The following is a 72089-nucleotide window of genomic DNA, read 5'->3' as shown; positions in this document are numbered from 1 at the left end:
CTAAGCTGCTGCAGGTGTCCGACAAACGGGGTGCCTATCAGCAGAGATCAGCTGCTCTTCGGCGCCCCCCCCTTCCCTACCACCGGGTTGCCACCGGCTACCACATGCCCCGCCTGCCCCCCCCCCGTAGCTACGCCCTTGTATTAGGTGCAGATCTTACCTGCGGAATTACCTGCTTATTCTGTACACCAAATTCCTCAATGTGTGCATGTAGCCTTACATTTGCTAGGGATTTACAGCAAATTAACACTTTACATTGTAAAGGATGAAATACGTTACAATTCTGCAACATAATAAGCATGCAGCTGATTTAAAAATCAGCAACACGTCCTAAACTCAATGCAGATGTTTTTTTCTGCTGCATGTGCATGAGGTTTTGAAAACCCCATTCACATGAGTTATGGCTTATTCAGACTAACGTGTTAATCGTCCATGTGAAGGACGTTTTTTTTAATGGCCGTCACATGGCTGCATGTACACTACCGTTCAAAAGTTTGGGGTCACCCAGATAATTTTGTGTTTTCCATGAAAACTCACACTTATATTTATCAAATGAGTTGCAAAATGACTAGAAAATATAGTCAAGACATTGACAAGGTTAGAAATAATGATTTTTATTTGAAATAATAATTTTCTCCTTCAAACTTTGCTTTCGTCAAAGAATGCTCCATTTGCAGCAATTACAGCATTGCAGACCTTTGGCATTCTAGCTGTTAATTTGCTGAGGTAATCGGGAGAAATTTCACCCCATGCTTCCAGAAGCCCCTCCCACAAGTTGGATTGGCTTGATGGGCACTTCTTGCGTACCATACGGTCAAGCTGTTCCCACAACAGCTGTATGGGATTGAGATCTGGTGACTGCGCTGGTCACTCCATTACAGATAGAATACCAGCTGCCTGCTTCTTCCCTAAATAGTTCTTGCATCATTTGGAGGTGTGCTTTGGGTCATTGTCCTGTTGTAGGATGAAATTTACTCCAATCAAGCGCTGTCCACAGGGTATGGCATGGCGTTGCAAAATGGAGTGATAGCCTTCCTTATTCAAAATCCCTTTTACCTTGTACAAATCTCCCACTTTACCAGCACAAAAGCAACCCCAGACCATCACATTACCTCCACCATGCTTGACAGATGGCGTCAGGCACTCTTCCAGCATCTTTTCAGTTGTTCTGCGTCTCACAAATGTTCTTCTGTGTGATCCAAACACCTCAAACTTCGATTTGTCTGTCCATAACACTTTTTTCCAATCTTCCTCTGTCCAATGTCTGTGTGCTTTTGCCCATATTAATCTTTTTCTTTTATTAGCCAGTCTCAGATATGGATTTTTCTTTGCCACTTTGCCCTGAAGGCCAGCATCCCGAAGTCGCCTCTTCACTGTAGACATTGACACTGGCGTTTTGCGGGTACTATTTAATAAAGCTGCCAGTTGAGGACCTGTGAGGCGTCTATTTCTCAAACTAGAGACTCTAATGTACTTGTCTTGTTGCTCAGTTGTGCAGCGGGGCCTCCCACTTCTCTTTCTACTCTGGTTAAAGCCTGTTTGTGCTGTCCTCTGAAGGGAGTAGTACACACCGTTGTAGGAAATCTTCAGTTTCTTGGCAATTTCTCGCATGGAATAGCCTTCATTTCTAAGAACAAGAATAGACTGTCGAGTTTCACATGAAAGCTCTCTTTTTCTGTGAGAGTTTAATCGAAACCAGAAATGTAATGCTCCAGATTCTCAACTAGCTCAAAGGAAGGTCAGTTTTATAGCTCCTCTAAACAGCAAAACTGTTTACAGCGGTGCTAACATAATTGCACAAGGGTTTTCAAGTGTTTTCTAATCATCCATTAGCCTTCTAACACAGTTAGCAAACACAATGTACCATTAGAACACTGGAGTGATGGTTGCTGGAAATGGGCCTCTATACACCTATGTAGATATTGCATTAAAAACCAGACGTTTGCAGCTAGAATAGTCATTTAGCACATTAACAATGTATAGAGTGTATTTCTGATTAATTTAATGTTATCTTCATTGAAAAAAAATTTGCTTTTCTTGCAAAAATAAGAAAATTTCTAAGTGATCCTAAACTTTTGAACGGTAGTGTATTTGTATGGGGCTATTCACAGCGTCGTTGCTACAACGGAATTTGTAGTGAATTTTACGCGCGCAATCCGCACCAAAAATAGGAGACAAGTAAGTGGCCTTATTCAGATGTCCATGTTCGGTCTGTGATATACGGACCGTGTATCGGCCACATTTCCCGGACCGACCACAGTTCAGGGAGCCGGGTTTCTAGCATCACAGTTATCTATAGTCATATGAGTCCCTCCCTTCCCGTGGGAATACTGTCCCCTGTCCCGTACGGAAAACATCAAGTTTTGTGTATGTGTGTATATATATGTGAATATAGGCTAACAGCACTATTTTTTCATGTTTTGTATCCTTTTTTCTTATGTAATTTTCATAATCGCAGCACAAATCATGCGGTTTTGCCGAAAGTTTTATATAATTTTATATAAAACTGCGCAATTTTTGCCGCGATTGCGAAAATAGCGTCAAAAAACGCTAGGGAAACAATAAAAAACAACATTTTAACATACTTTCTATATTCTTCAAGTGGGGTCAGGAGGAATGGGAAGCAGGATGGAGAGGGGGGACGCTCACGAGCCTGCAGGTCCAGTCGGCTGTGTAGAGAAGGATGTGTCTGGTGGGCGGCTCTCTCCACACGAAGCATCTTCTTTGCATGCTGCATCTTCCTCTTCTGTAAGTCCTCTCAGGGCTCCAGCGTTAGATTCTTCAGAGTAAGGGTATGTGCACACGATATCGACAATTACGGCTGAAATTACGGAGCCGTTTTCAGGAGAAAACAGCTCCTGCATTTCAGACGTAATTGCTCGTACTCGCGTTTTGCGAGGCGTCAATTACGGCCGTAATTTGGAGCTGTTCTTCATTGAAGTCAATGAAAAACAGCTCAAATTACGTCCCAAGAAGTGTCCTGCACTTCTTTGACGAAGCTGTTATTTTACGCACCGTCTTTTAACAGCGACGCGTAAAATTACAGGTCGTCGGCACAGTACGTCGGCAAACCCATTGAAATGAATGGGCAGATTTTAGCCGACGTATTTGAGCCGTGTTTTCAGGCGTAATTCGAGGCGTAAAACGCCTCGTTTACGCCTGAAAATAGGTCGTGTTAACCCAGCCTAAGGCTTCGTTCACATCTGCGTCAGGGCTCCGTTCCGTCGACTACAGTATTCATCCCATCAAAACTACGGAACCCTTGAACAACGGAGACAAACTGGACCCATTGGCACTGGATCCGTCACCAGTGAAAGCAATGGTGATGGAAATGGAAACCTTTGGTTTTAGTTTGTGTTAGTCAGGGCTCCGTTCCGACAGAAAGCTCAGACAGACCCCTGACGCAGATGTGAACGAAGCCTAAGGAACGGGCCCTATTACATTGCAGGGTCCGTTCCTTTCTCCAAGTGACTAATGCTGGGGCCATCAATCAAATGTTTAAAGCAGCTGAGAAGCGGGTGGGCCCCTATTTTTTCATCATTGTGGCCGGACTCCTGAGGGCAGTACCTGTAGTACTGCAAAGATGGCGGACCTGGCTGTGTGATAATGCTGGGTAAGAATGTGTGATAATCAGTGTGCATACGCGTATAAAACGTAGAAGAATTAGGGCCATGTGAAAGATCCAAAAGCATTGCCTCTAGAGGTGAAAATATTTGTAACATGTTACTATAAGGTTGCACATATTGGGGCAGATTTACTATTCAAATTGCACTAGAATTCTGAGTCAAATTGAGCGGGAGAGTTAATAGAGTGAAAAGGGGGCATAGTTAAGACAGATTTGCGCCAAAATTTTAACGCAAAAAACTGTCGTAAACTAAGTCAACAAAGAAAAGTGTCTAACATGTCCGGCTAGATGCTCCAACATTATCATACAACATGCACAACTTTAATAAATTTGATGCATCTTCTAAAACTTACACAGTATTAGTATATCTGCCCCATTGTGTGTATGGTTCGGTTATAAGGAGGCACGTGTAAATACTTTCTCTATTATAAAGTCTTCATTTATTCAGCTTTATTGTGTGCATGTTATCTAGTATTAACAGTGCTATGATATCTGATATATGTAAGTTGTAAATCTTTAAAAAGTATAAAGTAATGCAGAACTGTCAAATTCGGAAGAGGTAACAAAAGATCAAAGTGATCCGGTCAAAATTTTAGCTTTTGGATACAATAGGACAGATTTACTAATACTAGAAGATGCGCCAAATTTATCATATGGATCATGCAGTATGATAAATTTGGCTCATCTAGCTAGACATGTTAAACACCTTTCCCTTCCTTATACCACCTCTTAGGTGTCTTAGATTACCCCATGTACAACGATTATTGTGAATGTCAAATTCATATAACGGGAAACCTGTTTTTGTAAATAATGACTGAGTAACTGAATATATGAGCCATTTTAATAAATTTATATTTCACGACTGTGTACAATGAAAGGCAACACCTATAGATAAATAGTTCCCCACCATTATTACAAGTTATTTAACCCCTTAGTGACCACTAATACGCCTTTTCACGTGATTCACTAATGGGCTTTAGGCTAGGCTGACGCCTTTTCACGTCAGCCTAGTCTAAGTCCTGCACGGGTCTCCCGTGCAGGCTGGTGCCGCGGCTCTGCTGTCTGATGACAGCTGAGCTCCCGCTCCAACGCCCGCGATCGAAGTTTACTTCGATCGCGGCCGTTTAACCCGTTAAATGCCGCCGTCAATAGCGACCGCGGCATTTAACTTTGTTTACAGAGGGAGTGCGCTCCCTCTGTCACCCATCGGCGGCCCGCGAATGCAATCGCGGGTCTCCGATGGGGTGTCATGGCAGCCGGGGGCCTGATAAAAGCCCCCAGGTCTGCCCTGGACATATGCCTGTTAGGACGCGCCGGAGGCACGTCCTAACAGATTGCCTGTCAGATTTACACTGACAAGCAATAATGCTCTGGTATACGAAGTATACCAGAGCATTATAGCAGCAATCGGAATATCGCACAGTAAAGTCCCCTAGTGGGACTAATAAAATAAGTCATCAAAGTGAAATAAAGATTATTAATAAAAAGTACAGTAAAAAAATAAATAAAACCATTTTTTTCCATAAAAAGTGGTTTTATTTAGTAAAAGTGTAAAAAAAAAAAAAAGTACACATGTGGTATCACCGCGACAGTAATGACTCCATTAATAAAGTTAATATGTAATTTAAACCGCAAAGTGAACACCGTAAAAAAAAAAACGCAAAAAACTATGGCGAAATTACAATTATTTTCCATTGCCCCCCAAAAAAGTCATAATAAAAATGAATCAATAAGTCCCATGCACCCCAAAACAGTACCAATCAAAACTACGTCTCGTCCCGCAGAAAACAAGCCCAAAAAATCACTACATTGATGGAAAAATAAAAAAATTACGGCTCTTGGAAAAATGCAAAAACAAATAATTTTAGTTCAAAAGAGTTTTTATTGTGCAAAAGTCGTAAAACATAAAAAAACCTCTACATATGTGGTATCGCCGTAATCATACCGACCCATAGAATAAAGGTAACATGTTATTTACGTCGCATAGTGAACGGCGTCAATTTAAAAACGCATAGAACAATGGCGGAATTTCAGTTTTTTTTTATAATCCCCCCCAAAAAGGTTAATAAAAGTTAATATAAAAATTATATGTACCCAAAAATGGTGCTATTAAAAAGCACAACTAATCCCGCAAAAAACAAGTCCTCATACAGCTATGTAGACGAAAAAATAAAAAGGTTATAGCTCTTTGAATGCGACTATAGAAAAACGAATAAAATAGCTTGGTCCTTAAGGCCTAAAATGGGCTGGTCACTAAGGGGTTAAACTGTTATTATCAATGTGATATTGTTTGTCATGGCCATTATTGTAAGGGGGTAAGTCGCTCAGTATTCAGTGGACAGATAGATTTTGGTAGGTTTAAGCTAATGGTTAATATGTTATGTATTAAAGAATTGTTTATATTTTTATGTAATGTTTTAGATGGTTAAAGGGGTTTTTCCATAATCAATATTTATCACCTATCCACTTGGGGATATTTATCACCTATCCGCACCACGCTAGTGTTGTGTCAGCACATGTGCATTTCGCATGGACGGACGCCGGTTTTAGTGCTTGCATGGTGCCCACCTGGGGGAGAGAGAGGTAAGTGTGTCTAATTCTGCACATATCGTAAAGCAATTACAATTTATATACTGTCCTTATAAAGTACAATGTACCTCACTACAAAAAAATACCCCTGAGGAAGCCACATTGTGGCGATACACGTGGGGCACTTAGATCCCTTCTCCCCTCTTTTGGATATTATGCTATTGATTCAAACGGTTTGATGCAACATCATTTGTATTTCATGTTCATGTTATTGCTATGGTACATGAGGGGCTTTTAGTGGGGGCTCTTCAGTCCAGTCACTTATCAAGGTGATATCCTCCTTGAGTTTAGCATCGTTTTGCTATTTTAAATGATTTTATATGTCTATGAGGTACGTGTACTTCTAATAAAACTTATTTTTTGTAAAATATAGTTTTTTTATTTTTGCCTCATACCTACCCATTGGTTTGTTTTTGCACTCTATAGATTCTTTTAAAGACTTTGTCACATTGTGTTTCATAACCCAGAGGTCCTACATTTCCAAATTTGGTAAACTATTTATTCAAGCTATTATGAAACACATATGTATTTCTTAATAATAAAACTAATCGTTAAAACGTTTTTACCATAATCATAAATTATCTGCAATCCATAGGATGGGTGACAATTTATTTGATCACTGGGTGCCCCACTGCTGGGACCTCCACCGATCAAATGAATGGGGGTCCCAAACCTCTTGTTCCTCCTCCCTGCTTGAACCGCAGTGAGGCTGGCATTGAATGGAGCGGTGGTCGAGCCGAGTACAGCGTTCGGTTGTTTCCATCAGTCCCATAAACATTGAATCAAGTGTTGAACGCATGCTCGACCGTTGCTCCTTTCAAGCTTCTCCTGACTTCAGGACCCCCATTCTCACAATCCCAGCGGTGGGGCCCCAGCGATCAGACAATTATCACGTATCTTGTGGATAGGTGATAATTTATGATTGTGGGACTTTTTATAGGCTATGCTTCTACTGTATATTCGCAATACAATTTTTATTATGAAAGTTATAAAAAGGTTGTCCTTTGTGGATCTCGTATCACTTCGTCAGTTATGTTATTTTAAAGGAACAGTGTCACCAAATTATTTTTTTTAATATGTTAAAGATGTTAGTGCTTTATTAAAAACGTTTGGATTAATTTGTGTGTTTGTGTGTTACTTTTTTTTATTTTTACACTTTTTCTTCCCTATGGGGGCTGCCATTTTTTTTCCCATTTCTGTATGTGTCGATTAACGACACATACAGACATGGAATACGGCAGCTCCAGTCCCATAGGGACTGCGAACGGGGCCCGTTCCATCCACTATCGTGTACGCCGCTGTGTGGGAACGGCGCATGCGCCGCTCCCACACAGTTCAATTTGAAATGCGCGCCGTCCGGCGCCATTTTCCTGTGGACCGGAAGTCGCGGCCGGACACTAAGATTACTACTTCCGGTCGCGGCTTCCGGACTTGTGCACATGGAGCAGCGGCAGAAGACGGAGCGGATGGACCAGAGGGAGCGGCGGCGACTGGAGCAGGTAAGTTATTTCTATGTATGTTCGTGTTTCAGTGTGTTTTACTACTGTATGTTAACCTTCTACACTGTGTGTTAGCTCAAAAAATGGCGACACACAGTGTAGGAGGTTAGACCGTTCAAACCCCTCGTTTCTCCTGGCACTAGCCAGGATAAAGGAGGGGGGGATTCTGAGAGCTCACTAGAGCGAGGGATTTTTACCCAATTTTGCAGCATAAAGCAATGTGGCTGCTTTACCACATGCAATGCTGCAATTTTGGGAATGGCTCCATCTAGTGACCAGTGCTGGGAAATATTATAAATTGAATCCAATTTATAATATTTCCTGACTCGTGAAAAAAAATAAAATAAATTAGAACAATGTTTAATCACCTATACACTAACTGTTTAACTAAAAAAAAACAAACATGTTTTGCTGGCAACACATTCCCTTTAAGATCTCTCTTATTTCAACACATCTTATAACATAATTCTATAAACTATTACCACGTTTTATTCAAAAATAAAAATACTAAATAAACATCGGCATATGAGGGATTTATGTGTGTATAGAATCATAATTCATAGAATAACTATTAGCCGAACTATTTTTATTTTTACCTTTTGTATTATAGAAGTATTACATTGACAGTATTACTTATTTCTATCTTTGATATTTTCTAGACATAACTGAATGGATAGATGTTCTTCACAGTTTGAAAGCAAGTTATTACACCTTTATAAGGTTGGTGAGTTTAGAGAAATAAAAAAATTAAATTGGTAAAATTAAACTGTCCAAAAAATATTATGTTTAGCATGAAAGTTCGGTGTGTACACTAAGCCTTTTTAATATTAAAATATAATATTTTTTTTAAAATCTACAACCACATGGCAACTTTGTTTGCGACACTGGTATCATGTCCAATGATGGATGCAACCCAACAGTAACAATAATTCTAGCAGGGGAGTTTTTGCTACTGTCATGTTGTGGTCTTGGTTTCCAGCGTGTCCGAACTCATCCATATTCACTTTAATTACTTGTGCGGTACGCAGGGGTACACAGTGATCTTTGGCCGCTCAACCTTTATTGCAGTCAAAGTTACCGTTATAATTTAACCCCTTAAGGACGCAGCCTAGTTTGGGCCTTAAGGCTCAGAGCCCATTTTTCAAATCTGACATATTTCACTTTATGTGGTAATAACGTCGGAATGCTTAAACCTATCCAAGCGATTCTGAGACTGTTTTCTCGTGACACATTGGGTTTCATGTTCGTGGTAAAATTTGGTCGATATATTCAGTGTTTATTGGTGAAAAATTGCAAAATTTAGAGAAACTTTTTAAAAAATAGCATTTTTCAGAATTTAAATGCATCTGCTTGTAAAACAGACGGTTATACCACCCAAAATAGTTACTAGTTCACATTTCCCATATGTCTACTTTAGATTGGCATCGTTTTTTGAACATTCTTTTATTTTTCTTGGACGTTACAAGGCTTAGAACATAAACAGCAATTTCTCATATTTTTAAGAAAATTTCAAAAGCCTTTTTTTTAAGGTACCTCTTCAGTTCTGAAGTGGCTTTGAGGGGCCTATGTATTAGAAACCCTGATAAAACACCCCATTTTAAAAACTAGACCCCTCAAAGTATTCAAAACAGCATTTAGAACGTTTTTTAACCCTTCAGGCATTTCACAGGAATTAAAGCAAAGTGGAGGTGAAATTTGCAAATTTCATTTTTCTTGCTGAATTTCAATTTTATTCAATTTTTTTTCTGTAACACAGAAGGTTTTATCAGAGAAACACTACTAAATATGTATTGTCCAGATTCTGCAGTTTTTTAGAAATGTCCCACATGTGGCTCTACTGCGCTCGTGGAATAAAACACAAGCCCTAGAAGCAAGGAAGCACCTAGTGCATTTTGAGGCCTCTTTTTTTATTAGAATATATTTTAGGCAGCATGCCAGGTTTGAAAAGGTGTTGAGGTGCCAAAACAGTAGGAATCCCCCAATCGTGACCCCATTTTGGAAACGACACCCCTCAAGGAATTAATTTATGGTTGTTGTTACCATTTTGACCGCACAGTTTTTTCACAGCACCTATTTGAATTGGGCTGTGAAATTAAAAAATGACATTTTTTCCAATAAGATGTCATTTGTGATCAAAATTTCTTATTTTCACAGGGAACAAAATATCCCATTTTGTTGCCCAATTTCTCCTGAGTGCAGCAATTCCCCATTTGTGGTGATAAACTGCCGTTAGGGCCCATGGGAGGCCTCAGAAGGGAAGGAGCGCTGTGTGTTCTTTGGAGTGCAGATGTTGCTGGTTTGGTTTTCGGGTGCCATGTCGCATTTGCAGAGCCCCAGAGGTATCAAAGCAATGGAAACCAACCAGAAATTACCCCATTTTGGAAACTACACCCCTCAAGGAATTCATTTATGGGTGTTGTGACCATTTTGACCCCATCACAGAACTCATTTGAATTGGGCTGGGAATTAAAACAAAATTAATTTTTTCCAATAATATGTAGTTTTGGCTGAAAATTTCTTATTTTCACAAGAAACAAAATACCCCATTCTGTTGTGCAATTTGTTCTGAGTGCCGCAATACCCCATTTGTGGTGATAAACTACGGTTTGGACCCATGGGAGGGCTGAGAAGGAAAGGACCACCATTTGGCCTACTGGGGATTTTTTGGTGCAAAGTCATGTATGCAGAAGCCCCTGAGGTACCAGTACAGTTGAAACCCGCAAGAAGTGACCCCGTTTTAAAAACTACACCCTTAAGGCATTCATCTAGAGGTGTAGTGAGCATTTTGACCGGAGACATACAGCCCATAAACTGTAATGTGGGATGTGGGTTCTCCTGGGTACGGCAATACCCTACATGTGGCTGTTATCAGCTGCCTGGGCACACAGCAGGGCCCAGAGGGGAAAGACGAGGGGGGATAAGCTGTGCGGAGTACATCAGGGTAAGTAATATTGGGGTAAATTATAAACCAAGGGATGTATGATAAATTTTAAAACACTCTTTCATACAGAGCTGGTTTTTCGGGACATGTGTCACATTGATATATTGTGTCCTCCCTTATCACCCACTTATAGCAGACTTTGCACCTCTTTTGACTTTTTCCCTTCTTGCCAGTTTGGGGAACTTCTCCTCGAAAGTGTTGCCCTGGTACGCTGCGTGTGGCCTCGCTTCCAGAAGTACTGGGTGCCCCCCCCCCTTCTTGGTCCCTAAAGATTAGGTTCTTGATAATCACCTCTTGAAATTCCAGGAAAGTTCCCCTCTGGCCTACACATCGACGTAGCACGTACACATTGTACAAAGCCATCTGTATGATGTGCACGGCCAGCTTCTTATACCACACCGCATGGCGCTGCAGGGCTTCAGGGCTTGATCTGACAAGTCCACCCCTCCCATGTACCTATTGTAGTCCAGGATGCAGTCTGGTTTGGGGGTCTCTGTACTGGTACCTCGTACTGGTACATGGGTACTGGTGTGGCCATCTATTGTTGTCAATACAAGGACATCTCTCTTGTCCTTGTACTTGACACACAATATGTTGCTGCTGGATTGTGCCCTGCTCTCACCCCTTCTTGTTTGCCCAAGCAGGGTCTTAGGGAGGCCTCTCAGATTTTTTTCTAGCAGTGCCGCATGCCGCAGGACTTCTGGAAGCGAGGCACTTGAAGAGTGGGACGCTGGTATAAAAATTATCAAGGTACAGGGGGTAACCCTGGTCCAGCAGTGGGTGCACCAAATCCCACACAATTTTTGCATTAACTCCCAGTAAGGGGGGGCATTCTGGGGGCTGAATACTGCTGTCCTTCCCTTCATATATCCTAAACCTGTAGGTATACCCTGATGCACTCTCGCACAGCTTATACATCTTCACGCCATACCTTGCCCTCTTACCCGGCAGGTACTCGCGGAATTGAACCCTCCCTTTAAAATGTACCAAGGACTCATCAATAGAAATATACTTCTCGGGGGTGTATGATTGGGAAAACCGGGCACTGAAACGGTCTAATAGGGGTCTCCGTTTATACAAACGGTCAAAACTGGGGTCATCTCGGGGTGGGCACGGCTCATTATCAGTATAATGTAAGAAGCGAAGTATTGGCTAATTTAATTCTTTTTTAGGTTACAGTTCAGTTCTGAAGTTGCTTTGAGGGGCCCATATATTAGAAACCCCTATGAAACACCCCATTGTAGAAACTAGACCCATCAAAGTATTCACAACAGTATTTAGAAAGTTTATGAACCCTTTGGGTTTATCTCAGAAATTTAGAACAAAGTAGAGGTGAAATTTAAATTATTTTTTTTGTCAGAAAATCCTCTTTATACCATTTTTTTTATAACACAAAAAGTTTTATCAGAGAAACGCAACTTAATACTTATTGCCCAGATTCTGCAGTTTTGAGAAATATCCCACATGTGGCCCTCGGGCGGTAATGGACTGAAGCACCGGCCTCTGAAGCAAAGGAGCACCTAGTGGATTTTGAGGCCTCTTTTTTATTAGGCACCATGTCCGGTTTGAAGAGGTCTTGTGGTGCCAAAACAGTGGAGACCCCCCAAAAGTGACCCCATTTTGGAAACTAGACCCCTTGAGGAATCCATTGTAGTTTTCTTGGGGTGCATGCGGCTTTTTGATCAGTTTTTATTCTATTTTTAGGTGGCGTGGTGACTAAAAAACAGCAATTCTACTGTTGTTTTTTTATTAGATTTTTTTTTACAGCGTTCACCGTGCGCTATAAATGACATATTCACTTTATTCTGCGGGGCGATATGATTATGGCGATACCATATGTTTATAGTTTTTTTTTATGTCTTATGGCGTTTGCACAATAAAATACGTTTTGTAAAAAATCATTCACTTTTTGTGCTACCATATTCTAAGAGCCAGAACTTTTTTATTTTTCCATCAATAAAGCCGTGCGAGGACTTATTTTTTGCGTAACGAACTGTAGTTTCGATCAGTACCATTTTTAGGTACCCTTTGACTTTTTGATCTCTTTTTATTCCATTTTTTGGGAGGTGAAGTGACCAAACAATTGTGATTGTGGTACGGTTTATTATTATTTTCTTTTACGGCGTTCACCGTGCGGGATAAATAACTAAATCATTTTGTAGTTCAGGCCGTTACGGACACGGCGATATCAATTATGTATAGTTTATTTGTTTGTTTATATATTTTTATTAATAATAAAGGACTGATAAGGGAAAAGGGGGGATTTTTACTTTTATGACTTTTAAATCTTTTATTTTCTTATTTTTACACATCTTTTTTTAACTTTTTTTTTACTTTATTACTTTGTCCCATTAGGGGACTTGAGGGCAGGAGGCCCTGATCGCTATTCTAATACACTGCACTACATGCGTAGTGCAGTGTATTAGAACTGTCAGCTACTCACTGACAGCAAGCATAGTGGGTCCTGGCTTCGTCGATGGCATAGCCGGACGCCATTATTTGGTGTTCGGTTGCCATAGTCACCATCGCCGACCGCTATCGTATAGCAGGCTCGCGATTGTAGCTTAACCCCTAAAAAGCCGTGATCGCTATTGAACACGGCTTTTCAGGGGTTAATTAGCGGGGACACAGCGATCGGTCCCCACTGTAGGAGCTGTGACAGCTGCTGTACGAGACAGCAGTTGTCACAGCTCCTGCATTTGTCCGGAGGACGGCCGAAATGGCGGTTACTCCCGAGACGTACTATTAGGTCATGGAGCGCGAACGCTATGGTTACCATGACCTAATAGTACGTCCAGGAGCGGGAAGGGGTTAATAATCGAACATTTCCAACTATCAACAGAAAACAATGTTTGATTACGGTGGGCCACAAGGGACCCTCCTACAATAGCCATAATGGTGGTCTACAACACCCTGTTCCTCCTAATTGGCCCCCCTCACTGAGTAGGAGCTTAAAAGGAGCAGCTTTTATTTGTATTATTTTTTTCTAGAATCGTATCATATAGGAAAAATTGTATGTGTATTATTCCTGGATGTGGAAATACTTGGAATTGAAAAAATAAAAAGATGGCTACTTCAATCTCCCCACCATTTTCCAAATGTGGAAGAAATGGTAGAGAATATACAAGTTGTAAATTCAAACAATGTATACAGAATTCCTGCTAAATTTGACCTGCAAAACCCAAATGGCGCTCTTTCCTTTCTGAGCCCTGCCCTGTGTCTAAACAGACATTTAGGACCACATGTGGGGTATTGTTTTACTCAGGAGAAGTTGCTTTCTAAATGTTGTGGTGCTTTTTCTCCTTCAGTCCTTGTGGAAATTAAAATAATTTAGCTAAACCTACATTTTCTTTGAAAAAATTTTAGATTTTCATTTTCACGGCCTACTTCCAATAGTTTCTGCAAAAAAACCTGTAGGGTCAAAATGCTCACTATACCCCTAGATAATTTCCTTAAGCTGTGTAGTTTCCAAAATGGGGTCACTTTTAGGGGGTTTCCACTGTTTTGATCCTTCAGGGACTTTGCAAATGCGACATGGCCTCCGCAAACCATTCCTGCTAAATTTGAGCTCCAAAAGCCAAAAGGCACTCTTTCCCTTCTGAGCCCTGCCCTGTGTCCAAACAGCCATTTAGGACCATATGTGGGGTATTGTTTTACTCGGGAGAAATTGCTTTACAAATGTTGTGGTGCTTATTTTCCTTTATTCCTTGTAAAAATTAAAACATTGTATGTTCTATTGGAAAAAAATGTAGATTTTAATTTTTACAGCTTAATTCAAAGAAATTTTTCATAAAAACTGTGTGGTCAAAATGCTCACTACACCCCTAGATTAATTCCTTTGGTGTGTAGTTTCCGAAATGGTGTCTTTTTGGGATGGTTTCCACTGTTTTGGCACCACAAGACCTCTTCAAACCTGACATGGTGCCTAAAATATAATCTAATTAAAAGGAGGCCCTAAAATCCACTAAGTGCTCCTTTGCTTTTGTGGCCTGTGCTTCAATAAATTACCACACTAGGGCCACATGTGGGATATTTCTACTGCAGAATCTAGGCAATAAATATTGTGTTGCATCCTCGGGTTAAACCCTCTGTGTTACAGAAAAAAATGTATTACAAATTAATTTCGGCAAAAAAAATGACATTTGTAAATTTCACCTCTGCATTGCTTTAATTCCTGTGAAACGCCTAAAGGGTTAAAACACTTTCTAAATGTTGTTTTGAATACTTTGAGGGGTGCAGTTTTCAAAATGGGGTGTTTTATGGGGCCTTTTTAATATATAAGGCCCTCAAAGCCACTTCAGAATTGAACTGGTCCATGATAAAATATCCCTTTGAAATTTTCTTGAAAATATGAGAAATTGCTGCTAAAGTTCTAAGCCTTGTAACGTCCTAGAAAAATAAAAGGACGTTCAAAAAATTATGCAAACATAAAGTGGACATATGGGAAATGTTAACTAGTAACTATTTTGTGTGGAATTACGATCTGTTTTACAAGCAGAAACAATAAAATTTAGAAAAATGCAAATTTTTGCAAATTTTCTGAAAATTTTGGCGTTTTTCACAAATAAATATTGAAATTTTTGCACTAACATAAAGTACAATACAATAGAAAACAATGTCAGAATCGCTTGGATAAGTAAAAGCATTCCAAAGTTATTACCACATAAAGTGACACATGTCAGATTTGAATAAATAGGCTGTGTCCACTAGGCCAAAACTGTCTGTGTCTCCAAGTGGTTAAGAGCCATAACTTTTTTATTTTTCTGCTGACAGAGGGCTTTTTTTTGCGAGACGACTTGTAGTTTTTATTGGTACCATTTTGGTAATTGTAAACAGCAATTCTGGCATTGTTTTTTATTTATTTTTTACAGTGTTCTCCGTGCGGGTTAAATAATGTAATCGTTTTATAGTTTTATAGACTTTTATTTATTTTACTTTTTTTTAGTCCCATAAGGGGACTTTACCATGCGATCTTTTGATCACTTTTATAATACACTGCAATACTTCTGTATTGCAGTGTATTACGCCTGTCAGTGTAAAACTGACAGGCACCTGTTAGGCCATGCCTATGGCATGGCCTAACAGGCAATCACTAAAGCCAGACCTGGGGGAGTAACAGGTGGCTGCCATTAAAACCATCGACATCCTGCGAAGCCGGTGAGGTGAGAGAGGGAGCCCCCTCCCTCTAAAACCACACAGATGCGGCGGTCGCTATTGACCGCCGCATCTGTTGGGTTAAATATTATTGGAGACCACTGCTAGTGGTCTCCAATCGATGTCCTGAAGCCTGAGGCTGTTAGCAACAGCCTGGGATTCAGGAGCACACCGCCTGATGTGGGAAAATGTATTCTAAAGCATCGCCGTGAAAGGGGTTAAGAACAATAGCCTCCATGGCATAAATTTGGATTTTAACCTCATGCCTTTTGTACAATGATTATGAACTACATATACCATCTGATCCTTGATACCTTCAATTTTTTGTTTGATATTATGTTTCCTTAATTATATAATGCCCCTGTGGCACCCCCATAGTCCTCTATAGATATGTGTTGACACTTGATTCTGTACATACTATCCTATATGTAGTTCCATATATAGCCTTGTACAACCCTGAGTCTGCCACTCCTCAACATTGAATTTGCAACACCAAGAAGGGCAAACCATAAGGTTATGCATATCAAGAAAGTAGCAGGTGTCGCTAAGATCTGCAAAGATCTGAAAGTGATCACATTTTTAAGCACCTAGCTTCAATCTGTGGCATGTGGGAGGGGCATAAAATACAGATGGAAAGCAAAGTTTTTAGCCATATGAAACCTCAAAAATTGGATCAAGTGGTGTGGGATGATTGTACGATGCCTTCTGTTCGTCCACGTGCCAGTTATCACCACCTGTTGCAAACTGAGAGAGACAGAATACTTGAACTGAAAGCCCTTGTTTTATCATTCCGGCAGATCGCTACGCATCTAGACCGAGATTTCATCACTGTTCAACGTTGTGTATCCCGGAGGTTGGTAGAAAAAGAATGAATGGGAATGACAGCAAGAGGTGCACAGATGCGAACCTCTGCACGGATGGATCGTCTGATTGGAAGAATGGCGCGTGGTGGTCCATTCTGTACCGCAAGTGAAATTGGACGTCACATCCTAAGCCTAGGGCGGAAACCAGTGTCGACACAAACAATCACAAGGCATTTGCACGACATTGAGCTACAAGCCAGACGTCCATCTACAGGTGTTATTTGACCACACGCCACAGCTCTCAAAGGCTATCATGGTGCACAACAAGACGACAAAGGAAGCTGGAATGGAGGTCTATCCTATTCAGCGATGAGTCCCACTTTTGTCTCGGATGCAATGATAGCCGGAGATTGGTCTGGAGACCATGTGGGCATGCCATTAATAGGCCTTCACAAGGGAACGTCACACTGGTCCTACTTTCAGGATTGTGGTGTAGGGTGGCATAATGAACGGTAGCCGGACCTCTCTAGTCTTCATTTCAGGTACACTGACAGCTCGGCGTTACATTAATTTGGTCGTGGGACCAGTGGTACGGCCATTTCTCTAAATTGTCCCAGAAGCCATTTTTCAAAAGGACAACGCCATGCCGCACATTGCTCATGCTGTTGTGAACAGCCTGCATGGCCTAAACGTGCTACTATGGCCTGCAGCGTTTCCAGACTTGTCTCCCATCGAGCACATCTGGGATGTCATTGGTCGGCAACTGCAAAGGTAGCTGCTTAATAGAAGCCTGTCAGAATCACGATATACTGTAATACATTAGTATTGCTGTATATAGTGCAAGCGATCTAATGATCGCTGATTGAAGTCCCCTAGGGGCACTAATTAAAAGAGTAAAAATGTGTAAAATAAAGTTGTTTTTTTAATGTCAAAAATAAAATATTAAAAGTTAAAAAAAAAATAAAAAAAATTCCCATTTCCCCCTAGAGCATAGTAAAAAAATAAACATAATTGGTATCGCCGCATCCGTAAAAGTCTGAACTATTACAATATATTATTATTTAACCTGCACGGTGAACGCCGTAAAAAAATATAATTAAATGCCAGAATCTCTATTTTTTGGTCACCTAATCTCCCACAAAAAGTGAAATAAAAAGTGATGAAAACGTCGCATGTACCCCAAAATGGTATCATTAAGAACTACAGCTTATCCCGCAAAAAATCAGCCCTCATACCACTTAATCGACGGAACTATAAAAAAGTTATGGCTCTCAGAATTTGGCAACAAAAAATAAATTTTAGTTTTTACACTTAGGTTTTTACATGTAAAAGTAGTAAAATATAGAAAAAACTATAAATATTTGGTATCGCCGTAATTGTATTGATGCACAGAATAAAGTTAACATATTGTTCTAATTGCACAGTGAATTCCGTAAAAACGAAGTGCAAAAAAAATGAAGGAATCACAGTTTTTTCATTTTCTACCCCACAAATAATTTTTTTCCCGTTTCCTATTACATTATATGGCACTCATACTCGCATAGCACTCATACTCGATACTGAATAAATCAAGATGTCTGGAATATTTTGTTTCCATTTTTTTGTCATTTGCATATCATTAAGGGGCTTGTCCACCTTCTGACAACTGATGACCTATCCACCGGATCAGTATATCGGGCACCGAAAAGCCACTTCAGCATGTTATGGCACACCGGATGTTATGGCACATAATGCTATGTATAGGGCCCGGAAGCAGTTGGCTCCGTACATAGCATGGCAGCCGTGCTGAAGGTCTGCTCCTATTTACTTGAATAGGAGCAGAGCTGCATCTCAGCCACAGTTCTGTGGCCGGAGCTAAGTGCTTCCGGCATGTACGTCCGGTGCACGGAGGCACCGGTCCAGCTGATCTCTTTGGGTGTCGGACCCCCCCAGATCATGTACTGATGACCTATCCTGTGGATGGGTCATCAGTTGTCAGAAGGTGGAAAACCCCTTTAACATGTCTATCGTTCATGTGATTTCCACAATTCCAAAACTTTTCCTTCTTGGTTTTGCAATTTCAATGCTGAAAATGGTGAAGGAGGTTGATGAATTTTATTTCCGTGAAGAAAATACCATTTATCATGACTGTTAGTATACTATGTAGGTAATTTGGGGTATACAGACAGTATAGTTTTGCTAAACATTGTAATGGACAATATTCTAGTTTATAAACTTTTTACTGCAATAAAATGATGCATCTGAAATCCTATATCCAAAAAACAGTATTCATATACACAATATGGCCAAAAATATTGGGACACGTACACATTAAAGAGGCTCTGCCACCAGCCCTATCTCCTACTTAATCTGATAGGCGCTGTAATGTAGATAACAACAGTGGTTTTTATTTTGAAAAACTATAATTTTTGAGCAAGTTATGAACAATTTTAGATATATGCTAATTAGTTCTTAATGACCAACTCGGCGTTTTTTTACTTTTTACCAAGTGGGTGTTATAAAGAAAAGTGTATGTCGCTGACTAATTAGCGTCATACATTTCTCTTTATTCATGCCCAGCTTGTGTCACTGCACAGCGTGATCTTGCGAGATCATGCAATGACGGGACTTCCTCCCACAGGTACTTCACCGGAGCGAGAGTCAACAGAGGAAGAGGCCCGAGAAAGGTGTCACATTGGGTACGTGGACCCACTGGGCCATACCGCCTTGAGGGTATGGCAGCTGGCCAACAGGACGCAGGTCACAATCTATAGTTCGTATAGTGTATCTGTGGCAACTCGGACAGTAGCGAGACAGGCTCGGCTGGGACTAGACAGAAGGAAGACGTCAGGCGTGGTGTAGCAGGACAGGCGTGGTATATAGCACAGCACAACTTCAGCACGCTACTTAACCAGGATAGTACGCAATACAGGTGCAGGAACGGGGAACACTTGGAAACATTAGGCGACCATTTGCTTAGACAAACGTTGGTTACGACAACAACGCTCAGGCATGGGAGGAAGGGGCTGAGCCCTTCTTATAGTCCAGGGTACTCATGGGCTAATTTTGACATTAACTTCAGGTGCGCGCGCTGGCCCTTTAAGAGCGGGCACGATTGTGCGCGCGCACCCTACGAGACCCGACCGAGGTAAGCGGAAGTGAGTGCAGGCATCTCCTAAGGAGGAGACTGGGGCCAGCACTCGCAGACCCATGGCTGCAGCCATCAGGAGGTGAGTGAGCCTGATGGCCCGCGGCCATGGACATGACAAAAGGAGTCATATTAGGGAATGTTATAGGCCTGTCTAAAAAGATGTGTTTTCAGGGCACGTTTCAAACTGTGGATGTTGGAAACTAATCTGATTGTCTGGAGTAGCGCATTTCAGAGGACTGGTGCAGCACGAGAAAAATCTTTGGAGATGGGAGGGGAAGGTTTGGATTATGGTGGATGTTAATCTAAGGTCGTTGACAGAATGTAGAGCCCGAGTAGGGTGGTAGACAGAGATGAGGGAGGAGATGTAAGGAGGTGCAGCACTGTGGAGGAGCTTTGTGGGTGAGAGTAATACGTTTGAATTTAATTCTGAAAGGAATGGGCAACCAGTGCAGTGACTGGCACAGAATAGAAGCATTGGTGTAGCGGTTGGTCAGAAAGATGAACCTGGCTGCTGGATTAAGGCTGGTTTAAGGATGGATTGGAGAGGAGAGAGTTTGGCTGTTTCCACAGTAAGAAAAGTGCGGTTTCTGGAGATGTTTTTGAGGTGAAAGTGACAGGAGTGTGTAAGTGATTGAATGTGTGAAGTAAAGGAAAAATCTGAGTAAAAAATAACCCCAAGACAGCGGGCTGCCTAGGAGTTATGGTAGTGCCACATAATGAGATGGAGACATCAGGTTTAGGTAGGTTAGTAAATGGTGGGAACACAAGGAGATCAATTTTAGAAAGATTCCATTTGAGATAGAGAACATGATGTTAGAGACAGCGGAGAGACAATCACTGGTGTTTTGTATTAGAGCGGGGGTGATGTCATGGGAAGAGGCATATAATTGGGTGTCATCAGCATACAGATGGAACTGGAAGCCAAATCTGCTGATAGTTTGTCCAATAGGGGCTGTGTAGAGAAAAAAAGTGGAGCAGACCTAGGACTGATCCCTGAAGAACCCCTATATCAAGGGGAAGAGGAGAAGAAGTAGAACCAGCAAATGACACGCTGAACGAGCGGTCAGAGAGATAGGAGGAAAAGCAAGAGAGAGCAGTGTCCGTAAGGCCAATAGTGTGGAGCATGTTAAGTAGGAGTATGTGGTCTACAGTGTCAAAGACTGCAGAGATATCCAGCAGAATCAGTAGAGTGTATTTGCCATTGACTTTAGGCAGTGTCTGTGGAGGCAGTGTCTCTGGAGTGTAGAGTGCGGAAACAAGATTGTAAGGGGTCAAGAATGGACTTAGCAGAGAGGTAGCAGATAAGGTGAGAGTAGACCAAGTTTTTCAGAAGTTTAGAGATGAAGCGAAGATTGGAGACTGATCGGTAGCTAGCAGCACATGACGGGTCAAGAGTCGTTTTTTTTCAGTAATGGGGTTATAATGGCATGTTTAATAGAGGGAAAGATTCCAGAAGAAAGAAAACAGCTTTTGCAGCTAAAACAGCTTCCGCTCTTCTGGAAATACTTTCTACAAGTTTTTGGAGTGTGTCTGTGGGAATTTTTGCCCATTCATTCAGAAGAGCCTTTGTGAGGTGAGGTCAGACACTGATGTTGTATGAGAGGGCCTGGCTCGGAATCTCTGTTCTAGTTCATCCCAAAGGTCAGGGCTTTGTGACATGATAAAACACACCACTTTATTTATTCACTACTTTAGGTGCTTCCTATAATTTTTGTTTTTTATATCTATTTACCTAGATAGATATTTACATATGTATATCTTTAAATAATTATATACCTGTATATTGATCTTTATTAGTAGGTTTGGCATAAGATCAATAAATGACATAGCCCACACTAGAAAGTTCTCCAAATATTTGACGACACGTCCCGTTCTGTGTAAACAGCACCGCAGTGATGGTGCATGTCAAGATAGATCTTCCCCTCTCACGGCGTCTGATGCTAGACACTGAGACAGAATTGAAGCAGTCCCCCCCCCCCCCCCGGCACATGACGTTTGACACCAGTGGGGGGTGGAATTTAGTTGCACATTTAATACGGAGCCGGAAGTACGTCATTGGGCACCATGTATGTGCTTGTATACAGAACTCACCACTATGAGGGCGTTTTCTTATACTTACCGTCTCAGATCACATATAGAAGAGGTCGCTCCTTTAGAGACAGGTTGGTCCACAGTCACTGCACACCCCAGACCCAGAATGGCTGGAGAAAAATAGTTGGTTGCTTTGGATGCAGTGGCTGTATAGCATTCAAATGTATACAAGGTGGTAAAACTTTTCGGAGCTCAGTAAATAATTAGGCCTCATTCACACGACAGGGTTTCCCGGCCGGGTGCCGGCCGTTCATAAATCAGCCGGCACCCGGCTGCATTAGGAATAATAGACCCCTAATGGGGCTATTCACACGACCGATTTTTTGACGGCCGGGAAAACCGGCCGTCAAAAAATGGGACATGCTCTATTTTCGGCCGGGTAATACACGGCCATCACCGGAATGTGTCCCGAGTGATGGCCGGGTTTTCCGTCGCTTGCGCTCTATCTCCTCCTCCTCACAGCGCATGTGCATGTGAGGAGGAGGAGTTTATGCCATTCGGACAAATGGCTGTACAATGTACACTGTGTGGCAGGGCCGGGGTGTACAGCAGGTGGAGGGAGCATTGCGCTGGCTCCCTTCCCCTGCTTGTTTTAAAAGCGCCCTGGCCCGGCGACACCTTCCATGGCAGCGCCAGCAGCTGCTGCTGCTGCGGCTGCTACTACTGTAGCGACACCACTATAGCAGAGCAGGGAGGTATCTCCCCGCTCTGCTATGTGCTAGCCCCACTTTAGCTCCTTGAAGGAGCGGAATCCCCGTGTTTTCGGGGATTCCGCTCCTGGACAGAGCGCTTGATGTCTCTGTCCATATCTGGGCAGTGACATCAGGGGAAACTCCTGAAGCGGAATCCCAGAACACATGGGGATTCCCAATCAGGAGTTGCCGCTGATGTCACTGTCCAGATCTGCCCGGAACGGATGCAAAACTTTATGCAAACCGGCCGGGCAAAATGGCCGATTTTACTGGCCGACACTCGGGCTCGGGCGGGACCCTGTCGTGTGAACCCAGCCTAAGTAAATTGGAAAATGTGTGAAAGAACGATCCAGGAATTTTGCCAAAGTATAGACGACCACATTGGGGATATCAATAATATTCGGGATACCCCCATCTCTAATCATGTCAATACGGCACACAACTGGGACCCACGTTGCCTACAGTTTATAGGGATCGACTTGGTGGACCCTTTCTGTTAGGGGCGTAACTGGGACAAAGAGATACTTGAGGGAAAGGGATTGGATCTTCAGACTGGGCACAGTGGCACCGACAGGGCTCAATGAACAGCTGAATTTTGGATGCATCATTTAGCCTGCGATCTAAAATAACTGGTTACATGTGTACTTTTATAGTATATCTGGAATTTTCACTGCTGCAGAACACGACCAGGTCTAATTTACTGGCCAAGCATAGAAGGAACAGGGGTGTTTTTGACCACTTAAGCTTGCAGGGCATGTTTATCATTAAGTGGCCTGTTCTTCTAACCTCCCTGTCTACTACTGTCTCTAAAGGGTGTTGGATGTTATGTGGCGCATGAATGAGCCATTAAGATGTTGTCACAAAGGGTCTATGGACCCACTGGGCCATACCGCCTTGGCGGTAAGGCAGCTGGCCAACAGGGAGCAGGTGACTGTCTATAGTTCTACAGGTACCTGTGGCAGCTCAGACAGCAGCAGTGCAGGCTTGGCTGGGACTTAGGTAGCAGGCGGACGCCAGGCGAGGTGAAGCAGGTCAGACGTGGATGCAGCACAGTGCTAGACCAGGAAGGTATGGATTGCTAGGAACAGGAACTGGAAACACGTATAGGGACAGGAACAGGGACTGGAGGAGGAAACACACTAGGAGGCCATCACATAGACAAACTATAGGGAACACAATGCTCAGGCATAGAACTAGGGGGCTGGACCCCTCTTATAGTCCAGGGTACTCACGGGTCAAAGTTCGACCATGAGGTCCGGTGCGCACGCTGCCCCTTTAAGAGTGGTCACGAGTGTGCGCACGCACCCTACGGGGTCCGGCAGAGCTGAGTGGACGCGAACGCTTCTGAGGAGGAGGCTGGGGCCAGCGCTTGCCGACTCGTGGCTGCGGCTGTCAGGGGGAGGTTGGAGCTGACAGCCCGCAGCCACGGACATTACAGTATCCCCCCTCTTACGCCCCCTCTTCTTGGGACCAGAGCGAGAGAGAAACTTCTTCAGAAGAGTTTGGGCATTGAGGTTCTCCTCTGGCTCCCAGGACCTCTCTTCAGGACCAAACCCCCTTCAATTCACCAAATAAAAAGTCTTTCCTCTCACTCTCTTGGTGTCCAAGATCTGCTTGACCTCAAAGATGTCCGAGGGGCCGCTGGAAGCAACCGCAGGGCTGGGAATCTTGGAATAGCGGTTCAGGATCACAGGTTTCAGGAGAGAGACATGGAAGGAGTTGGGAACCCTGAGGGTAGGAGGCAACCGAAGCTTGTAGGCGACAGGGTTGATCTGCTTCAGAACCTCGAATGGTCCGAGGAACCTGGGGGCAAATTTACATGACGGCACCCTCAGTCGGATATTCAGTCACCCTACGGGATCCGGCAGAGGTAAGTGGCTGCGGCTGTCAGGGGGAGGTTGGAGCTGACAGCCCGCAGCCACGAACATTACAGATGTGTAGCTCTTACCGGGGCATTTTGCCCTGCCTCAGGTATGGGCCACTATGCAGATTAAGTACTTCTGTTCAAATTTCTTAAATAGCCATTTAGGCTGTTCCAGAAGGCAGCTAAGCACTGCTGAAGATGCATTTGTCATTTAGGAGACAAATGTCGCTATGGCGAAGCGTCCCCTTCTGTGTAAACAGCACCGCAGAGATAGTGCATTTATATGCACATTTAATGTTGAGCCGAAAGTGCGTTATTGGGCACCATGTATCAGCTTGTGTACTCTACTCACCACTATGAGTGTTTTCTTCTACTTACTCACCGGTTCTTAGTGACCCCAGCTGCCTTAATGCCTGTTTCCATTGAATCCCTGTTTCGAATGAGCATCTCTGTGCAACCCACCACTGTGGGTATGTGTGTCATTTTTTCTTTTATTTGTGACACCTTTCTCATTCGGACATGAGAATTTGTGTATTTTTGCATAGTTGACCCTTGCTGTATGCTTTTTGTTGTTCTATTAGACACGAGCCAGCATTGGTATGTTTTTTTGCATAACTACTCATGACCCCAGTTTTAGTCTTTGGAATATACTTAAGGGAACAATTGTGTTATAGTTTTTTGTACCCCTTGTGAATCCCCTGATGATTCCCGTAGGGAAAGAAACACATTGGGAATATTAGGGTAAAGTCTAGGGTTGTATATGGTTTAGGGAAAGGCCTGATTTAAGCTACCTATACTTTATGAATAGGGTCAGTAACAGAACTGACTATCTATCCTGTTGTTCCTCCTAGTATTAGCGTGAGATAGGGGCAGTTTTGTTCCGTTTTTCTCCAGACCGCCTACTGTGATTGGGACCTCTTTCTGATTGACTACGACAGCGTTCTACATCAAACGTTGATATACGCCCTGTTCAAGAGAGGAATCTGGTAAGATACACCCGATTTATTTACTATATTCTTGTTAGTATCAATTGCTTGAGTTGGATTACTCAGATTTCTTTTGTCTTAGGCAGACATCTTTACATTATTTACAACATCATGGATAGGACTTTTAGTGATATATTTCTAGGGTGTTGTTCGGGAACATACCTTAGGTGCTTCATATGTGTTTTCTGTTCTGTGCATCCATATTTTTTAATGGGAATAAATAAAGTTTCAATAGTATTTAGCTACCTCTGCTTTATTAGTTATATATTTTTAGGTGATTGCCACGACTATGTACTAAAATATCTATATACATATCTTATTGACTAGCTTGGTATTTTTTAATAATATTACAAGTTACAAGAGCTGGGTCATTGATCTAAAGATTTATTTTGACTGTAATATTTGAAGTCGGGAAGAATTTTTTTAACCTAAACATGAGGAAAATTGGCATAAGGGTTTTTGTTTTACACTGAATCATCATTGCAGAATAATATGATGAACTGGATGGATATATGTCTTTTCTTAGCCTTACATATTATGTAACTATGTAAGCAGCAGAAGACACAGAAAGGCTGTGTTTATTTGCCCAGAGCTATTTTCATTTTAAGAAGTTAATGAACCTTAGTTGCAGAATAACTAGAAATAGTGAGTCAGAACTATACTGTACTGGGTTCACAAGGCAAGTTATTTTAATTTCAGCAAATGAAGCAGGAAAAAATATATCAGTCCAAAAGTGAAAGTTGAAAAGGTGTACAACCCATTTAAGGCCTCACACAAACAAGCCTGTAAGCTCACTGACCCGGTATGGCAGAGACCCTATGGGTTCGTATTAGAGTCAATATTTCTAGGGGAGAGTAGCTTTATAATAAGGTATGCTACAATTTCTTTACTCACAGATTCCGTATTAATGTACATGTAGGCCCATGTAGTATGGGCTTATAGCAGTCTATGAGAATATAAAATGCATCTGTACAACATGGATCCTACACAGGTGAATAGAGCTAGATTTTGCTCCAAAGCAGTTTGCTGAATCTAGCAGTCCAGTTCAGTTTGAGGGGAATACAAATTGACAAATTGTGAATAATATAAATGGATTTCTTTGTGTTCTATCCAAAACCTTAAAGGATTTTTTGCCACTATTAGGGTATGTGCACACACACTAATTACGTCCGTAATTGACGGACGTATTTCGGCCGCAAGTACCGGACCGAACACAGTGCAGGGAGCCGGGCTCCTAGCATCATACTTATGTACGATGCTAGGAGTCCCTGCCTCGCTGCAGGACAACTGTCCCGTACTGAAAACATGATTACAGTACGGGACAGTTGTCCTCCAGCGAGGCAGGGACTCCTAGCATCGTACATAAGTATGATTCGGTCCGGTACTTGCGGCCGAAATACGTCCGTCAATTACGGACGTAATTAGTGTGTGTGCACATACCCTTAAGGTTTTCATAGTTGGCAACATTTTTTTTCCCAGGAACACAGGGTGTGGCTTCTTTGGTGGGTGTGTCTTATGGGGCATGGCTTATCTGGTGGATGTGGCTAATTGGGTGTGACTTATCTGGTGGATGTGGCTAATGGGGTGTGGCTTATCTGGTGAATGTGGCTAATGGGGTGTGGCTTATCTGGTGAATGTGGCTAATGGGGTGTGGCTTTCTTCCCAGAATTTCTGCATACAAATAAACGAACAAAAATGTCTGCACTAGTTTGGCTGATAACTACTATGGTGGCCAGCTCTGGTTGTTTACAGGCAGGTGCTGACCACTACTGGTAGCGTAAAAAACAGCGTAGATAATGCCCCACATTGCTTCCTGTAGACAATGCCACAGTGCCCTCTGTAGATAGTGCCACAGTGCCCTCTCTAGATAGTACCACAGTGCCCTTTGTTGGAAGTGCCACACCCCCTATAGATAATGCCACAGTGCCCTGTAGATAGTGCCACAGTGCCCTCTGTAGATAGTGCCACACAGCCACTGGTAGATAGTGTCACAGTGCCCTCTGTAGGAAGTGCCACACCCCCTGTAGATAATGCCACAGTGCCCTCTGTAGATTGTGCCACAGTGCCCTCTGTAGATAGTGCCACACACACCCACTGTAGATAATGCCACAGTGCACTCTGTAAATAAAGCCACAGTGGACTCTGTTGATAGTGCCACACAGCCACTGGTAGATAGTGCCACACAGCCCCCTGTAGATAGTGCCACACACCCCTTGTAAATAGTGCCTCACAAACCCCCTGTAGGTTGTGCCATACGCCACCCTGTAGATAGCAGCATACCAATCCCTTAGATAGCGCCACATCGCCCCCCTGTCGATAGCGCCATTAGGACTCCTAGGAGTGGAATCTCCAGCCAGAGCGTCGGCAACGCTCTGGCCGGGGATTCCGCTCCAGAAGGAGGCCTTAACGTCACTGTTCAGTTAAATCGTGGATACTTGCAAAGTATGGAAGTTTGGTTACTAATAGAAACATAGAAAAACACAGCAGGCAATATTGGTTTGTAGTAATGCATGTACTAAACAGTAATAAAAATAAAGGATTATACATCAGCAAAGTTGTTCTTATAGAATAGTACACTAACTCACTTAGCATTGCTTCAGTACTTCGTTAATGTCACTTTTGATATCTAAGAGCAATAACTTCTACTCTGTAGAAATACTGAAGATCGCGGTGGAGAGTGTTTGGTAAGCCACTGCTGACGGAAGACACTTGTACAACAGTGTAAGACGTGACCTGCTGGTCTGCATCCCAGACATTGGATTCCTTAAGTTCAGCTCCCAATAAGCTGAGTGATTTTTACTTTCTTGGGATTTGTTTTTGTCTGTAAATCTTCATGAAGTGTTGCCAATTCCAAGAAAAAAGATGCAAATATTTTGGTCCCCTGGATGTAATTAGATCTACAATAAAAATAAGAAAACACATTTGTTATATCATCCATTTGGCCAAGTCTAAGGTTAGGGCTACATGGCGACTTTAGCTGGGACACAGGGCGTACAACCAAAGATCGCTGTGTCAATCTGCATTGTGACCAACATGTTGGCGCTGCTGTGATAAGATAGTCACAAAAAATCAACAACTGGGCCACATTTACTTTCATTACCTGCGATACTGGCACTGTGACATAGAATTCTTTGGTCATGCGGCCAAAGTCGCCATGTAGCCCTAGCCTAAATGTCATGCTTGTACGACTTTCCCCAAAATACAGCATTAACCCCTTTCTTACCACTTACTGTGATACATTGGCAGGGTATATACACCAACGTATATTTACATTAGTGGCTGGAAACAAATCGCGCTAATTAGCAGTGCTAAAAAAAATGTGCACACCTGTGGTCCATCCATGTCAATGTCAAGCAACCGGTGTGAAACTGACAAATTATGCATGGGCATCATGGTTTAGGCAATAATACAATAACATACAAGCACAAAAAAAAATTCACTGGTCCGCCAGCCAAGTTTAGTCTGGTTTTAATCCTTAATATAAAATTACATTTTGAAATGCACAATCCTAATAAGACAGTTTAATAGTAATCACACCATATTCAGGCAGATAAAAGCTGTAATCATTTTCTGCCTCACACCAATTTATAGGGTTGGTGATACCCTACTTCCTGAAGCCAAGGTCAGGATAAAGCAAGCCATAAACATTAGGTAACTGTTGGCTGAATGATTATTTGGTTGATAGTTATCTCTCCCGACCTCCCCATGAACATGCACGCTCGGCACAAATCACCCATCAAGTTATCAAGTAAGTCATGTTTCTCACCTGCTTATTTTTTCATTTTGTGAATGTTCCCCATCATCTGCACCACCAATAGGAAGCATCATTACTTTCTTTTTGGTTAGATCCTGAAAGGTCCGGGCTAGTGGAATAGTCGAGCCATCCCTGATCATGTCTGGTGTAACACCAAACACTGCAAAGTCCAACAGAGATAATTAGACAGCATGCTAGTAAAGGAAATGGTCAAATAATTCCACTCCTATAGAAGGTCAGTAAATATTCCAAGCCATTGAAGACACCTTTTTAGCTATTTACTAGTGATGGCTAGATGCTGATATGACTAAACTTTTACATTTCAATTTCCAATTGTCTACTTACCGTTAATCATGACATTTATTAACTCCATGACTGGATACACCAATATTTATCTCCAGAAATGGTACACATCTTTAATAACTTCAATTTATTTTAAAACTCCTCTTAGCTACGTCATTTCACTCATTGAATTTGGCATAAAATTAATTCTGCAATTTGCTTAGTAAATCTTCCCCATTACATTTAGGACTAGGCGCTTAGTGCTAGACATTTTGCACTTTGCTATAAAATGAAAAATGTCTTAAGATCTACAGAAAAATAGGACAATATAGTTGTGAATTTTATAAAAATAAATTTCTATAAGAGGACTTACAGTTTAGCTATAATGAACATGTAGATGTTGGAAGTATTCCCCTTCCCAAGTGTAGCAGATTTATTTATCTGAATATCAAACCTTTTCTTATTGCAGTTTTAGCTGCTTCATACTGAGGATCATCCACATTAGCCACCCATGGCATTGCTCCAATTTCCAGTGACACTTTAAGCCTGTTTGGGCTGTTTAGTTTAGCAAACACATTTTCCATATGCTTCTTCACCTATAAGAGAGATTATGCAGGTTATTATACTATATTATCAATGACTTATCTAGTTTTGCAGTTTAGAGGTTCTAGGCATACAAAGGTGTCTTTTCTCTGTTCACTACTCATGTGCGTGTGTGTTTGCAGCTATGTATAGGTAATCCCTGTTGCTTATTATTCCCCTAGAATTTATTAAATCTCCCAGAACGTCATAACACCATAGTCCTAAAGTTGCAATGTGTATTCTCCCGGTGCATGACTATAGCCATCAAAACTGCTGCAGGGCCCAGAGGCTGAGGCGCAGGGATATCAATACTTTTTGTTGACAGTAGCTCTGCCATAGTCGACCATTGTGCAGAAGATTTAATATACTATGTGACACTACTATCCATTCTTTAGTTATGCTGCAGTTTACATTACTACAGTTCAGTTTACTCATACCTCCCAACTTTTGAATTCGGAAAAGAGGGAAATTTTTAAGCCATGCCCCCTAACCATGCCCAATATTCAGCATAAACACATCAAATCACGGCCAGATCCTTCTGCAAATAACAAGCGCACATTCTCACTGCGGATCGCTAGACTGTCTGGATAGCACAGATATTATGGATCCGGTTATGTGGTCTTTATGTTATTTTTCCTATCTTGGGTATAACATGACGGCGGCAGCAGCTGCAGGACAAACCAAAAGGCTGAGAACAATGAAAGTCAAGAGGGAGATCCTGTGGTTGATGACTTTTCAATTGACAGGTAGCAGAGTTACAGAATGGGGATTTTTTTTTTCCAGTTGTGTAACTCTGCTACTGGTCAATGTAAAAATCATCCACCAGAGCCCCCCTGTAGATAGCTCCACACACAGCCCCCCTGTACATAGTGCCAGACACAGCCCCCCTGTAGATAGCTCCCCACACAGCCCCCCTGTAGATAGCTCCACACACAGCCCCCCTGTAGATAGCTCCACAAACAGCCCCCCTGTAGATAGCTCCACAAACAGCCCCCCTGTAGATAGTGCTAGACACAGCCCCCTGTAGATAGCGCCAGACACAGCCCCCCTGTAGATAGTGCCAGATACAGACCCGCTGTAGATAGCGCCAGACACATCCCCCTGTAGATAGCGTCAGATACAGCCCCCTGTAGATAGTGCCACACAGCCCCCTGTACATAGCGCCACACACAGCCCCCTGTAGATAGCGCCACACACAGCACCCCTGTAGATAGCGCCACACACAGCACCCCTGTAGATAGCGCCACACACAGCACCCCTGTAGATAGCGCCACACACAGCACCCCTGTAGATAGTGCCACACACAGCACCCCTGTAGATAGTGCCACACACAGCACCCCTGTAGATTGCGCCACACACAGCACCCCTGTAGATAGCGGCACACACAGTCCCCCTGTAGGTGCGACATTGCCGCCAGAACGGAGAGCGGTAGAGGTAAGCTTTATTCACACGACAGGGTCCGAGTGTCGGCCAATAAAAACGGCCGTTTTGGGCCGTTTTTCCCTGCCGTTTTGCCTCCATTCCGATTCTGTTCCGGGCCGTGTTGCCGTTTTTGACGGCCGATTTTGACCCGTTTTGCATCCGTTTTTTCCCTGCCCGTTTTAAAATTGGATGAATTTCATTTAAATTTGTTGCCACACACAGCCCCCCTGGTAGGTAATGCCACACAGCCCCCCTGGTAGGTAATGCCACTCAGCCCCCTGTAGGTAATGCCACACAGCCCCTTGTAGGTTGCACCCATCCCCCCTTCCAGGAGAAGTCACTGACTTCAATGTTCATATATGGACAGTGTAGTCACTGACTTCTCCTGGAGAGGAATCCCCGGCCACAGGGTCGGGGATTCCGCTTCAGAAGTGAGTGACGTCACTGTGTCCATATATGGACAGTGTGGTCACTCACTTCTTCTGTAGCGGAATCCCCAGCCACAGGGTCGGGGATTCCGCTTCAGAAGTGAGTGACGTCACTGTGTCCATATATGGACAGTGTGGTCACTCACTTCTTCTGTAGCGGAATCCCCAGCCACAGGGTCGGGGATTCCGCTTCACAAGTGAGTGACGTCACTGTGTCCATATATGGATAGTGTAGTCACTCACTTCTCCTGTAGCGGAATCCCCGGCCACAGGGTCGGGGATTCCGCTTCAGAAGTGAGTGACGTCGCTGTGTCCATATATGGACAGTGTAGTCACTCACTTCTCCTGTAGCGAAATCCCCAATCCCCGACTCCTACAGGGAGCAAAAAAAGATCCTCCTCCTCCTCACAAGAACTCTGCACTGTGAGGAGGAGGAGAGAGAGCGCGAGCGACGGAAGACACAGCCGTCACTCGGGATACATCCGGTGATGGCCGTGTATTACCTGGCCCCATAGACTTCTATGGGAGCCGGGTAAACGGCCGAAAATAGGGCATGTCCCATTTTTTGACGGCCAGGTTTCCCGGGCCGTCAAAATATCGGTCGCGTGAATAGCCCCATCACTCACCGTCAGACGAAGGTAGGAGTCTTGCAGCGGCGTTCTCACTGGTGTCGATGCCGGCCCGGGAGTCCACTCACGGGCTGGCATCGATCCCAGTGAGAACACCGCCGCAAGACTCCTGCCTTCTTCTGATCGCTGCTGCAGTCAGCAGCGATCAGCTGTTCTGATGCAGCGCCCAGCCGGACATTTACAGACCGCCCGGGACGGCGTGACAGCGGTGAGATACCTGGACTGTCCCGCCGGATCCGGGACGGTTGGGAGGTATGAGTTTACTGTTAACAACCATTGCTAGCTTTGCTATGGAGCCCCATTAATTCTAGTTAAGCATGCTCCGTTTTTTTCACCCATAATAGATTTTATTTTGTTGATATTTTGGCATGCAATGTTACCAGTGAAGTGTTTGGTGCATTTAATTTACGCGGATAGGACAATGCTGGAAAGTTTTGATAGCATGGAATAAGAACAGAAAAAGTATCACAGCCAGAGATTTAATATAAAAATCCATGACTGAATGGGGGCGCTCCTCCTAATCTAGTGAATTTGTAGTTATTACACTTGGCTTGAATGTGTTTGAGATAATCAGACAATACATATTTGGGCAGCAAATAAAGGATTGTAATGTAATCCAATGTTTAAAGTGACCCTCCAGTCCCAAAAAAAATTAACAGACGATTGCAAAATGATTTTTAACTTACCTGGTGTCCATCTCTTTCTTTCATCTACCTCTGTTGCCTTGTTCTCGGTCCCCATTATCTTCAATCCAAGATGGCTGCCTATGTCTCAGACTTGCAAATTACGCTCCACATGCAAGACTGAGACACGCCCCCTCCTCCTTAACTGTCCTCTGATGAACCTGCACTGAGGACGGCAGCGCTGGTCCATCACTACTGACGCCTTCCCTGCTGGTTACTTTGCAGGGGTTCCAACTAGAGAAGTGTCAGAGAAGAGAGAGGAGTGACGACAGCGCCGGGAACGTCAGGACTCATCTTCAGGAGGTAATTATAGCACTGTATGCTTGTATCTGTGTTCTGTATTTCTTTTGCCTCTTTTTATTTTTTACAGGGTCCCTTGCGTTGGACTACATCGGATCGTCGTGGGATTTATTTATTTGAGATAAAATTGTGAAAGAGGGCTGTAGTGGGAGAGTGTTTATTTCAATGAAAAACATTTTTTTACTGTAGACCAGCGTTAGTAATGGAGGTGTGTGACTGACACGTCCATTACCATTGCTAGGGTTTGGTGTCAGCCAGAGATGTGCTATTTCACCTTTAACTGATACTAACCCCTCCAAACAATTACCCCGTTACCCAAAGCACCAGGGGTACCGGGAAGTGCCGGGAACCATTAGGAGCAGCCCATCTGATGTGATGGGCAGCTTCTGGGGTGGCTACAGGCTGCTATTTTTACAATGGGAAGGAACCAATAGCCATTCCTGGGACCTTCCTGTCCTGATAATACCAGACAGAAGGAACCATTTTCATAAATAAATAAATTAATTCATTAATTAAAAACAACAGCGTGACCGCCCCCCCCCCCCCTATTTCCATAACCAGCCAAGGAAAACCAACAGCCGCAGTCTGGTATTAGCAGGATGGAAAGGTCCATGGCTATTGGTCCCTTCCAATTATAAAAATACCAGCCGGCCGCCCCAGAGGCTTCCTGTCACATCAGATGTTCCGCTCCTGATGGTCCCATGGCTCTTCCCGGTACCCCTGTTGCATTTGGTATTGGGGTAATAGTTTGGAAGGGTCAGTGTCCGACAAAGTTGAAATAGTACATCTCTGGCTGACACCAAGCCCTAGCGATAGTAATGGAAGTGTCAGTTAGAGACCTCCATTACTAAAAAACAAAACTTTATTGAACTAAATACTCCCCCCACTACAGTCCTTTTTCATTATTTTATTTCAAATAAATAAATCCCGAGACAATCCGACGTGGAGGGGGCGTGTCTCAAACCTGCATAGAACGCTGCCTATGCAAGTCTGAGACATCGGCGGCCATCTTGGAAAGAAGATAACAGGGACCGAGAATGAGGCAATGGAGGAAGATGATAGAAAGAGATGGACACCAGGTAAGACAAAAATCATTTTGCAATCGTTAGTTAATTGTTTTTGGGGGGACTGGAGGGTCACTTTAAGAGTAAAAGGTATAAGCTTAATTTGTTTAGCTTACATTGAGGTGGTAAAAATTCAGCCTCCCATTCATTTCAATGGGAGTCGGACGCTTCTTTTTCCCGCTAGCTGATTTTTTCAGCTAGCGGGAAAAAGAAGCGTCCTGCCCTATCTTTGGGCGGATTCTGCTCGAACCTCCAAATGAGGTCAATGGGATAAGGAATCTTCCTGCCGATGGCAGGAATAATTACGCAGCAGTTTTTTTAGCGGGAGCCGCCACGCAAAATCCACCGTGTGAACTGACCCTAAAAAATTTATTCTAAATGTTGACTGTTGATGTACAATATTTTAAAACATGCAATTCTGACTAAATTAAGAATTTTGGAATAAACAATTTTGCTGGGAATTACTGTCAGAATTGTGCAGCCATTGGGCACCACAAGTGAGCGAAGTTTCGGCAGCATACGGCCTCTGCTACATTGTACGGTACCCTCAATGTGCTGCTAATTATAGATGTACAATGGGTCAGGTACCCAAGTAGGGTATGTTCACACACGGCACATTTGTTGCAGAAATTTCTTTCCATAGCTCTGGATGGGGCTGTTTCTGCAGCATGTGTAGGTATTTTTATGCTTCAATCGTTTTTATTGAAGTAATAACTAAACATACAAACAACATTCAGATGAATGGGACAGTCACAGAAACGCCTGCAAAAATTCTGCCACGTATGAAATAAAGCTGGTCATATACTAGAGATTTTGGTTGGACAAAAAGCCAGATTAAGATAATTTTCTGTTGACTGTTGCCACCTTTTCGTCACACGAACGAGCGTAACAGACGCTGACTGAAGACAGATATGTGTGAAAAAGTTGATTTGCCATGTTCTTTTTTTTGGTAAATGTGGGTTGCAGTCCATTGAAACAACAGAGCTGCATCTCATCAATAGAAGCCCATACCGGGCTACAGATCAATGCAGAGACCGATCAGCCATTTGTCATCCAAAACTACAACCTCCACAAACCAACCGTGAACGAAAATGCGTTCAGACTAAAGCCATCTGAAATTCCTAATGTATAGCTAGCTTTAGCCCTAAAGTGGTTATCTCAAGACAACCCGTATTTGTATGGAAACCAGCCGGGTGACTAGTTGATCGCTGCAGGTCCGGCTTCTCTACTCCCAGAGATCAGCTGTTATCGCCGGAGAAAATTGCTGCAGGGGAAATGTAGCATTACATGGTGGACATTCAATTGGAAGGACGTCAATAGCAGCAATTGAAGTGGATGAGCCACTTAAGGGGGTTTTACACAGGACGATTATTGGGCAGATGAGCGTTCGTATAACGCTCGTTGCTGATAATTGCCCTGTGTAAACAGGGGAACGATCAGCAAATGAACGAGCAAATGGTCAATTATCTGCTGATCGTATCGTTTTAAAAAAGTAAAAGATTTTCGTTGTTGGCATCACATCTCCCACACACTGCCGACATGATGATAATGTATGGGGACAAGCGATCGGAGTAACGACTGCTCGTCCCAATCCATAGCTCCAAGTGACAGGAGCAAATGAGCGCCGATCAATGATGTCTCGTTGATCGGCGCTCGCTGCACCTGCCGCTTATTGGCCGGTGTAAAACGGCCTTTAGATTAGTGGGTAAACATTTCTAAATGAATCTTTTTGATTATGACAAGATATGATTAAAAATATAAAACAAATAAAACATTCATTGGTAGCTCACACACTTTTCTAAATGTTGGCTCCTCATTTCAGAATATTTTGCCGAATTGTATGGAGCAATAATATGCCACATAGAAGTTTCTGGGACCATACTGTCTTAAAGAGGCTCTGTCACCAGATTTTGCAGCCCCTATCTGCTATTGCAGCAGATAGGCGCTGCAATGTAGATTACAGTGACGTTTTTATTTTTAAAAAACGAGCATTTTTGGCCAAGTTATGACCATTTTTGTAGTTATGCAAATGAGGCTTGCAAAAGTCCAAGTGGGTGTGTTTAAAAGTAAAAGTCCAAGTGGGCGTGTATTATGTGCGTACATCGGGCCGTTTTTAATACTTTTACTAGCTGGGCGCTCTGACGAGAAGTATCATCCACTTCTCTTCAGAACGCCCAGCTTCTGACAGTGCAGATCTGTGACGTCACTCACAGGTCCTGCATCGTGTCGGCCACATCGGCACCAGAGGCTACAGTTGTTTCTGCAGCAGCATCGGCGTTAGCAGGTAAGTCGATGTAGCTACTTACCTGCAAACGCTGATACTGCTGCAGAATCAACTGTAGCCTCTGGTGCCGATGTGTCCTCGCTCGTCTGACACGATGCAGGACCTGTGAGTGACGTCACAGCGTGATCAGGCAGAAGCTGGGCGTTCTGAAGAGAAGTGGATGATACTTCACGTCAGAACACCCAGCTAGTAAAAGTAGTAAAAACGCCCCGATGTACGCACATAATACACGCCCACTTGGACTTTTACTTTTAAACACACCCACTTGGACTTTTGCAAGCCTCATTTGCATAACTACAAAAATGGTCATAACTTGGCCAAAAATGCTCGTTTTTTAAAAATAAAAACGTTACTGTAATCTACATTGCAGCGCCGATCTGCTGCAATAGCAGATAGGGGTTGCAAAATCTGGTGACAGAGCCTCTTTAAATTTTTCTGTCTAATTTAAATGCTATCTGACAGAAAAAAAAGTGGATTGCTGCATCAGATATTATATCTTTTCCCTACGGAGGCACCATATGGATGCACATAAATACCAACGGATCTATACATTTGAGTTGTAGGGATTCTGTGTGATACTGTAGAGGATCCATTCACACGTATCTTGGTGTTCATAAAGCTTTACTGATAGAAGTGCAGTAATATTTTGCCAATGTGCTTCCTCCTAGGCTGCGCAAAATACGCACCAAAACCGCAGCAAACGCAGGAAATTCACAGGCAAAAACCGCACCAGATCGCGCGATTTTTGGTGAGGTCTTTACGTTTTGATCCGTAAATCCGTGCGTTTTCTTGCTGAGGGTTTTGGTGCGTTTTTCCTTAGTATTAGGCAGATACAATTCACAGTCAGAAATACAAGATAAATTGACATGCTGCGGATTTTAGAATACGCACCGCAGGTCAGTTTTCCCCCCTGAAAAATACCGCAATGTGAACATGAGATTTCCTGGAATCTCATTGACAATGCCGGTACTGTATTATGCATCGTGTGCATTGAGCCTCACGGTGTGCAAGTTGTTTGACTCAGCGATTACACATTTTTGCATTATACTGACACTAAAGATATACTTCTGTCTCACCAGCTTTTCTACTACAGGGATTTGCATATTTGGAACTTGTCGAATTGAAAACTTTCCAATGACTTTTGAAGGTATGACAGTTTTGGTCCCAATGCCAGCGTATCCTCCTTCGATTCCATGGATGGAAAGGCTGGGATATCTCCACATGTGCTGTAGAATCTCATCCTACATGAGAGATTAAATGTTATTTTACTGGCATGCTCAGGGTCAACTACAATTGTTATATAATGTACATTGCAGGTTAGATCTAAAAAAAAATTTAATAAACAAAAGCTTTACCACTGATGGCCACAAGGTGGCACTTGGATCCTCATTTTAAATGTATCTTTCTTAGCAAAATATCAGAGAAGTTATTTTTTTGCTATTGCACACAATATATAAACTGTATGTTGAATGAAGACCAGAGGAGAGATGTAATGGTGCTAATAAAATGTCACTGTATACCTCGCATAGTTAACACTCCACAGTCTTGTGTAAAACTTTCACTCAGCATATGCTGACAATGCGCAGCATGAAGACTTATTCACATTATAGGAAGAGTTATATAAGTCCTGTAGGTTCAGAATGTCTGATGCCTTAGATTTATACTTATTCTCCACCCCTGAACCTCATATGGTCCCTTCTCCTGTGTGATGCCTGTGCACCCCGGTACCTTCTCCCCTTGTTGTCGTCCCCTCAGTGCTGCAAAGTGCATAATTACCTATTCTCCTAAATGCATTTTGGGCCTTACAGGGATATTCCCAGAATGGACTATTATTATCTATCCACAGGACAGGTGATAATTGTCTGACAATTGGGGCCCCCACCGATCACAAGAACGTGGTCCTGAAATACGTGTTTCTCCTTACTGCAGTGAGGAAGACATTAAATGGAGCTGCAGTCAAGCATGTGTGCTGCAACTCCATTCAAAGTCTATAGGAATGACAGAAACAACCAATTACAGCACTCGGCTATTTCCGTCAGTCCCATAGATATTGAAGCTTGGGACCCCCATTCTTGCGATTGGTGGGGGTCTCAGCGGTGTTGACCCTAGCGATCAGACAATTATCACCTATCCTATGGATAGGTGATAATTGTCCATTCTGGGAATACCTCTTTAAGGACCAAGCAATTTTTTTTTGTTTTTTTAAGGTCAAATTCCAGGAGCCATAACTTTTATTTTTCCATTGACAAAGCCGCTTGAGGGCTTGTTTTTTTTTTGGTTTTTTTTGCTGGATAAGTTGTATTTTTAATGGCAGCATTTTTATACATTTTATGGGAGAGTGGAATAAAACAGCAAATTTGCCATATTTTTGTATGTTTTTTTCGGCAGTCATCGTGTGGTATAAACAGGCCGGCCTTAGGGGTGTGCGACCTGTGCCTTCGCACAGGGCGCATCACTCCAGCAGGTGGAAGGGGGTGCTGCGCTGGCTCCCTTCCCCTGCTTGTTTCAGAAGCGCCCGGGCCCGGTGACTCTGCAGTCGCCTTTCCGCCAGGGCGCTTCTTCACTGTAGCAGCCATAGCAGCTGCTAGCGGCGACACCAGGCATGAGGGCGGTATCTCCCTGCTCTGCTATCTACTAGCGCCACTGTGTGGTGGTCGAGGATTCCGCTCCTGGAGTGCTCCTTGATGCCCCTGTCCATATATAGACAGTGACATTAGGGGAAACTCCTGCAGCGGAATCCCCGTGCACAGCGTTGCAGACGCTGTGACCGGGGATTCCACTCCAGGAGAAGCCAATGACGTCCTTGTCCATAAATGAACACATACGACAGGAGCTTCTCCTGGAGTGGAATCCCCGTTCACAGCGTTGGCAACGCTGTGGACGGGGATTCCGCTTCAGGAGTTTCCCCTGATGTCACTGTCCATATATGGACAGAGACATCAAGGAGCGCTCCAGAAGCTGAATCACCGGCCACACGGGGACTCCGCTCCTTCAAGGAGCTACAGTGGTGCTTTCTACAAGGGGGCTGTGTGCCACTACCTACTAGGGTGCTGTGGGCTGTGTGGCACTACCAACCAGTGGGCTGTGTGACACTACCAACCAGGGGGCTGTGTGGCACTACCAACCAGGGGGCTGTGGGCTGTGTGGCACTACCAACCAGGGGGCTGTGGGCTGTGTGGCACTACCAACCAGGGGGCTGTGGGCTGTGTGGCACTACCAACCAGGGGGCTGTGGGCTGTCTGGCACTACCAACCAGTGGGCTGTGTGGCACTACCAACCAGGGGGCTGTGTGGCACTACCAACCAGGGGGCTGTGTGGCACTACCAACCAGGGGGCTGTGTGGCGCTACCAACCAGGGGGCTGTGTGGCACTACCAACCAGGGGGCTGTGTGGCGCTACCAACCAGGGGGCTGTGTGGCGCTCCCTACCAAGGGGCTGTGTGGCGCTCCCTACAAGGGGGCTGTGTGGCGCTACCTACAAGGGGGCTGTGTGGCGCTCTCTACAAGTGGGCTGTGTGGCGCTATCTAGAAGGAGGCTATGTGGCGCTACCTACAAGGGGGCTGTGTGGCGCTATCTACAAAGGGGCTGTGTGGTGGTACCTACAAGGGGGCTGTGTGGCGCACCCTACAAGGGGGCTGTGTGGTGCTACCTACAAGGAGGCTATGTGGCGCTACCTACAAGGAGGCTATGTGGCGCTACCTACAAGGAGGCTATGTGGCGCTACCTACAAGGGGCCTGTCTGGCGCTACCTACAAGGGGCCTGTCTGGCGCTACCTACAAGGAGGCTGTGTGGCTCTACCTACAAGTGGGCTGTCTGGCGCTAACTACAAGTGGGCTGTGTGGCGCTACCTACAAGGGGCTGTGTGGCGCACCCTACAAGGGGGCTGTGTGGTGCTGACTAAAAGGAGGCTATGTGGCGCTACCTACAAGGGGCTGTGTGTCGCTACCTACAGGGGAAATCTGTGAGTGGTGGGCTGATGGTTATTTTACTGTGAGTGGGGGGCTGATAGTCATTTTACTGTGAGTGGGGGGCTAATCGTCTTCAAGTGGTTTCCGCCTCTGACCTCCAATTGAAATTAATAGGAGGCAGAAAATACCGGCAGCGCTCGGTTGGTGCTTTTTTGCCTGCGTCTTTTGCATTCGCTTCAACGACTTAAGAAAAATAAAGGGGAAACAATGCTGTTAGTTGCTGAAGGAATTTTGAGGCAGATTTTTTTGCCTTACAAAAAACGTGTGTAAACATACCCTAGTGCTTTTTTTTTTTTAGCCGTTTTCGGTCTTTCTCTAAACAATTTTGGTAGGTGTGCCCTGAGGAAATTTAATTTTTCCAGTGCTACCTCGAGTCCGAAAAGGTTGGGAAACTCTGTACTAGGCTACAGGATCCAATTGTGGAGCAGCTCAGTTCGTCATGGGAACGGGGCCTCGGTGAGTACAGTTTTTGTTTTTGTTTGGGGGCACTGGGTACAAGGGGGAGGTGGGGACTGTATTGCATTGTCTACAAGGGGGAGGTGTTGGGGGCTGTATGGCACAATCTACAAGGAGGATGTGGGGGATTATGGCACTGTCTAAAATTCCATATTTTTCTAGTTTTTTTTATGTTTTGCTAGTTTTGCAAAATAAAAACATTTTTTTTTAAAGGGAAAATCTTAAAAAAGGATTTATTTTTTCATAACTTTTTATTTAACTTTTATTCATAAAATGTTTTTAGTCCCACAAGAGGACTTGAGGATCCGATTAGACTAAAACTCACATGCGTCCTATTTGGCCCTACCACTGGCAGGGCCTATTAGGAGTGCAAAGATGGCAGATTTAGGGGCCTTCCTTAGGCCCCCGGCTGCCGTGAAAATCCTTTGGCACCCTGCTGTCATGTCGTGGAGTTGCTGATGGGCACCGATGGTCGTTATGGGGTTTACATATGAAAACACATACTTTACATATGAGTACACATAACTCTGGTGTAATTATGTGTACATTTTTACTAGTGCTACATGGGGGGCCTGAGGAAGGGCAGATGTCTTACTGTGCATAAATGTTGGTAAAACATTGAAATATCATATGTGATAAAAAGGAAATTGAAATGCTTTTGACAAAATTGAACCTTATTATAGGTCTATATAGTTTGGATATTGTCTTGCATGGTTCACTGCTGCAGGGATTCTACTTAGGATGATACATTACACAATAATAAGAGGAAGTGAATGGTCAAGGAACTCCTGGGATGTTAAAGGGATTTTCCCATCAGGGACATTTATGACATATCCACAGGATATGTAGTAAATGTCAGATAGATGCAGGTCCCACCTCTGGGACCCGCACCTATCTCAAGAACGGGGCCCCTTAAACCCCATTCTACCTTTTTCTGCTCCCTCTGCCTCCCCGGCCACTTCCTGACTATATGGTCGGGAGTTACGAAAACAGCGTAGCCTGCTGAGCTACGCTGTTTCCATAACTACAATAGTAGTTTAATGCAGTTATGGAAGCAGCGTAGCATGCGAGCTTCGCTGTTTCCGTAACTACCATTCTATGGGACTTACGGTCTAATTCACCTGCTTCTGCCGTAACATACAGCGGCAGAACAGGGCTTAGGGGGCCCCATTCTAGAGGTGGGACCTGCATCTATATGATATTTATGACATATCCTGTGGATATGTCATAAATGTCTCTGATGGGAAAACCCCTTTAAGGTGAGGAGATCACATTGGATCAGGTCTAAACAAGAAAGATGGAGTGCCCAAAGCCCTTTGTGGGTGGAGCTGATGGGGGGGGGGGGGGAATATAGGCAGGAGGAGAGCTATTTCTGTTCCTAAACACCAAATTTGGTACTGAGAAATGGGCCAGGCACAGTTTGGCACTAAGCACCTGCACCTCATACGCTGCACAGCAATGGCATACCCTTATCTATGGTGGGTACACAACTGCACTGTCTATATTTGTGCACAGTATAGCATTGGAGGGCCCCTTCTCCTTTACATCGTATTTAATCAAAATGAGAATTGATGAAATGGACTATAAAATGTCAAAGGTAATAACGTCCCCTGAAATACTACTCTAAAAAATATTTTATTTGCCCGCTGTGCTTATACTTATACTGTCTGTGACCGGTCAGCAAAAAATACGTTAATGATGCTTTAGCTAATCAATAGCATGCAGGCAGCATATGGAGTTATTCTGACATTCTGCCCTGGTCAGTATAGACAGCCTTGAATATATTCATTGTTGTTGAGTACACTAATTGCGCCCTTGTGGATGGATCGTGGGGATGTTAAGTATATGCAATCAGCATTAATAATGGAAAAAAAACATATTATTCAATGCATAAAAAAGCAGAATAGGAATGAAAGAGATGGGAAATTATATGATGCTGGAGACTTCTCGTACCTTAGTGTTGTATAAGAATGAGTTCACTTCTGTGTTATTTTTATGTTCCTCTATATCAAAATCTATACTCTCATACAATATATTCTCTTCCTCAGTTAATGGGGCAACATCATCATAAATTCCGGGGATGAGAATGCGTCCAGATGTATCTGCAAGGCTGGCTGTGTACAGGAAAAAAAGAGGTTCAAATAAAAAAAGTTACAATTTTATTATTATTTAGGCCTAGTTCACACAGAGTTTTTTTTGGCGCTCTTTTTGACGCAGAAACCGGGTCGGAAACCATGGCAAAAAACTTCCAAAATCGCCTTCCAGGCAGAAGCGGTCTCTCTGACCTCTCATTGACATCAATGAGAGGCAAAGAAAGCGTTTTTCACTATGTTGTTTTGCCCGCGGCACTCAATGGCCGCGGGTGAAATACGCTGCGAATAACGCCGCAAAAAACATGGCAAAGAAAGTGCAGGCAGATCAAAATCTGCCTCAAAATTCCTGCCAAAAACTCAGTGTGAACTAGGCCTAACAGAAACCATATTGTGCATTGTATTGCGTGATACAGTTCTAGTTAAAGTTCTGTATTACAGAACCGAGTTTTCTACTAGAAGCATTGGAAACCGTTCTTCTGCGGGAGTACTTGATCCAAGATATGGCATCAGAGCATGCTACAATTTTTCTGCATAAAAAAATTCTACACATATCACATCATTTTTATATGGCTGTATAAATGGCCCCATTTAAATGCATTAACACCATATTCGAGATCTGTGTGATGTGGATCCTAAGTACAGTCATGTGTAGAGGCGTTAAGATTTTTTTAATATACTGAAGGTCAGAAAATACCATTATTGATACTGTATAGATGTAAGGCTAGCTCGGTGCATCTAATGTGAATGTAACTCTACTTTTATTTATATAATTTCTTTGCAGGTTCAAGATCAAGAACGTGTTTTCAAATGTTTGTCTTAGCATCAGTTCTATGTAATTTCAGTGCTTTGCTGCCACCTAGTGACAAAACGACATTATTGAATTGAATTTGTGCTGCCACCTAGTGGAAAAACTACATTAGTATGTGATAATGTGCTACTGTGTGATATGTAGATAAGACCTGTGGTCACATGACCAGGATGTGTAGGTCCTGCAGCCGCAGAAGCCTGTAGGTAAGTGTTAAACTGAAGATGCTGTGGTTTGGTCCAGCCCCGGAGCATTTCAATACAGACATAATTTGTCATAGTGTGCCAATTTAGGGGACTTTGGCACAACGTCACTTTTCATCTAACATTGTTTTTAATAACAATTCAATAATAAAGTATTTTTTATTATTTATTATTTATAATTTTTTACATTGATGAAACACACTACTTTTCCTATGTATCGACAATTGGTGGTGTACACCTAGTGTGAATTACTCTAACATATTATATATAAAATTGTAAGAGGGTAATACCTATCTAAATATATCAAGTGTTAAACGGAAGATGCTGTGGTTTGGTCCAGCCCCGGATGTCATTATTATGGTGGCATGTCCCTTGAAGTTGAACGCTACAGTTTGCAGAACGTGGCAAATGCACCTACAGGAGGCGGGGCCAAAGCGTATGACTGAGGTTAGGGAAGAAGTTACCTGTCAGTGACCAGGTCGCCATTGGTGACACAGTGGAGCAGGTCAGGAGTGGGCCAGAGATAATGTGACATGAACGGGGTCTGAGCGTCTGAGGACGTGATAGTGTAACAGACTGATGGAGGTTGAATCCTGTAATCCTGAGCGGGAGTCACGAGGAGCTATGACTGATTGGCTGGAGAGGGCCATTGTAAGGAAGAGAATGTCAGAGATCTCAGGCGGTACAGTGCATTGTGAGAGAACATCTCATCCCCAATTGTGCGCATGGCGGTGATGAGCCACCGCCAGAGACTGTGGATATGTGATAATTGAAATTTTGGGGAATACCTTTTTAATTCAAACTCCAGATCTGCTCTCGGCTCTGTTTTAGCTCTGGGTATCGCTGTACTGGGTCCTGATGCACCCGAAGCTGAAGAAGAGTCAGGAGCAAGGAGGGAAAGTACACTGGCCATTATCTACTGGACGAATGGGATTTATACAATATATAATGGACATTTTTTTATTTCATTTTTCTTAAATTAAGAGGGGTGCAGCATGGGCCCCCTTCATTCTGTATTCTGCATCTAGGGCAAGTGCCTCCTTGCTACTCTACTGTAGATAGAAAAGGATAGTGTTGACATAACATACATCATATATTACCTAAAAGATATACCAGATCTCTCATTGATTCATGGATGATGCCACCAAAAGTTCCTGAATGCAAATCCTTCTTCCCACTTTCCACCTAAGAATAAGTTAGAGCAATACAATATTTAGTGTTTTAAAGGCTATGAACACCTTTGAGGGTAAATTTTTTCTTTTTTAAATAAATAGATTAGTAAATGTGTTTAGTGTAACTTTGTAATTAGTCTTAATTAAAAAATTGTTTTACTTTTGGAGATACAGCTGCTCTGTATTCTCTATACAGAACAGCTGTATCGCTTCTTTTACACTGAATCCGTCAGTCCCGTGGACTTGACGGGTTCAGTGTTGGCGGGTCCTGAGTGTCTGTGACACGCAGGATCCACCTGTAATCGATCACGTCATCTAAGTTATGAACTTAGATGTGATCATTTACTAGTGGATCCTGGGTGACCCGTCGACACTGAACCTGTCAGGTTGCTGGGACTGACGGATTCGATGTAAGGCCGGATTCACACGAGCGTTGCGTTTTTGCGCGCGCAAACAACGCAGCGTTTTGCGCGCGCAAACACTATTTGACAGCTGCGTGTGTCATCCGTGTCTGATGCGCGGCTGCGTGATTTTCGCGCAGCCGGCATCATAGAGATGAGGCTTGTCGACGCCCGTCACTGTCCAAGGTGCTGAAAGAGCTAAATCTTTCAGCACCCTCGACAGTGAATGCCGAACACAACAGCGAAAAACCTGTAAAAAAAAAAGATAAAGTTCCTACTTACCGAGAACTTCCCGGCCGTTGCCTTGGTGACGCGCCTCTCTTGACATCGAGCCCCACCTCCTTGGATGACGCGGCAGTCCAAGTGACCGCTGCAGCCTGTGATTGGCTGCAGCCTGTGCTTGGCCTGTGATTGGCTGGAGCTGTCACTTGAACTGAAGTGTCATCCCGGGAGGTCGGACTGCAGGAAGGAGACAGGAGTAATCGGTAAGTTAGAACTTCGGTTTTTTTTACAGGTTCATGTATTTTGGGATCGCAAGTCACTGTCCATGGTGCTGAAACAGTTTAACTCTTTCAGCACCATGCACAGTGAATGTCTCCCGACGTCGCGGACCGGAATTTTTTTTGCCGAGTTCGGCCAAAACGAGTTTGGCCGAACCCGGTGAAGTTAGCTTCGGTTGTCGGGGTTCGCTAATCGCAAAGACACTCCGTTTGGATGTTCGGAAACAGAAAAGCACGTGGTGCTTTTCTGTTTACATTCATCCTTTTGACAGCTGTTGCGCAAACACGCAGTTCGCACGGAAGTGCTTCCGTGCGACATGCGTGGTTTTCACGCACCCATTGACTTCAATGGGTGCGTGATGCGTTGAAAACGCTGAATCAACGGACATGTCATGAGTTTTTTGCAACGGAGCAACGCTGCGCAAAAAATGCTGCCATGTCTGCACGGCCCCATTGTCTAATATAGCTACGGGCAACGCACGTGAAAATCACGCGCGTTGCACGCGCGTATTTTACGTTCGTCTGAATAAGCCCTAAAGCGAACGATACAGCTGTGCTGTATAGAGAACAGCTGTATCTCCAAAAGTAAAATAGTTTTTTAACAAAGACTAATTAAAAAGTTACACTAAACACACTGACTAATTTTCATATATATGTATAAATATATATATGTATATGTGTATATATATATATATATATATATATATATATATATATATATATATATATATAAATGCCCTTAAAGGACGAGTGTCACGAAAAAAAAAAATTTGATTATATATATCAATTTGCATTTAGTGTTTTATTATAAAATCTTTTATTTATGTGTGTGCTTGTGTTTTACTTTTTTATATTTTTTAACTTTTTCTTCTCTATGGGGGCTGCCATTTTTTTTGCCATCTCTGTATGTGTCGATTAACGTCACATACAGTGATGGAATACGGCACACACATCCCCATAGTGAATGCGAACGGGAGCCGTTCCATCCACTATAGCGTACGCGGTCTGTGTGGGAGCGGTACATGCGCCGCTCCCACACAGACCAAAAGTCAGGTCTTCGCTAGAGCGAAATCTGGCGCCATGTTCATGTCGACCGGAAGCCGCGGCCAGACTGTGAGATGACGACTTCCGGTCGCGGCTTCCGGACTTGTGTTCTGAAGCAAGCACGAGGAGCGGAGGGAGCAGACCGGAGCGGACGGACCAGAGGGAGCGGAGGCGGCAGGAGCAGGTAAGTTAGGTCTGTGTATGTACGTGTTTTACTGTGTGTTTACTACTGTATGTAAACCTACTACACTGTGTGTTAGCTCAAAAAATGGCGACACACAGTGTAGGAGGTTTGACCGTTCAATCCCCTCCTTTGTCCTGGCACTAGCCAGGATAAAAAAGTGGGGATTCTGTGAGCTCACTAGATCGAGTGTGTTTACACCAAATTTGCAGCATAAAGCAATGTGGTTGCTTTACCACATGCAATGCTGCAATTTTGGGAATTGCTCCATCTAGTGACCAGCACTGGGAAATGTTATAAATTAGAATCTAATTTATAATATTTCCTGACTCGTGAAAAAATTAAAAAAAATTGGACAGTGTATAAGCATTCATACACTAACTGTTTAACAAAAAAAAAAAAAAAAAAAAAAAAATTCTAGCGACACATTCCCTTTAAAGGTGTTCATAACCTTTAAGTAATATTGTCATTATACTGAAAATGCTTTACATATTTTTGGCTGTTCTACATAATATCTAATAGGCACTTATGCAGAGACAGGCCTTCATGCTTGTGCCTCTTTGGCTGTTATCACGCAAGTGTCAGTGGAATCAAAACAGAAAGCATAATAAAAGCTATGCAGATGCCTTCCATTTCTCTGTTGGCTTCAGTGGTAAAAATATCAGGTTGCCATTTGTTTTACTAAGAAGAGAAGCCAAGAAGAAAAATCCCATTGAAATCAATGAGGTCAATAAAAGGCTCAGTAAAAATCAAATGAAACTGAATAAGGTACCGTAATTAAAAAATGTCTGTGTGGACCGAGCCTTGGTTATTATCAGACCCAGTCAGTTGCGTTCCTATGTTTTTGTAGTGAAATCAGCTATATAGTATTCCTGTGAGACAGAGGCAGACATACTCAATGGCGGATCATCATAGGTCGTTTTGGCCGGCCGCCCGAGGCTCCCGAGGGGCCCATGGCCGCCCAAAGTACAATGTTCTTATGCCGCGAATCGCGGCAAAAACCGTGACGAAACTGCATTGTATATGTCCTGCCAAAGGACCTTTAGACATCAGGTCACATGACCTCATCCACAGAGAAGACTGAAGTGAGCTGCTATGTAAGTATAAGGGTCTGTATTTAGGGGGCCTGGTCTAGGGTCTGTATTAGTTTAGGTGTCTTTATTTAGGGGTCTGTATTAGTTTAGGGGGTCTGGTCTGGGGTCTGTATTTAGGGGTCCTGTCTGAGGTCTGTATTTATTTAGGGTGCTTGTTCTGGGGTCTGTATTTGTTTAGGGGGGTCTGGTCTGGGGACTGTAATAGTTTAGAAGGTCTGGGTCTGTATGTATTCTATGATCTAGCCTGGGGTCCAAATTTATTAGTCTGAGTAAAAGGGGTTGTCCAGGCACATCGATAGGTCATCAGTATAAAAAACGGTCCGTGCCCGGACAACCCCTTTAATGTATGGTCCTGGTCCTTGGTGTCTGAATTTGTGTGTTTCCATAGAGGCTGGAAATGGCTGCAGAAGTGATGGGCAAAGATGTCTCATCAGGAGAAGTCGGCATAACGGTCTGCGTCAGATAGAGAAGAAAAGAAAACGACTCCCATCAGGGAAGACATCACTTGTGAGTCACTGGATCTATAGAGGATCTGTCCCCTCTCCTGACATGTCTGTTGTAGGAAATCCTTGTATTCTACATATCTTTGTGTACCCAGGACTAAGGGCCTGTTCACATCACCGTTCGCTTTCCGTTCTGTCGGACGTTTCCGTCGGGTGAACGCCGCAACGGAAAGTGAAACCACAGCTTCCGTTTCAGTAACCATTGAAATTAATGGTGACGGAAACATCGCTTTTTCGACGGAATCAATAGCGCAGTCGACTCCGCTATTGATTCCGTCGGAAAACCGGAAACCTGCCGGAATGGTGACGAACGGAAACTATTAGCTATGTTTCCGTCACCATTGATATCAATGGTGACTGAAACGGAAGCTGTGGTTTCACTTTTCGTTGCGGGGTTCACCCGACGGAAACCTCAGACGGAACCCCGGAACAGAAAGCGAACGGTGATGTGAACAGGCCCTAATAGACAAATGTGTGTTACCATTCCCATTGTCAAGAGGATGTGTCCCTACACAGTTTGATACAGTCAGCGATGGTTGGAGACTGTCAGTATGTAGGGACACAGCCCTTTGACAAGGGGAATCGTAACAACCATTTGTCAATTCTCGCACAAAAAGGTGGTGTTCACTATAGACATGGCAGAGCAGCGGTGGGGAAGGGGGGCCAAAGTTTGTGGAACAGCCCAGGACCTATGATCTACTTAATCCACCACTGGACATACTATATGTGCAACCCATGCAGCTGCACAGTAGCGTAGTACGTAAGGGGTCCACTGCCACCCTATAAGAAGTTAGCAGCTTTAACTGACTAGTTTACATGTAAGGGACTGAACTAATGAATTTCATAGTTCACAATAACTGGTGGATTGTGAGAGAGGGATAAGGAGGGTGCTCTAAGATTGGAGAGCAAAGGGCCCATATACTGTTCCTGCACAGGGGTCATGTGCTGTCTTTGTCTACCCCTCCTGCGAGATGTGATTATGCAGTCAGTACAACTAGAATAATAGGAAAAGCTGAGCAACAACATACTATAAGCCAAAACCAGCAAAATCACACACACACACACACACACACACACACACACACACACACACACACACACATATATATATATATATATATATATATATATATATATATATATATGCATATATATATATATATATATATATATATATATATATATATATATATATATATATACACACATGCAGTAGTGTTAAAAGAAATGTCAGTCCAACATAATTAACCTGATGAATGAATGTTTTCGGTAGTAGTGATATTTCTACATAGGAAATAATTTACTTGTAAGTGTAGTAGAGTAATAGAAAAAAAACAGCCAACAATTAGGACATGGATGCCGCTCATTCTGAGTAATTGAATCATTAATTGGAAGGGGCTTGTTCAAAATAATAGCAGTGAGTAGTTACATTGGTGCAGTCATTCATTCTGTGGAATAACAGGTATCAATGTTGGCCCTTATTTAAGGTAGGAGGGTGGCAAATTGGTTATAGTGCATTTCCTTCTGAAATACTGGTGAAAATGGATCGTTCTAGACATTGTTCTGATGAAAAACGTACTTTGAGAAGTGCAGCAAATTATAGGCTGCTCAGCTAAAATGATCTCGAATGCCTTGAAGTGGCAAGCAAAACCCGAAAGAAGCCAAAGGAAGCGGGGAACTACTGTTCGAATGGATCGAAGAATAGCCAAAATTGTAAAGGCTCAGCCAATGATCACCGCAAGAAAGATCAAAGATCTGAAGTTACCGGTGAGTACTGCTATGATCAGAAGACGATTAAGTGAAGCCAAGTTACCAGCAAGAACTCTCCGCAAAATCCTGTTGTTGAAAAAAAAACATTTCCTGAATAGGCTAACACACGGATTGGCCCAAAGAGAAATGACGCAAAATTTTGTGGACTGATGAAAACAAAATTGTTCTTCTTGGGTCTAGTGGCCGCAGACAGTATGTCAGACGACCCCCGAGCACTGAATTCAAGCCAAAGTACACAGTGAAGACAGTAAAGCATGGTGGTGTGAAAATCATGATATGGGGATGTTTCTCATACCATGGTGTTGGGCCTATTTATCGCATACAAGGGATCATGGATCAGGTTGAATATATCAAAATACTTGAGGAGATCATGTTGCCATATGCTGAAGAAGAAATGCCTTTGAAATGGGTGTTTCAACATAACAATGACCCAAAACACACCAGTAAGCAAACAACATCTTGGTTACAGACAAACAGGATTGACGTAATGGAGTGGCCAGCCCAATCCCCTGACCTCAACCCCATAGAGAACTTGTGCGTTGACCTCAAAAATGCGGTTTGTGAGGCAAAACCCAAAATCGCAGAACAGTGGAATGTCGTCCAATCTTCCTGGACTGGAATACCTGTTCACAGGTACCGGAAGTTGGTCGACTCCATGGAACTCAGATGTCAAGCAGTTCTCAGAAACAATGGTTATGCCACTAAATGTTAGTTCAATAAAGTGGAATCTGAATTTTTTTTTCAGTTTATACATTACATTTTCACGTTTTTAAAAGAAAAATGCTGGCACTGCTATTTTTTTGAACAGCCTAATATTCCTTTTTCTTTCCTTATTGTAAAGGATTAAGGCTAAGTTCATACTCGTGTTGTATAATTCGTTACTCTGATCCGTTTTTATATTAAAATAACTGATAAAATCTGATCTGTTAAAAATCCCATTGAAATCAATGAGATTGTATTTGCATCCGTTTGCTTTCGTTGTGTTAGTCATTGTTTTTTTGAAGGATATAAAAGTGAAGGACTTTTTTCTCCGTTCAAAAAAACGGTTGTCTAACTGATGAGTTATTTTTAACATTGGTGTCAATGTAAGGCTTCGTTCACATCTGCGTCAGGGCTTTGTTCTGACGTTCCATTGGAGCTATATATATACACACATAAAAGCTTATATAATTACCTCTACAAAGAAATATGCATTGCCTCGCGTTCCATATGTCAGTGCAGGTTTCCTGCTAAGCCAAACATTGTCAGAGATGACTATATAGTCAACATCTGAAAAGAACTTCTCATGTGCTTTAAGCAGCCCCTCTAAACCAGGAGAACCTGTTTCCTCTACTCCTTCTATGATGAACTTCAAATTTACAGGGATATCCTAAGGTAATTAAAGAAAACAATTTTAAGAATATTTCTGGGTAGTCTTTCATGTGCATTAGTTCACGGATGGACTAAGAATGATTTGATCTAAAAGGGAACAGAACAGAATATTATACAGTCACTCCATAAGAGAGATTACTAAAGTTTCATCAAGTTACAGTGCCTTTATAGTGATTTCCCTTCCCTATAGACACATGGCGTAGCTTGGGGCTCCTGGACCCAATGCAAAATCTGTACTAAGGCCACCAAAAATGTTACATACTTTTGAGTGCAGTAACTTCATATCCATTGTATAATAAGATAGCTCTGTCTCTGTCCCCACTGATGGGATATACATAAATTATCTGGTGGGGACAACCCTTTTAACATGTAGCTATAGTTTTGAGCTACTTAACAGAAAACATGTATGTATCCTAAATGTTAAGTTCTCCACTTCTTCCCTTTTGTCCACCAGCAAGCTACAGACTGTTACAATAGTCTGTAGTCTGCCTTCCAGTCGAAAGCTGGCCCTAGACTGGCTGTTAGGGGAATGATCAATGAGTTGATGTAATAGGGAAATAGAATAAAAATGCCCCTATCCTAAACTCTGATCGCCTGCTAATCAGCCAATCATGTTATCAACATCAGGTTATATTTTTGAACATTATTTTGTACCTTTTTCAGGGCTATATAGGTGTCTATGGCATGTATCCAGGCCAGAACAGGGCCTTTGTTGTCCGTTGCTCCTCGTCCATACAAGTTTCCTTTAAGTGTGAAGATTTAGAAATAGATTAACAACTAATATTAAATGGTGTAGTGAAAGATTCATGTACTTTGAGAAGTCACATAGTGATATTTCTTTGACCTCCAGCTACACCTTTTTTTATTTATTCAATATCATATGCTTTGTGAGTGAAAATACATAAAATAGTGGGATTAAATACAATTTCCACTAGATACTTACCATTAATTTCAGTCATCGTGTAGGGGTCAGTTTTCCATCCATCCTCTTTTTTTGCAGGTTGTACGTCCACGTGTCCGTAAAAACAAACAGTCGCTTTATCAGTGTCATTTCCCAACTCAGCCAGGATTGCTGGGGGGAACTGGATTGTTTGTCCCCCATGAAGCTGTGGGTAAACATTAAAGTTAACATTTCAGAAGTCTAGTCACACATTATCTTACCTAATAAACTGGATGACTTGAACAGGTAATTTGCACTTAGGTCAAGTACTGGAAGAATTGTATACTTGGCATCTCGCCAGGCACCTCTATTTCTGCAATACAACTTCTTGGATAACCTTATAGCAGAGTCCAGATATCATCAAATGATGGGGTCATACAGGATACTGGCTGAAATTACTACGATATGTGCTGACCAACATCTGGTGTCTTCAAGTTGCATTGGATCCCTACGTGCTGCAAACGGTGGACAAATTACCTACCGCAGCCATATTGGCCGAAATCATATTTTTTAATTGTTGACAATATAAAGACAACTGATCATGTAAAGACAAGAGGAGAGCATAAATTTAACCCTTAGGCCCTGTTCACTGGTGGAATTTTTGCGGCAGATTCCGGCGCAAATTTTCACCATGTGAACTGACCCTCTGTTTATATATTTACATTTTATGGGCGTCATAGTTAATGTTAGTCTCTGGTAGCATTAGGAGTAACTTTAAGGAAGGTTGCAAGAAGTCACATTTTCCTGCAGATTTTTAAAACATTCAATACTCTGAAATAATTACTAGTTTCTCAGAATTTTACAAATCACATATGCTCAAATAAAGGCATGATTAGTACTATAACTACTTTATAGACTTCTGTAGTTGTGTTCAAACACTTACTGTTTCAAAGCCCATATCTACTAGCTGCACAGTCGCCCCCAAAGTGCGAATCCTCTCACCAGTCATTTGGACCATTGTAATCAATTCTTCACGTAATTGTGGATCGCTGGAATCACTTGGAACAGCCACCCAGTCCTTAAGACTCTGTGTGAAAATAGGATATTAGTTTATTAGACGTACTGTAGACCATTCATCACATAATATCTTATAGGTACCAAATTATTATAGTTATATAGGGACGGCCTTCAAGGTGTGTGACCAATGCGGTCGCGCAGGGCGCATCACATGTCGTTACTGCAGGGGGCACCACTCTCCTTAACAGCCTGGCACCTTGAGCTTGGTACTCCAGTGTTATTTAGGCACCAATGTGGCAGCGTTATTTGTACACTGTAAGTGGGGGGTGTCAATAGAAGGTACTGCACAGGGCCCCACGGAACCTAAGGTCAACCCTGGTTATAGTGAAGTAACTCAGCCCTAGACCTTGAGGGCTCAAGAAAAATGTAGGATTTTCTGATTGCTCATAATAAGGCTACTTTAAAGGTATAATCAAGTGTAAGCCAGCCAATACTGGAAAACTTCATAGTCATCTAAGGCCTCATGCACAGGACCATATTACGGCTCCGTATTGTATAGTGCCATTAGAGGGGACCTGTAGAGGTGCTAGGGAATTACTTTACCTCTGTATGCCTCTGATTTCATATGAATCTGACAGAAATAAAATTGCATGCTCTATTACATCGCTTCTAGAAAAGATTATCACCCACATACGACATCTGACGTAGCATCATTTGGGACTTCATAGAGAGTCTACATGAGCCGATGTACGGCCACCGGTTGGGTTGTTTGCTGTGGTGGAACCAAATATAGTAATATTGTACATGGAAATGTACAATAACAATAGAACGCAACACATATCACATAGGTTGCTTTCTATTAAGATTGCATGAAATCCGTCTGTAGAGATACTGGACTATTGGATCATAAGCAAATGTGGTGGGATAGTCTATCTAAGGGGATGGAAGTGTGTTTTGCCAGAACAATGCTTATTTATGTATGGAGTGTAAAGTACACAGACATCTCAGCCCCAGAACTCCCTCCTACGTCAAGGTTATTATTGCAGCACGAAATGAAGCTGCCCTGGGGCTAGGCTATTAAATGTCCTACTATAATCTCAGAATTTCTTATTCAATAACATATACTGGTCACATATGCTGCTCTGGTACAAAACTCTAGGCTATAACATGCAACATTCATCCTCTTTTATAATGACGTGCATTGGACATTACCTGAACAAAATCATCTTGGTGTGCATCAATGTAATGGAAAAGATCTTCTACTAATTTCTCAGAGACATTGGCTCCAAGCGGCAGCATGATGAGCTGAAGGATGAAGATCTGCAAAAAATACGTAATATGTTTCTGTGGTAACGCTATATAAAGAAAAAATAGCAGATCAAATGACTAGAACTTTGCTTTGTGAGCACTGTTTATCTGCTGAAACCAGCCCTTTGTCCCCGCAGCCAGATGATTGCATAATATCAAGGTTCCCTTGAGGTTTACCACAGACATACAAAACATGTGCTGCACTGTTATAACGCTGCTTATTATCATATGAATGAAGACTTTCCAAATCTGTTTCACCTCTTACGTTGCAGTTTCTTGTTTCATATTGAGCAATACCAACGCTGCTCGACAATCATTTTTTTCCCTTTTCAGTCAGCAACATTACCACCTACATTACAGCCATGATATTGTATAAAGTCTCGGCCTATTACGTTGTCTAAATCATAGGCTACCCAATAAACTTCATTAAATAAAATATATCGGTAAGTTCAGTAGCTTAGTATTCACACCCTGGTGTGTGCTGAACAAAGTTGTTTCCAAAGACTCCTATGCAGAGTATAATAAGAAATATGCGGTAAATGGGGAAAAAAAAAAATCCCTGTCGAAATATATTGGTGTGGACAGATATGCATCCAGCACATCTACGCCTATATAATACACAGGTTTTATTTATCTGTTACTTATGTGGCGCCATCAGATTCCACACAGCCGTACACAGAATGTATTAACTCCGCGGTTCATGGTTGCAGTGGAACAAACAGTTTAAAGGTGGCGTCCGGGATTAAATATTTTATTTCTTATTGGCTATGAGTGGCCATGTTAATACAGCTAAATTAACTAAGTCTATGTCTAATAACGGACATTTGCCAATTCCTCACTGACAGGTTGGTTAAACTGCTATTCCTTAAAAACCCATTTCCATGTGCTATTTGGAGTCCAAACGTTCCTCCTTCTATAGGAAGAGGAAAGTATCAGGTCACTGTTTTTTTAACACTCAGGGTATGTTCACACGGCCTATTTACGGACGTAATTCGGGCGTTTTTGCCCCGAATTACGTCCGAAAATAGCGCCTCAATAGCGCTGACAAACATCTGCCCATTGAAAGCAATGGGCAGACGTTTGTCTGTTCACACGAGGCGTAATTTACGCGCCGCTGTCAAATGACGGCGCGTAAATAGACGCCCGCGTCAAAGAAGTGACCTGTCACTTCTTTGGCCGTAATTGGAGCCGTTATTCATTGACTCCAATGAATAGCAGCGCCAATTACGTCCGTAATGGACGCGGCGTTCAATCGCCTGCACATGCCGTTACGGCTGAAATTACGGGGATGTTTTCAGGCTGAAACATCCCCGTAATTTCATCCGTTACGGACGCCCTCGTGTGAACATACCCTCACACGCTGATCCAAAAACATCTGAAAATACGGAGCTGTTTTCAAGGGAAAACAGCACCTGATTTTCAGACGTTTTTTGAGCAACTCACGTTTTTCGCGGCGTTATTCGTCTATGAGAAAACAGCTCCAAAAACGTCCCAAGAAGTGTCCTGCACTTCTTTTGACGAGGCTGTAATTTTACGCGTCGTCTTTTGACAGCTGTCAAACGACGACGCGTAAATTACAGGTCGTCGGCACAGTACGTCGGCAAACCCATTCAAATGAATGGGCAGATGTTTGCCAACGTACTGGAGCCGTATTTTCAGGCGTAAATCGAGGCATAATACGCCTCGTTTACGCCTGAAAATAGGTCGTGTGAACCCAGCCTTAAGAAAATCTTTGTATGTGTACTTACCAAGGGACCTGCGCTTCTGCACCGGGTGCCAGGTTCATCTCACTGGCACCCAATACTGGTGGTGCATATTAATACTTAATACAGAACTATTTGTAACAGTTTACGAACAGCCCACACTCATGGCACTGAAGGTGGTTAGAGCTACAATCTTCACTAAAGCAAGATATTCTAGTTAGAAATTAACTTTTCTAACAGTCTGTACAAATTATAATGTCGTTGAGATATTTCAAGTGTACTGAATACAACTTAATATAGGAAAAAAGATATAAAAGGCCTAGCAAATTACTGATAGTAAATTATGCATTAAAATATATGTGATGCTTAACATAAATGGGGAAAAGTATGTAGCACCATAACTGGTTACAGGGATAGGCCACCAATTTTAAAATTCTAGATAACCCCTTTAAGGGTGCAGTCACACGCAGCAGATTTTGTTGCAGAAAGTTTCTTAATGGGTTTGTTTCTGCAGCAGGTGCCTAGATTTCTACATTTGCGACTTGATATTCGCAAACAATTTCTGCAACAAAACCTGCTGCATGTGACTGCACCCTAAGGGTATGTGCACATGATGAGAGGCTTTTACGTCTGAAAAGACAGACTGTTTTCAGGAGAAAACAGCTGCGTCGTTTCAGACGTAAATGCTGCTCCTCGTATTATGCGAGGCGTCTTTGACGCCTGTAATCTTGAGCTGCTCTTCATTGACTTCAATGAAGAACGGCTCAAATTACGTTGCAAAGAAGTGTCCTGCACTTCTTTGCCGAGGCAGTCAATTTACGCGTCGTCGTTTGACAGCTGTCAAACGACGACGCGTAAATGACAGGTCGTCTGAACAGTACGTCGGCAAACCCATTCAAATGAATGGGCAGATGTTTGCCGACGTATTGTAGCCCTATTTTCAGACGTAAAACGAGGCATAATATGCCTCGTTTACGTCTGAAAATAGGTCGTGTGAACCCAGCCTAATACTTTTTACAAATAAGATTTTGCTACAATTGTATCCAGTCTCAGCAATCAGCCGAAACTCAATGCTGATCAATTTTACTTACACTGATACATTGTAGCAAACTATCAGAACAGGATGATGATTTGTGTTTCTGTATTTAGCTAACAGAGGATTGTCATTAAAGGAGTTGTCCGGGCATGGGGCATTTTTTTATACTGATGACCTCTCCACAGGATGCAATTATGCAGTGATTGGTGCCAGAAGCAGATGGCTCCATACACTGTATAGCGGCCGTGCTGCAGTACTGCAGCGCTGCTCCTATTTGCTTGAGTAGGAGCAGAGATGCAGTGTTGCAGTACGACCGCTATACAGTGGTCGGAGCCATCTTCTTCTGGCACAGTCCACTGCATAACTTCCGGTGCTGGATGGACCAGGAACAGCTGATCGGTCCCGGTGCCTTACCACCACCGATTATATACTGATGACCTATCCTGCGGATAGGTCACCAGTATGAAAACCGCGCCATGCCTGGACAACGCCTTTAAGGCTAGGATCACACATACAGTTTTTGGTTGCTTTTTTTCAAGCATTTTATAAAATTTTTCATTTATTTCAAGGTGTAAACCACAATGGTCCAAGGTACAAGAGTATACCAGTATACAGAAATTAAGTAGAAAAGAAACAATTATAAACCATAAGACAAAAAGAAAGCAAGACATTGCAATTTCATGCTGCGTTTACAAATCTACCTCCATATCAATTCCAGAACTCACCACATTCTTGGTATTTAATGCCGTTTTGATGCAGTTTTTGGTGCTGTTTCGTGCTCAGTTTTTTGGGCCAAAGCCAGAAGTGGATCCAAAGGAAGGAAAGGTATAAAGAAAAGACTCACTGATCTCCTAAGTTTTGTGTCCACTCCTGTGTTTGGCCTCAGAAACTGCATTAAACCTGCATGTGTGATCTTGGTCTTAAGGGATTCTCCTTGTTGTTCTCCATGACAATAGCTGCCATCGTATAATCTAACAGCTGACCGGATGCTCTGAGTATGCTTGGTCCATTGACTTGCACTGAATTTTTAACAAAAATAATACAGCAGTTATCTGTAAACTGTAGTGTAGACTGTACCAAATAATGTCTTACCTCATAAAAAGGCATAAAACTTTCCCTGAGAAACAGTTCAGCTGTATGCTGTATCCACTTGTCAAACTGGTTATTCCAGTTATATGTCCCAAACAAAAACTTAAAGGGAACCTGTCACCAGCATTTCACTTATTAAACCGACTATACCTGGTGGTAGTGGGTGAAAAATCATTTCTATATAACCTATAATTATCTTCTTAGTCGGCTCTGTAGCTTTAGTATTTAGCTTTTTAGTGTTCCCGCACCGTATGCTAATGAGCAGAAAAGAGTCAGATCTTCATTTGAAAAGAGTCAAATCTTCGTTTGAAAGAAGAGTCAAATCTTCATTCCTCAAGTCTTTCCAAGTTTACTCTGCCTCCTTACTTTTGATTGACCGCTCCTCGCCTTCCCCCAGCATACAAAATCCAGCGCTTGTGCATTGATGTCCTCTTTTGGTGTGTGCGCACAAAGGAACACCGGATTATCCTGATAAAAGGCGCAAAACGTTTGCAGACCGTTATTTACAGTCATTGGGGGAGTTTAGGAGAGGGGATAACGGCAATTAACATTTTATAGCAGCGGCCAGTGAGGGAGATGTAAAGTTCAATAGGTGAAATGCTGATGACAGGTTCCCTTTAACGTGTTGGTGCAGACTGGGTGAATAACACCAATTCCCTCAGAATCTCTAAGGGTATGTGCACACACACTAATTACGTCCGTAATTGACGGACGTATTTCGGCCGCAAGTACCGGACCGAACACAGTGCAGGGAGCCGGGCTCCTAGCATCATAGTTATGTACGATGTTAGGAGTCCCTGCCTCGCTGCAGGACAACTGTCCCGTACTGTAATCATGTTTTCAGTACGAGACAGTTGTCCTGCAGCGAGGCAGGGACTCCTAGCATCGTACATAAGTATGATGCTAGGAGCCCGGCTCCCTGCACTGTGTTCGGTCCGGTACTTGCGGCCGAAATACGTCCGTCAATTACGGATGTAATTAGTGTGTGTGCACATACCTTTAGGATGCAGTCACACGTGGCAGATTTTGTCTGCTAACACATATAAGTGTAAGTAAACTTACAATATAAAGGGTTCGAAGTGTAAGGTAAATAAAGATTAATGGATTTCCAAGTACTTCTATACCCCCCTCTGAGCCATTCGTGAAACACAGTTAAATGATAAAATTCTTTCTGCTGCCACTATGGGGCGCTCACTGCATAGTTCAATGGGAGCTGTATATATTCTTATCAAAGGGGTTTTCCACAGCGGGACCGGACAATGGATGACCTATCCACCGGATTGATCATCAGTATATGATTGGTGCGTGTCCGACACCTGGACCCCGCACCGATCAACTGCTGCGGCTGCCTGCGGGCACCGGATGTCATTACACACTAGGCAGTGTACAGAGCCGCAAGCTGTTGGCTCCGTGCATTGCATAGCGGCCGTGCTGCAGCTCTGCAGCTTGGCCGCTATTCCGTGACCGGAGCCAACTGCTTCCAGCATGGACGTCCGTTGCCAGGAGGCAGCGAGAGCAGCTGATCAGTGCGGGGTCAGGGTGTCGGACCCCCACCGATCATATACTGATGACCTATCCTGTGGATAGGTCATCAGTTGTCAGGTAGTGGAAAACCCCTTTAAGTAAGCCACACATAATGGTGACTGTGGACCAATATTATTTATTTGTGTAACTCATTGACTGTGTGAAGGAAAGCAGAGCTCTGACCCCTGTAAAGAATTTTGGACCAATTTAGATGAAATAAAATTAAACTATAGATACATTTATCTGCCTTAAACTACCTCCACTAACCCCTAATTACCAGGAAGTCCATATAACGGAGGTGTAAAGGATTTACCAAACACAGCTTCTGTGTTGACGCCCGTGATTAATCAGTCTGCATCTGCTCCTAGGTCTGATAGAGTGACTCTATCTGCTACCAATCAGGCTGGTAGGCTGAGGAGTGGGAGAACCTATCACAGCCTGGCCAGACAGAGCTAGCTCCCGCCCTCGGTCTATTTATACCTTCATTTCCTGCTTTTCCTTTGCCTGTGATTCTGTCCTGTTTCCTGGCTCTGCTGTTCCTGCTTGTACTATTGACCTCTGCTTCAATTTGACCCTGGCTTTACTGACTACGCTCCTGCTCTGCGTTTGGTTTCTCGTACACTCCTGGTTTGACTCGGCTCGTTCACTACTCTTGTTGCTCACGGTGTTGCCGTGGTCAACTACCCCTTTTCCCTTAGCTTTGAGTACCCTTGTCTGTTTGTCTGTCGTGCACATACTGAGCGTAGGGACCGTCGCCCAGTTGTACGCCGTCGCCTAGGACGGGCCGTGCAAGTAGGCAGGGACTGAGTGGCGGGTAGATTAGGGCTCACCTGTCTGTTTCCCTACCCGACATTACATAAGGAGGGGAATTTTGCCATCTCTACCATGGACACCAAAATACTTGGGAACCCCCCGCGTTTTGACTTTTCTCTGAGAGAGCAATTGCAGAGAGTGAAAACTTATATTACTCATGCAAATTTATACTGTATGCTTTATGGACATGTTATATACATAGGTCTTAGCAGAAGATTAAGGCTGGGTTCACGCGACCTATTTTCAGACGTAATCGAGGTGTTTTACGCCTCGAATTACATCTGAAAAAACGGCTCCAATACGTTGGCAAATATCTGCTCATTACTTTAAATGGGCTTTACGATGTACTGTGCCGACGACCTGTCATTTTACGCGTCGCTGTCAAAAGATGGCGCGTAAAATTACAACCTCGTCAAAAGAAGTGCAGGACACTTCTTGGAACATAATTGGAGCCGTTTTTCATTGACTCCAATGAAGAACAGCTCCAAATTACGTCCGTAAAAGACGCCCCGCAAAACGCGAGTACATGCAATGACGTCTGAAATTCAGGAGCTGTTTTCTCCTGAAAACAGCTCCGTAATTTCAGACGTAATTGCAGTTATCGTGTGCACATACCCTAAAGCTAATGGGCCTAGACTACATAAAACAGCATGTGCCTTTTAATGGATGTGCCAGAAGGCCTCAGAGACCTAGAACATGGGTAAACTTAGTTATGAGATTAAAACGATTAAAGAATGTCTAGTTGGAAGCGCAGAAGTTATATATAATTCAATATATATAGGTAATTAATCTAAAAAAATTAAGCAAGCACCACAAAATCAATAAGAAAAAAAAGATAAATACCATTATGAACATGCAAACACAAAAAAGATACAGATGTATATGGAAAGACAGCGCACATTTAATATATGCTACAAATTTTTATTGTTGTATAAACAGAGGGACAAAAAGTTTAAAAAACAAAAAACATTTCATGCAAGAGACAAGTCCATGATAAGCCCTATAAACATGCATGGATGTGCAAAATAAGAATAAGGCCTCATGCACACGACCGTAGCCATGTGTACGGCCGTGATTTTCGGGTCGGCAGGCAGCGGACTGTCAGTCGCGAGCCACCTGCAAATCGCGGGCCTTGCACATGACCGCGGCCATTACTTTCAATGAGCCTGGACCCCCGGGCTCCGGGGCCATGCACGGACCGTGGAAACCACGGTCGTGTGCATGGCCCCATAGGAGTGAATGGGGCCGCAATTCTCCTGTGGATTTTCGGGGGAATTGCGCCCGCAAAAGCACGTTCGTGTGCATGGGGCATAAGTAGAAAATACAAATAGTGCAAACGATGTGCATAACAAAGTAAAACACTCAGTTAAAGCAAAAAATAATAATCAATACATTTTTTTGAATAATTAAAGCCAAATAGGATGCCAATACCCACATTAGTTAGGAGCAATGATATGTTACTTTGAATCGGGGTGCAAAGCTGCCAACTGGTATGACCGCACACAGGGGTGTAGCTAAAGGCTCATGGGCCCAGGTGCAAAACTCCTTCTTGGGCACCCCACTTCAACTTCTTTGCATATCCTTTCGACAAAAACAAACCTGACTAATTTTTTTAATCCTGGACAACCCTTTCGACGGTCCGCAGCTTTCAGCTGCATCGTTGTGTCTCCTAAGTGACCCAACGATGCAGCACTAGCAGCCAGGGGCAATAGCCCCAATAGTTTTTTGCCTCCCCCAAAAAATGTATATGTGTGTGTGTGTGTGTATATATATATATATCTATCTATCTATAGGAGACAGCATATCTATAGCTATACAACCCCTATAGATAGGATGAGATACAATGGCTCAGCAGACTTTATCACATATGATAGGCTTAGATATAAGGCCCAGTTCGCTGACATTGCGGCTCCAGCACTGGACCCAAGAAAGGTAAGTATAATAATTGCTTTTCTGTTTTATGTGTTGCTAATTTTTTTTGTGTGTTTGTGTTTTTTTACAGGTTCGGTCATTGGATTACGTGGGATTTCAGAACTACTTCGATGACGGCGCAATTTTTATTCTCAATAAAATGGTTAACAAGGGTTGTGTGGGGGTTTTTTATTTCAATAAAATATATTTTCTATGTCCTTGTATTTTTTAAAATTTTATTACTACTGCATTAGTAATGGCCGCTGGCTGATTGACAGTGTCCATTACTAAGGCAGGGCTTAATGTTAGCTGATTAAAAGGCTATCACTAACCCCTATTATTACCCAAGTACCCACTGCCACCAGGGGTACCGGGAAGAGCCAGGTGCGATCCAGTACTCGACCATCTTTCGTGGTGGTCGGGCACTGGGGCGGCCGCTGGCTGGTGTTATTAGGTTGGGAAAGGCCAGAAACCGTGGCCCTTCCAGCCCTGGTAATGCTAGCCTGCTTCTGTGTTGCATCTGGCTGGTTATGAAATACAGGGGGCGTCCACATATTTTTCAAATTATTATTATTTATTTTTTTAAAAGCACTACGTGAGGTCCCCCCACGTGATGTAAGCTAACCAATGACACCTTGGAGCTGTCAATGCTTAGTTTACTGATGCTTTTTAGGCTGGGTTGACACAACCTATTTTCAGACGTAATGGAGGCATTTTACGCCTCGAATTACGTCTGAAAAAACGGCTCCAATACGTCGGCAAACATCTGCCCATTACTTTCAATGGGTCTTACGATGTACTGTGCCGACGACCTGTCATTTTACGCGTCGCTGTCAAAAGACGGCTCGTAAAATTGCAGCCTCGTCAAAAGAAGTGCAGGACACTTCTTGGGACGTTTTTGGAGCCGTTTTCTCATAGACTCCAATGAAAACAGCTCCAAAAACGCCGCGAAAAACGCGAGTTGCTCAAAAAACTTCTGAAAATCAGGGGCTGTTTTCCCTTGAAAACAGCTCTGTATTTTGAGACGTTTTTGACTCTACGTGTGCACATACCCTAAGGGGCGCAGGATCAACCAGAGATGTGCCAGAGATTAGGCGGATGTCAGGCGCATACACTACTAAAATAACCTATTGCGGGGACTCCTTCAAATACAAAGGAGTCCCTTTGCTGTAAGTTATTAGCAGTCATTCACCTACTTTCAAAAGTAGGTGAATGATAGCTAGTAACCAGGTAAGACCCAGTTCACATCTGCGTTCAGCAATCCGTTGTTCTGCTCCGTCAGAGGAGCAGAACAACGAAAATGACGGAAGTGCAGGAGACAACCAGCACCCGACAGAACACATTAACTTTACTGGGTTCCGTCAGGGTGTCCGTGGTTTGCTATTGTTTCCGGTATTTTTGGCAGAATGTGTGACGGAGGCCGCTAACGGAGCCTCCAACGCAGATGTGAATTAGGCCTGGGTGACAGATGCAACTGTATTTCATCCGTCACAGGTATACGTTAAATGTATACCTTTGGGAGCTCACGACATCACTGTCCATATATAGACAGTAACTTCGGGACCAGTGCTTGAGTCCCCAGGTAGAGCACTAGTGCCTAGTGGCAAATACAGGCCTGGATATAGGGCCCAGCAGACATTATCACACCATGTGATACTGTCTGTTGGGCCCTGTATCTAAGCCTACCACATGGTAGGCTTAGATACATGGCCTATGTGTGATACTGTCAGTTGGACCCTGTATCTAAGCCTACCACAAGTTAGGCTTAGATACAGGGCCCAGCAGATAGGATTACACCATGTGTGATCCTGTCTGCTGGGCCCTTTTTTTAAACCTACCACATGGTAGGCTTAGATATAGGCCCCCAGCAGACAGTATTCTTAGACTTACTCTCCTCTTCGGCTCCGGTCGCAGCGGCGGTTCAGACACTATTCAGCGGCACGACCTTGTGCATGGCGCACATAGCGGCGTGACATAATGTCGCGGAAAGATGTCAGAACCTCCGCTAAAATCGGTCACGAAGAGGGTAAGTATACTGTTACTATAGTAACAGGGGCCCGTGTAGTTTATTACATAGGCAACGGTTACTATTGTAACTTTTACTAAACATGGGGGGCAATTGCGACTGCTGCGACCCCTATAGCTAGGCCACAAAAACCCCCACCTGTATTACTGTTTTTTAAGAAAGCTATATTTTGAGCTATAGGTGTGCTATCTTTCCATATACCACTGTATCTTTTAAGTGTTTGCAGCTTCATAGGGCAAAGCTTGATCTATTACTACGGGGCTTGATCTATTACTACAGGTTAACTACAGTGACTACAGGAAGTCTGAGATTGTCTGAGACACACCGCCTGCTGCTTAATCATTGGTTCAAGCTGCTGCTCTCTCCCTTGCCCCACAGGGAGATGTGGTGTCGACTAGCAACCATTCTTTTTACCGCAAACAGTTTTTTGCTCGTTGATCAGTTGATCGGCGCCCTGTTTACAAAAGGCAATGATCTGGAACGAGCTTTTGTATGAGCGCTCATTTGCCCGATCATTGGCCCCTGTAAAAGTGCCTTAAATCGCCAGTGAGACGAAGATTATCATCTAATTGCTGCACATATAATCAGTCACTTTAAATTTATTTAGTCTTGAGAAAAGACATTTAGGGTACGAACACACACAGTGTATTCAGGTCGGACAGGCTGCGTCAAGCTGCGTAGCGTATCCGCCGTTAACACCATGCTGTGGTGCGTTTTTTCGGGCATAGATTACGCTGCGTAAATTATCACACATACTAACCCACTCCCGCCTCTGATGTCTGCTCTGGCCTCCCTGGATGACGTCGCAGGCCATGTGACTGCTGCAGCCTGTGATTGGCTGTAGCGGTCACATGGCCTGCAATGTCATCCAGGGAGGCCGGACTGGAGAAGAAGCAGGGAACTCTGGGTAAGTATAACTTTATTAAATTTTTTCTTACCTGCAATTTTTGTGGCAGAATCACTGTGATTACGCTGCAAATATCGCAACCACACCACCGGAAACAGAAGAGCTGTGATTCCGCAGCATTAATTGACATGCTGCGGTTGAAGAAATCGCACAGCAGGTCAATTTGTGCGTGTTCTTTTCAGCAGCATTTTTCCGCAGTGTGGGCACGAGATTTGTTGAAATCTCACCCACACTGCTGCTACTGTAATACGCTGCGGATTTTCCGCAATTAATCAGTTGTGGGAAAATCTGCAGTGTTTACGCTGTGTGTGTTCGTACCCTTAGGGTATGTGCACATGCTTACTACAAAACGTCTGAAAGTACGGAGCTGTTTTCAAGGGAAAATAGCTCCTGATTTTCAGGCGTTTTTTACGGCAGTTTTTGGAGCTGTTTTTCTATAGAGTCAATGAAAAACGGCTCCAAAAATGTCCACATAAAAGAATAGCCCATCAAAGCAGAACGCCGTTTTTCCTATTGAATTCAATGGGCAGATGTTTGGAGACGTTCTGCTCCCAATTTTTCGGCCGTTTACGGCCCGAAAATAAGCCTTGTGAACATACCCTTAAAGGGGGAAATGATAAATCTATATAAGTATATCCTTGGTCCGTCCAAAAAATATGGTGAAATCCTGTTCCATGTAAAATCCCCTCAAAGGACAAGGCTACACTCCTCCTGTCTGGAGAAAAAACGCTTATATAATTTCTTACAACAAAGAACATCAGCCTATGTTAATGTATACCATCCTAGTTTGAATATTAATCTAGTCTGATCGCCGTTTGAGGTTGGGAATTTTTCTTTTTTTTTTTCAGTGATTTTTTTTTTTTTGGGCTAATAAGACCCCCACTGATCAAAACGTCTGATATGTATCTATGAGTTTTCAAAAGTTTTGTGTAAGTTAAGTTACTCCTTAAAAGTCAATAGTGAAATAGGAAAATGTCTACAAATATCATTTTGGTTTATATATATAAAAGGATACTGCATGGATGCGGTTTGGCTGTATATGGGCAAGTTAGGGTATGTTCACACAGGGTATTTTCAGCCGTTTTTTGGGACATAATTCCCACGAAAAATGGCTAAATATACAGAGGCTTGAACGCCTCCAAACATCTGCTCATTGATTTCAATGGTAAAAACGGCATAGTGTTTCGTTTTTAAAAAAGGTCACGTAAAAAAACGCCTCGTAAAAAGAAGTGCATGTCACTTCTTGAGCTGTTTTTGGAGCCGTTCTTCATTGACTCAATAGAAAAGCAGCTCCAAAAACGGCCGGAATAAAAATGCTAGTTGCTTAATAAACGGCTGAAAATCAGGGGCTGCTTTCCCTTGAAAACAGCTCCGTATTTACAGCCGTTTTTTTTAAGCGTGTGAACATAGCCTCATAGTGCTGTCTAGGCACTATTTGGCACTATATAACATTATGTGGGCACTAGGCAGCCCTGGGTACGGCACTTTCAAGTCATTGAAATGTAGAATGTATGTATGCATTTGAGCAATGTATGACACTAGCCGCTAGTTAGGCATTATATAGAGTAAATGGGTGGGCGTTTTATTGTGTATCTATGCGTAACCGACTGGGCGCATGTCTTATTATAAGTGACTGCCTTGCCCCTTGATAAACTCTGTGTATATCCCTGTATGTCCCAAGTAACCTCTTTATACTAATCTATGCTTATTTATATTTGATAAAAGGGACCAACCAGAGAAGGTGTGGAAGTAAGTTTTTTGAGAGGGAAGGCAGAGATGTATACTTAAGAACCAGATGATAAGTGCCTCTTTACAGTAGAAATTCATTAGCATCCCTCTACACAGCACAATTCTCTGACTGATCATGTATTGAGCACTAAAGGTGCTAGTCAGCGGCACACTTAGTTAAAATTTACTAAAGGTTGGAAACCACCCTTTGAGCAGAAAACAGTGAGTAAGGGTCCTATGACACGGCCCGACATGGGCCGTGTAAGTGAGCGCCAATCAACGAGACAGCTCGCAAATCGGCGCTCGTTTTCTCCTTTCACAAGTAGCTATGTATGGGGACGAGCGCTCGTTACTACGATTGCTCATCCCCATACATTTCCATCATGTTGCCGGCACATCTCCCGGTTTACACAAAGGGATGTGCTGCCGATAACGATAATATTTTAGGCTGCAGAAATTATAGTCTGCTCGTTCATCGGCTAATCGTTGCCCTTTTTAAACAGGGCAATGATCAGGAACGAGCGTTCTGTGAATGCCCGTTTGCCCGATCATTGGCTCGTGTAATAGGACCTTTACATTCTAGAATCTATCAAATACTATATTCCGCTGCCACAGTACCCCTGTTTGAGGGCTTTGACCTATTACACTCACACTTGGTTATGAGTGAATGTAAGATCACTTTGACAGGCCAATCAGCTACCATTATGTAGAGGAAGCTACTAAATTATGCATTCTAAGAAAGTTGAATAGGATAGGACCATTTTGCTTAAGATACAAATTCATTAGGATCACCAACTAGATTATTAAAAGATAGCCCATATACAGTTAAAATCCATTCATTATATAATCCCCAAATAATTTTAGTAGAAATATACAAATATTGCACTTGATGACAGATGCTCTTTTATAACGTGCTAAAAGCACTGGATTTCTTTAAGGGACAATATTTGTTTGGGATAAGTAATTGTTAATCCCAAATTGTTCGCTATAAAGAGGGTGGATTAATACAAATTACCTAGTGTAGTTATTAGCCCCTGCAAGTCAACTGAATTTTACTCAGTAACTGGTTCAGAAAATAAAGTTCAGAAAATAAGTCTTCCAACTAATAGAATACATATATATTTTCGGGAAGGGCTGTAAATCCTTACCATAAAGACTGGGCAATGCAGGCGAATGGGTTGCATCATTTTTCCGGGTATTTCTAATTGTGTCGCTGTCCTGTATGTAGCAGTCAGTGTCAGATTTCTCCTGTGCCTCCAATGAAGCTGGTCTCCAGCTATATGTACAGTATAGTACTTAACCACTCAGTGCCTGGCATGACCGAATAAAAATAGATGTATGGAAACGGAGACATTAATTCATACATATAATATGACAAAGAAATACCAACTGAATGGCTTCAGCTGAGAACTCCGATTGCAGGTTTGTGAGAATTGGAATCTCAGGTAAAATAAAAAGTTGGATCTTAGCCACAATCAGACAAAGAATTAATGGGGTTTTGCAACGTTCATATTTATACCACACAATTAGATGTAATAGATTTTCCAAGATGGAATCGATTTTCAACCATGGATGCTCAGATTATCTCACCACTTCTCATTTATCAATTGGATTGACTAAATTATGGTCACGTCTATGGTCACGCTTAAACATGTGTTAGATCAGAATATTATATTATGTAGTATAATTTTAAAACGCTATTTCCATATATACAGTTAATGATACACATACTGTAGTCATTTGTATGTAATGATGTCATGCACTCGAAAAGTGTATGTATCTATCTATGTTCTTAATTCATCCACAGTACATAATATACACAACCTTGCTGCGATCTACCATGGAGCTGAGCTCTACATTACCAGTCCTTGTATTGATAATATAATGTGTGATTAGATGATAGCATTCTGCATAGCACAGTTCACACAACTTTATATAATCCTATGGGTACCTGCACAACGCTCTGCATGCAGATCGCCGAAATGGATGGAGATCTGGAATATCTTCTGTTCATTTGGTCAGTGTTATCACAGAGGTATTCCCTGCAGTGTCTGGCATGTCCTGCTGCTTATTCTGACCGTCCCAGAGTTTTACCCAGTAATGATTGGTTGTGCGCAGCAAACCTCTCCTACAGTAACACTGAACATCTCTGCCCCCGTCAGGTTTAGGAAGGGGAGTGAGGTTTGTTCAGGATTTGTTCCAGAGATTTAATAAAATCCCTGCCAAGGTAAAAGACAGGAACACATGGTAAATTTACGAAGGGTGGAAAGGTTACAGTGAAACTCTAGTTTAGAGTTACTTTAAAGAGTATATTAGGGAATAAAATACGGTCATGTGAAAAAGTAAAGACACCTCGTGTAACGTTTTTTTAAATTTTGAACATATGCGGACATGTAAATACGAGGGTGAGTCAGAAATTAACCGCACTCTGGCTGTAGAATTTATTTTAACCCCTTAAGGACCCAGCCACTTTTGGACCTTATGACACAGCCTCATTTTTTAAATCTGACGTGTCACTTTATGTGGTAATAACTCCGGAATGCTTTTACCTATCCAAGCGATTCTGAGATTGTTTTCTCGTGACACATTGGACTTTATGTTAGTGAAAAGTTTGGTCGATAAATTCAATATTTATTTGTGGAAAACACCAAAATTTAGAGAAAATTCGCAAAAATTAGCATTTTTCTAAATTCAAATGTATCTGCTTGTAAAACAGATAGTAATACCACACAAAATAGTGACTAGTTAACATTTCCCATGTGTCTACTTTATGTTTGCATCATTTTTTGAACATCCTTTTATTTTCCTAGGATGTTACAAGGCTTAGAACTTTAGCAGGAATTTGTCATATTTTCAAGAAAATTTGAAAAGGCTATTTTTTTAGGGAACAGTTCAGATCTGAAGTGGCTTTGAGGGCCTTATATATTAGGAACCCCCACAAATCACCCTATTTTAAAAACGGCACCCCTTAAAGTATTCAAAACAGCATTTAGAAAGTTTCTTAACCCTTTATGTGTGTCACAGGAATTAAAGCAAAGTCGAAGGGAAATTTGCAAATTTCATTTTTTTTGCAGAAATTCCATTTTTTTACCCTTTCAAGACCCAGGATTTCCAATGCCTAAATGTCCACAGCAAAATTTCACCTTTTGGAATGCTACAGTCGAACGGTAAATACTTTTCTATACTTTGGCCAAATGTTTTTTGTTTCAATTTTGGGGTACAGATGGGGCCAAAAACTAGTGGCAGATAATTTGTGTATATTTGAGTCCATGTAAAAAGCATCTGTATCACAGAAAATAGTCCCTGATGGTCCGAGGGATGAATTAGATATTTAATTTAAAGGGTAACTAAACATTCAACAAACTTCTGACATGTCAGTGACATGTCGGAAGTTTTGATCGGTGGGGGTCCGAGGAATGAGACGAAACGCTCGTGTGTGCGGTGAGCCGCTTCGCTTCTGTTCGAAAGCCGATGTAGCGGTGTACGGGCTCATAGACTTTCTATTGAGCCTGTACACCACTACATTGATTTCCGGAAAAAGCTGAACAGAAACGTAGCGGCTCATCGCTCACACGAGATTGGTGTGGGTCTCAGTGCTTGTAAACTCACCAATCAAAACTTCTGACATGTCACTGACACGTCAGATGTTTGTTGAACGTTTAGTTACCCGTTATTTTTTTTCTCGTCTGGAGAAAGCTGGGATAACATGATGTGTCATATCCCAGCATTCCGCTGTATCCAGATCACAGATAATAGTGATCTGCTTACAATGGATCGCTGGAA

General features: G+C 42.8%; 1 protein-coding gene across 1 annotated transcript; it reads right to left on the bottom strand.

The window, feature by feature from the left end:
• Window positions 1-27867: 27867 nt before the first annotated feature.
• On the bottom strand, window positions 27868-70366 carry LOC142651595 (beta-Ala-His dipeptidase-like). The gene is made up of 13 exons (XM_075826494.1): window positions 70258-70366; window positions 69455-69617; window positions 55474-55581; window positions 54188-54331; window positions 53308-53470; window positions 53019-53107; window positions 52168-52362; window positions 45429-45513; window positions 43181-43341; window positions 37879-38043; window positions 29865-30006; window positions 29141-29288; window positions 27868-28271 (listed from the first exon to the last, which is right to left on the bottom strand). The coding sequence occupies exons 2-13, from the start codon at window positions 69491-69493 to the stop codon at window positions 28145-28147; spliced, it is 1566 nt and encodes a 521-aa protein (XP_075682609.1). The 5' UTR covers window positions 69494-69617; window positions 70258-70366; the 3' UTR covers window positions 27868-28144.
• Between the last annotated feature and the right edge of the window lie 1723 nt (window positions 70367-72089).

The sequence above is a fragment of the Rhinoderma darwinii genome, chromosome 5 (genome assembly GCF_050947455.1).
Source record: "Rhinoderma darwinii isolate aRhiDar2 chromosome 5, aRhiDar2.hap1, whole genome shotgun sequence".
Classification (NCBI taxonomy): Eukaryota; Metazoa; Chordata; class Amphibia; order Anura; family Rhinodermatidae; genus Rhinoderma; species Rhinoderma darwinii.
The sequence above is the reverse complement of the archived record's forward strand: the minus strand, read 5'-3'. Positions and strand labels throughout refer to the sequence as shown.

Bases quoted from the DNA above. Each gene is read 5' to 3' on its own strand.
- LOC142651595 (XM_075826494.1), bottom strand. From the start codon at position 69,493: ATGATGCAACCCATTCGCCTGCATTGCCCAGTCTTTATG. The intron at 30,007-37,878 runs GTGAGACAGAAG...TCTCTCTTATAG, and splicing joins TCCCTGTAGTAGAAAAGCTG to GTGAAGAAGCATATGGAAAA. The intron at 29,289-29,864 runs GTTTGATATTCA...TGGACTTTGCAG, and splicing joins TAAAACTGCAATAAGAAAAG to TGTTTGGTGTTACACCAGAC.